Source organism: Hippocampus bargibanti, linkage group LG03 (assembly GCF_051943395.1).
Source record: "Hippocampus bargibanti isolate YZ-2025 linkage group LG03, ASM5194339v1, whole genome shotgun sequence".
NCBI lineage: Eukaryota > Metazoa > Chordata > Actinopteri > Syngnathiformes > Syngnathidae > Hippocampus > Hippocampus bargibanti.
This window is the reverse complement of record NC_142736.1, coordinates 5,168,469-5,229,645: the sequence shown is the minus strand read 5'-3', so window position 1 is coordinate 5,229,645 and position 61,177 is coordinate 5,168,469. Positions and strand designations below refer to the sequence as shown.

The 61,177-nt window shown below is 43.0% G+C and overlaps 10 protein-coding genes across 17 annotated transcripts in view; 1 reads left to right on the top strand and 9 right to left on the bottom strand.

Annotated features, from left to right (window-relative positions):
• Nucleotides 1-3,393: 3,393 nt before the first annotated feature.
• LOC148900142 (uncharacterized) lies at nt 3,394-5,617 on the bottom strand. Its single transcript, XM_088991648.1, has 2 exons — nt 5,238-5,617; nt 3,394-5,155 (listed from the first exon to the last, which is right to left on the bottom strand). Exons 1-2 carry the CDS (start codon nt 5,350-5,352, stop codon nt 3,849-3,851), a joined length of 1,422 nt encoding a protein of 473 aa, XP_088847774.1. The 5' UTR covers nt 5,353-5,617; the 3' UTR covers nt 3,394-3,848.
• Nucleotides 5,618-7,902: 2,285 nt separating this feature from the next.
• On the bottom strand, nt 7,903-10,169 carry LOC148900141 (uncharacterized). Its single transcript, XM_088991632.1, has 2 exons — nt 9,769-10,169; nt 7,903-9,678 (listed from the first exon to the last, which is right to left on the bottom strand). The coding sequence occupies exons 1-2, from the start codon at nt 9,881-9,883 to the stop codon at nt 8,282-8,284; spliced, it is 1,512 nt and encodes a 503-aa protein (XP_088847758.1). The 5' UTR covers nt 9,884-10,169; the 3' UTR covers nt 7,903-8,281.
• Nucleotides 10,170-11,401: 1,232 nt separating this feature from the next.
• LOC148900140 (uncharacterized) lies at nt 11,402-15,390 on the bottom strand. The gene is made up of 2 exons (XM_088991689.1): nt 13,711-15,390; nt 11,402-13,620 (listed from the first exon to the last, which is right to left on the bottom strand). Exons 1-2 carry the CDS (start codon nt 13,823-13,825, stop codon nt 12,551-12,553), a joined length of 1,185 nt encoding a protein of 394 aa, XP_088847815.1. The 5' UTR covers nt 13,826-15,390; the 3' UTR covers nt 11,402-12,550.
• Nucleotides 15,391-15,572: 182 nt separating this feature from the next.
• LOC148900139 (uncharacterized) lies at nt 15,573-17,740 on the bottom strand. Its single transcript, XM_088991667.1, has 2 exons — nt 17,378-17,740; nt 15,573-17,295 (listed from the first exon to the last, which is right to left on the bottom strand). Exons 1-2 carry the CDS (start codon nt 17,490-17,492, stop codon nt 16,136-16,138), a joined length of 1,275 nt encoding a protein of 424 aa, XP_088847793.1. The 5' UTR covers nt 17,493-17,740; the 3' UTR covers nt 15,573-16,135.
• A 3,435-nt stretch (nt 17,741-21,175) lies between these two features.
• LOC148900138 (uncharacterized) lies at nt 21,176-26,528 on the bottom strand. 2 transcript variants are annotated; one of them, XM_088991636.1, is made up of 3 exons: nt 23,905-26,528; nt 23,477-23,834; nt 21,176-23,387 (listed from the first exon to the last, which is right to left on the bottom strand). In XM_088991636.1, exons 2-3 carry the CDS (start codon nt 23,589-23,591, stop codon nt 21,997-21,999), a joined length of 1,506 nt encoding a protein of 501 aa, XP_088847762.1. In that variant the 5' UTR covers nt 23,592-23,834; nt 23,905-26,528; the 3' UTR covers nt 21,176-21,996. The 2 variants fall into 2 exon arrangements, with proteins under 2 accessions (XP_088847762.1, XP_088847761.1); XM_088991635.1 differs by having other exon boundaries at nt 23,477-26,528.
• A 796-nt stretch (nt 26,529-27,324) lies between these two features.
• On the top strand, nt 27,325-32,078 carry LOC148900137 (uncharacterized). 4 transcript variants are annotated; one of them, XM_088991673.1, is made up of 3 exons: nt 27,325-28,273; nt 28,363-28,638; nt 31,199-32,078. In XM_088991673.1, exons 1-3 carry the CDS (start codon nt 28,159-28,161, stop codon nt 31,324-31,326), a joined length of 519 nt encoding a protein of 172 aa, XP_088847799.1. In that variant the 5' UTR covers nt 27,325-28,158; the 3' UTR covers nt 31,327-32,078. The 4 variants fall into 4 exon arrangements, with proteins under 4 accessions (XP_088847799.1, XP_088847796.1, XP_088847798.1 ...); XM_088991670.1 differs by lacking the exon at nt 31,199-32,078 and having other exon boundaries at nt 27,526-27,823; nt 27,923-28,273; nt 28,363-29,858; XM_088991672.1 differs by lacking the exon at nt 31,199-32,078 and having other exon boundaries at nt 27,526-28,088; nt 28,174-28,273; nt 28,363-29,858.
• Nucleotides 32,079-35,212: 3,134 nt separating this feature from the next.
• LOC148900136 (uncharacterized) lies at nt 35,213-39,321 on the bottom strand. Of its 4 annotated transcripts, none has more exons than XM_088991677.1 (3): nt 39,097-39,321; nt 36,792-37,267; nt 35,213-36,703 (listed from the first exon to the last, which is right to left on the bottom strand). In XM_088991677.1, exons 2-3 carry the CDS (start codon nt 36,904-36,906, stop codon nt 35,577-35,579), a joined length of 1,242 nt encoding a protein of 413 aa, XP_088847803.1. In that variant the 5' UTR covers nt 36,907-37,267; nt 39,097-39,321; the 3' UTR covers nt 35,213-35,576. The 4 variants fall into 4 exon arrangements, with proteins under 4 accessions (XP_088847803.1, XP_088847801.1, XP_088847800.1 ...); XM_088991675.1 differs by having other exon boundaries at nt 35,213-36,706; nt 39,052-39,318; XM_088991674.1 differs by having other exon boundaries at nt 35,213-36,706; nt 39,097-39,318.
• Nucleotides 39,322-51,314: 11,993 nt separating this feature from the next.
• Nucleotides 51,315-53,309, bottom strand: LOC148900135 (uncharacterized). Its single transcript, XM_088991711.1, has 2 exons — nt 52,912-53,309; nt 51,315-52,826 (listed from the first exon to the last, which is right to left on the bottom strand). The coding sequence occupies exons 1-2, from the start codon at nt 53,024-53,026 to the stop codon at nt 51,979-51,981; spliced, it is 963 nt and encodes a 320-aa protein (XP_088847837.1). The 5' UTR covers nt 53,027-53,309; the 3' UTR covers nt 51,315-51,978.
• A 1,548-nt stretch (nt 53,310-54,857) lies between these two features.
• Nucleotides 54,858-57,577, bottom strand: LOC148900134 (uncharacterized). The gene is made up of 2 exons (XM_088991627.1): nt 56,807-57,577; nt 54,858-56,717 (listed from the first exon to the last, which is right to left on the bottom strand). Exons 1-2 carry the CDS (start codon nt 56,925-56,927, stop codon nt 55,321-55,323), a joined length of 1,518 nt encoding a protein of 505 aa, XP_088847753.1. The 5' UTR covers nt 56,928-57,577; the 3' UTR covers nt 54,858-55,320.
• A 717-nt stretch (nt 57,578-58,294) lies between these two features.
• LOC148900133 (uncharacterized) overlaps nt 58,295-61,177 on the bottom strand; it is a 4,695-nt gene continuing 1,812 nt past the window's right edge. The window contains exon 2 of the mRNA XM_088991662.1: nt 58,295-61,177. This exon is cut by the window's right edge and continues 540 nt beyond it. Coding sequence (XP_088847788.1) covers nt 60,534-61,177 — 644 coding nt within the window. The 3' untranslated portion in view covers nt 58,295-60,533.

Genomic DNA, 61,177 nt, shown 5'->3' with positions numbered 1-61,177 from the left:
CCTTGCCAATTTCCGCGTTATGGGACTATTAAAGGCTTTCCGCTACTGATTGGCCAATTCCATCCAATACGAGATGTTTCTGTCATTCAATCAAATTTTCATGCATATTTTCTTTACTTTTTATTATATATTTTTCAATTGACCTGTCTTGAGTAAATTGGTCGTGTTCAACACACAGTGAAATGTGGTGGGGGCTGCAGAATTGCTTCGATGTGTTAAACCTGTCTATGAAATTCTGTGCTGATAATAACCCTGATAAGAGGAATCGTAAATAACTCTGGCTTCTTTCAAATGGCTTAATCAAGCCGTATACAAAACAAATTTTAGCACAATCTCAATGTCAATAATTCTATAATTTTTTTATAAATTCACTCTTTCACTCTGTCGTTTCATACAATTTCTATTTCATTAATTCATCATGCTGCTCTGTCCTCACGAGAGTCATGAGGGGTGCTGGAGCCCATCCCAGCCGTCTTCGGGCACTCACTTAGCAGGGGACCCTCGGAAGAGGACACTGACGAAAACGTACTCCTCTCCATTTGCTCCTTCTGCATTAATGTACATCAAAAAACTCACGACATTAATGTCACAAAAAAACATCTATCTAATAATTCAGCAATCATCATCACAATTACATATAATTCCATTGTAACCTTGCGGGTAACTATTTTATATATATATTCATTCTTATTCTCTAAGCTGGCCAGCAAAATCAAATTATAACATTTTATTATATATCTCCTTAATTGTCTTATCAATAAGAGGACATTCGTTCTTTGGGAACTTCACATCCAAATTTGTTCATATCTTTTTATCGGACATAACCCTTTCAACGATAATTATACATCTGAATCCTTATTTAGCAATGCTTTAAATCAAAAAGAGGTCGCTAAGGTCTAAACATGGACACATATACATTCCTCTCAGTTATTTCACACATTCTTTCTCACCAAATCAACGCCCACAGACACACACAAGCACACATTTTCATTACATTTTGTATTCGCCTGAAGTCGGATCACAAAATTATTTGTCCCGATCGCAGACAGAAATACTGGAATCCTAAATTCAAGGTGTTCAATTCTTTTCATGATTAACGTTATCAAATCTAACAAAAAATACTTTACTTTTGCGCCTACAAATTCACTCTAGTTCGGCCTCTGTTTATTTCTTTATTTGTTGGATTATTTATTTTTTCATTCAGTCATATATTTATTTATTATTATTTTATTTATTTATTTGTTTATTATTTTCTTTACTCACCTTGTCACTTACCAGTTGATGCGTCTCAATTTTGTCATCTGTCATTCTCACACCTATGCTTTTACGAATTGTGTATTACACGCCTTTCCAGTTTGATGTGGATGTTCATCAATCAGTCTAATTTGCCTGCCTATTCAATTTACAGTGAGACCTCAACTTACGAACTTAATTGGTTCCCAGACAGAGTGTGTAAGGCGAAAAGTGTGTATCTCAAAAACAAAATTCCCATAGGAAACCATTAAAATGGGAATAAACTGTTCCCGGGTTTCCATAAAATATAGTTTTTAACTAAATAAGCCTTAAAACTACACACAACATACCTTATTCTATGTATAATAAATGTGCTATTGTATTGTAATGAAAGAAATACACTGCATTGTATCATAAAGTCACTTTATTTACATTTGTGATGGTCATTTATGGCTTGATGGAATGGCGTTGGAGGCCAAAGGTCAAAGGGAATTGCTGTTTGGAAAGAGAGGCGCATTACATGACGACTGTAATTAAAGAAATAAACTGTGCTGTAAAATAAAGTTTTATTGACCTTTTTGATGGTCGTTGATGGCTTATGGAAGGAGAGTCACCTTCCATAAGGAATGTTGATAACTTAACCTCTGGTGCTGTTCGGTCGTGTGCTTCCGCCGAAGATCACTCCGCCAGGCGTGGTGGGTGTGTATTATGAAAATAGTGCTTATTATAAGGTTTAATTTTCATAAATTTGACGTTTGTAAGACAAAAAGTTTGTAAGTTGAGGTCTCACTGTACTTAGTTTTTGTTTCAACTGGACGGTATTCATCAAAGAGCTATGGAAAAAATATTATGTCGAGTATGTTTTCAACTCAATCATGCGTTTTCACAGGCGTCCCCAGAAGATGATCAGATGGATACAATGGAGCAGAAGGTCCTGATTTGCTCCAGTGAATCTTGAACGAACGCTGTCAATGTCACTCTGTGAATTGATTTGCCAACTCAAATTGCAATGACTGTGTCACCCCAGAGGGGATCATGAGCGCTCCATGTTGCTGGATTGTACAAGGCACAGCTGGAGTCACCGAAGGAGGGGCTGCCCGCTCCCCCCGGGTAAAGGAGGAGGAGGAGGTCTCCCTCCCCTTCAGGGCAGAGAAAAAGGGGGAGGAGGAGGAGGGCTGGCTGCCCACTTTCTCTGGGCAGCCTCCACCTCTCCCCCAGGCCCGTCATGATTTTCTCTCGTCTGTGAAAAGAAAATGGCTGAACTTGCAAAGCACCAGAAAACTGTTTGGAACAACCTACCTTTGTGAACAAATCTTCACAGATGAAATTCATGTTCTCTTGGACCCAGCGTGCAAGGCACTTATAATGACTTTGACACACATAAGTCAGATTTTATCCATTTTTGTGGCGGCCCCGAACCAAACGGTGATGGAAGAACACAGGATGGATTCCATGACAGCTGTGTAGAAATGTTGCAGCACTTCCTTTGGCAGGCCATGCTTCTTTAGCAGCCTCAGGAAGTACATTCTCTGTTGGGCCTTTTTCAGGATAGAGTTGTTGTTGACCTCCCACTTCATGTCCTGGGAGACTGTGATTCCTAGGAACTTGAAGGTCTCAACGGTTGACACGAGGCAGTTGGATAGTGTGATGGATGTTTCCTGAAGTCCACGATCATCTCTACTGTCTTGAGCGTGTTCAGCTCTAGGTTGTGACGGCTGCGCTAGAGCTCCACTTGTTGTTGGTGCGCAGACTCGTTGCCATCTTAGATGAGACGATGACCATGGTGTCGTCTGCGAACTTTATGAATTTGACAGCTGGATGCGTTGAGGTGCAGTCGTTCGTGTCGAGAGAGAAGAGCAATGGAGAGAGGACGCATCCCTGAGGGGATGGAGTGCTCGTGGTTCGTGTTGAGGATGATATTTTTCCCAGTCTGACCTGTTGTGTCCGTCCTGTCAGGAATGCTACGATGCATAGAAGGATATGAAGATACTGGAGTTGTTTGCAATATAGTTTAATATATGCAATAAAATTTTTGATTAAATCCCACATAAAAAAAATTTGACTCCACTTGTCCCAATTTTAACAAGTTTTGTGGCCATCAAGGCTTCATCTGGGGGACTTGACCTGCCATGTATGAGCTCCATCATGAAAGAAAGAAACTAGAGCCAAGCAGATTTATTCGTCTTGCACATTTCAGACAGGAGGCAACTCAACATGCTTGACACAATCAAAATCACAACAATTGAAAGCATTTTCAAACAAACCAAAATCAGATCTACCGAAGCAAAATTCAGAAAGAAAAATCCCCCACTCTTCAAAGTGATAAAAAGAATGTACAGCAAAGAGATTCAAAAAGAATACTTTGGGATTCATTCACATGCAAAGTCTTTCGACAACAATAAGTAAGTCATAACGAAAAAAAACTTTTTTCATTCATTTTGGAATTCCCCATTTAGTTTGGTTGTATTTTTTCTAAAAGGCATTTATCATTTAAGTTCCTCTTTTCCCCAAAACATTAGGCAGGCACGTTTTTTCTCCAAAGTGTGTCTTCTTGTGTCCTTGGAAGAAGAGTCCCTTCGAGCAAACATTGGACCACAACGGAAAAAGCAAAAGGTTTATCCCCAGTGTTCTCTTATATGCCTTGTCAATTTTACCTTTCGAGTGAAGCTTTTACCGCAAACGGAGCAAGAAAAAGGTTTTTCTCCAGTGTGCTTTCTTCTGTGCACATTTAAGTCACATTGGGTAACATAACACTTATCACAACTTGAACAGGCATAAAGCTTTTCCCCGGAATGAGTCATTTTGTGTCTTGTTAACTCGTGATTTAAAAAGAATGCTTTACCGCATACCGAACAGGCCCATTTCTTTTCTCCGGTGTGTCTTATGGCGTGCCTTGCTAAATGTGATTTCTGAATGAATCTTTTCCCACAAATCGAGCAGGCAAAAGGTTTTTCTCCAGTGTGCATTCTTCTGTGCATGTTCAACTGCCACTTCTGTGTGAATCGAGTTCCGCAAATTGAACAGGAAAAAGGTTTTTCTCCAGTGTGCGTTCTCATGTGAACACTCAAATTCATCTTTTGACTGAATCTTTTCCCACAAACCGAGCAGGAAAAAGGTTTTTCCCCAGTGTGTGTTCTGGTGTGTATGTTTAAGTCGCCTTGTGAACGAAAACCTTTGTCACAACTTGAACAGGCATAAGGCTTTTCCCCAGAGTGAGTCATTATGTGGCTTGTTAACTCTTGATCTGTATAGAATGCTTTACCACACACTGAACAGGCAATGTTTTTTTCGCCGGTGTGTCTTTTGGAGTGCTTTGTTAAAATTGATTTCTGAATGAATCTTTTCCCACAAACTGAGCAGCAAAAAGGTTTTTCTCCAGTGTGCATTCTTCTGTGCACATTCAAATTCGACTTTCGACTGAATCGAGTTTCACAAATTGAACAGGCAAAGGGTTTTTCCCCAGTGTGAGTTTGTGTGTGCCTTCCTAATAATGTCTTGACATAAAATTGTTTCCCGCAAACTGAGCAGGAAAAAGGTTTCTGCCCCGTGTGTGTACTGGTGTGCCTCTTCAACGATGACTTACTGGTAAAGGTTTTGCCACATTGGGGACATTTTAGACGTCTGTTGCCGGCACGACCTGTCAGATCACTTTTGGACTGCTGCTCATCCTCCCTGTCAGAAGAATGCGAGGTGACGTCGTCGTCTTCAGAAAGTGGAGCCAAGAGGCCATGCAAGTGGGATCCTCTTTCTTGTTCTCCATCAGCTTCTTCTTTCTTTACACTGACGCCAGTCAACAGAAACTTGGTGATTTCCTCCTCCCGCTCTTCTTCTTTTACGTGAGGGCGCTCTCGTGCCTCCCCATCTTGACTATGGGGTGGTTCTCGATCCAGATGCTCAGGCTCCAAATCTTCTTCTTTGAGGTCTGCGGGGGCATCGTTTTTGTTCCATAACAAACAAGAAAGTTGAAATAAGATGAAGCATTTGTGAGTTACAAGTTAACCGACCCGCTCTTGGTAAGACGACTCGAGGTTCCAACTTGCAAAGATGACGTTGGAGCTCCACGTCGTCCGTGGTTGGAAAAAGTTCCTCCTCATACTCTGCCCTCTTTCTTTCACACATTTCCAGCGACACCCAAATAAAAATTACACTCACGAGATCTGTTCAGACTGACGTGTCCCAACCAAACGTGCCTCTTTGCTAACAAGCGAACTTCGCCACAGGGGCTTCGACGTTCACTAAGGCGAGTTTCCCGGCGCACGAAGCTCAAATTAGGTCAGTTAGAGTCCAATAATGTCGCCATGATGGCCGGTGAACATGAAAAGAAGAACGTTTTCAAGAAACGTGTGTCAGTGACAAAATCTGCCGCTCGATTTTCGTACCACACAACGTGTAGTGCGCATGCGCAAAAGGTCGGCCATATTTGGACGCTACGGCGGCTCCATTAAGTCCAAATATGTCCACGGTATCTAAATAATACACATTACTGTCTACTGTCATTCTCGAGACATGTTAATGGACGATGAATAATTCCTTCCCATTCCGAAGACGACCGTGTGTCTTTTGTTATCGCGTGTATGACGACATTTGGAACCGTATAGTGCCTCTTTGAAAAAAAAAATGATGATACTAGTGCAGCGTGTTCTGCCGGAAACAAATTCCTTGTGTGTTCGACATACTTGGCAATAAAGATGATTTTGATTCTGATTCTGATTTACTTCAGAACGATAAAGTTTTGTTAATCTGTGTGGCCGCTTGATGGTAAAATTACCCTGTCATTCAATTCCCTCACGTTTGTATACTGACTCCACTCTCGATTTAACATCAACATTCAACTTCAGATTCACATTCTAGATTCTAGAATCTATCTTCTAGAATCTAAAAGATAAATCATCTTAAACGACTATGGAGTTCTGTTTGTGATGCAATGTAGGGAAATAGTTTTACTGTAAACTCAGGGCATTGTCATCAAATGGTGAGTATAGTTTTGCTTTTTTGAATGCTGCTGTGCCGATGGCCATTTTGTGTTTGGGAGCCTGAGCATCCTTATCTTTATTAAATTCATCGAGAAGCTTGTTCTGTAGCCACAAGGGGACTCTTCACTCTGCTCACCGTCATCATTCAGCTCAACCCTCTTAATAAAGTTTGCTGATAACACAGCTGTGGTGGGCCACATCAACAACGATGAGAAGACAGCCTACAGGGAAGAGGTCAGCCGCCTTGCCACGTGGTGTAAGGACAACAATCTTTGTCTGAATGTGGAGAAGACGAAGGAGATTGTTGTGGACTTCAGGAGGGTGGACCTCTAGCATGCTCCACGAACCATCGACGGTTCCGCAGTGGAAAGGGTGAGCAGCACCAAGTTCCTGGGAGTGCACATCTCCGAAGACCTGTCCTGGAGCCACAACATGGCATCACTGGCCAAGAGATCTCACCGGAGCCTGTACTTCCTCCGCGAGCTCAGAACAGCTGGAGCCCCGACCCCCATCTACTGCGGTACCATCGAGAGCATCCTGACCAGCTGTATCACCGACTCTGTAGCGCATCATGAGGACAGCTGAGAACATCATGTGTCCCCCCCTCCCCCTTCAGGACATTTACAACACCCACCTCACCCGCAGAGCCATCAGGATCGCTGGCGATCCCACGCACCCCTCTCACGGCCTCTTCAGCCTGCTGCCATCGGGTAGGAGACTGCGGAGTCTCCGAGCCAAGACCATCAGGCGCAAGGACAGTTTCTGCCACCAGGCAGTCAGGAGACTCAACTCCCTCCCAGCCCTACCCCCCTGCCCCTTCCCACTGCCGCACTCACCGAACCCTGAGTACACGCTACACGGCGTACAATCATCCTGAACTCTTTTTTTTTTTCTGCATAACCTCACCTCAACCTTTTTTGTTTTTGCATTACTACACTACGTCACATTACACACGACACTACTTCACTTTACATTCACAATTTACATGTATTGTTCGTTGTCAATTGTCTGTCCTTTTTAGCCACATAAGTGCCTTGCACGCCTGGTTTGAGAGGACAGTAATTTTATCTGTGCTGTATGTCATGCATAGTTGACAATAAAGCTGACTTTGGATAAGCCAGTGTCTTCTTGTGCCGGTCCCAAGCCTGGATAAATACAGAGGGTTGTGTCAGGAAGGGCATCTGACATAAAAGCTTGTCCAAAACAAACATGCTGATCAAACCTCTGAAGATGGAGGACACTGATTCGCGGTGGAAAAAAGCCCAAATGAAAAGAAGTCAGTCAGCTTTATTGTCAAATATGCTAATATGCATGACACAGATGAAATTCCTGTCCTCTCGGACCCAGTGTGCAAGGCACTTATAATGACTTTGACAAACATAATAAACACGAAAACGCCAATTTGCCAGGAGAGGAGCCGCTGCGCATTCACGCGCCGTCATTTTGGGGGGAAAAAAAACAACAAATATGATGATACTACTACTAAATAATATAAAACTACGATACATATAATAATGTGAAGCTACTGCCGTTGTTCGCAATATAGTTTAATAGATACAATAAAAATTTCGATTAAAATCCCACATTAAAACGAATTTGACTCCACTTGTCCCAAATTTTGCAAGTTTTGTGGCCATCCAGGCTTCATCTGGGGACTTGACCTGCCATGTACAAGCTACATCATGAAACGAAAGAATCTATTGAGCCAAGGCAGCTTTATTCGTCTTACACATTTTCAGACAGGAGGCAACTCAATGTGCTTGACATAACCAAAATCACAACACTTGAAAGCATTTTCAAACAAACCAATTTCAGATCTATCGAAGCAAAATTCAGAAAGAAAAAGTCCACCCCCCAAAGAGATTAAAAGGATGTACAGCAAAGGGATTCGAAATAAATACTTTAGGAATCGTTTACATGCAAAGTATTTCAACAAGGCGAAAAGTCATAAATAATTTTTTTTTTTTGAAATTCAGTTTGCAAATCCCCACTGAGTATTGTAGTATTTTTTCTAAAAGGCATTTATCATTTGAGTTCCCCTTTTCCTCCAAAAATGAAGCAGGCCCGTTTTTTCTTCAAATTGTGCCTTCTGACTGTATGTCCTTTGAAGAAGAGTCCTCTCTAGCAAATGCTGGAGCGCAAACGGAAAAAGCAAAACGTTTATTTCCACAGTGTTGTCTTTTATGCCTTGTCAAATTTTCCTTTCGAGTGAAGCTTTTATCACAAACGGAGCAAGAAAAAGGGTGTTCTCCGGTGTGCACTATTGCGTGTCGCATTAAAAGACTCTTCTCAGCAAATCTTGTTCCGCAAACGGCGCAGGCAAAAGGTTTTTCTCCAGTGTGCTTTCTTCTGTGCACATTTAAATGTCCCTTCTTTTTGAATCGAGTTCCGCAAGTTGAACAGGCAAAGGGTTTTTCTCCAGTGTGCGTTCTCGTGTGTACGTTTAAGTCACCTTGTGTAAAAAAACATTTATCGCAACTTGAACAGGCGTAAGGCTTTACTCCGGAGTGAGTCATGATGTGTCTTGTTAACTCTTGATTTATATAGAACGCTTTACCACAAAATGAACAGGCAAAACGTTTTTCTCCTGTGTGTCTTATGGCGTGCCTTGCTAAATCTGATTTTTGAATGAATTTTTTCCCACAAACTGAGCAGGCAAAAGGTTTTTCTCCAATGTGCATTCTTCTGTGCATGTTCAACTGCCCCTTCTGTGTGAATCGAGTTTCGCAAATTGAACAGGAATAAGGTTTTTCCCCAGTGTGCGTTCTCATGTGTACGTTTAAGTCGCTATTTGAAACAAAACATTTATCACAACTTGAACAGGCGTAAGGCTTTATCCCGGAGTGAGTCATGATGTGTCTTGTTAACTCTTTATTTAAATAGAATGCCTTACCACAAAATGAACAGGAAAAACGTTTTTCTCCACTGTGTCTTATTGTGTGTGTTGCTAAATCTCTCTTGACATAAAATCCTTTCCCACAAACTGTGCAGACAAAGCATTTCTCCCCAGTATGTGTTCTGGTGTGGTTTGTTAAATTTATCTTCTGAGTAAATGTTTTCCCACAAACTGAGCAGGCAAAGGGTTTCTGCCCAGTGTGTGTCTGGATGTGCCTGTTCAACGTTGACTTACTGGCAAAGGTTTTGCCACATTGGGGACATTTCAGACGTCTGTTGCCCGAACGATATGTCGGGTCACCTTTGGACTCTTGCTCATCCTCCGTGTCAGAAGACTGTGAGGTGGTGTCGTCGTCTTCTTCGGAAAGTGGGGCCAAGAGGCCGTCCGAGTGGGATCCTCCTTCTTCTTCTCCATCAGCTTCTTCTTTCTTCACACTGACGCCAGTCAATGGAAACTTGCTGATTTCCTCCTCCCACTCTTCTTCTTTCACATGAGGTTGCTTTCCTGCTTCCTCCGCCTGATTTTGGGGGCGTTCTCGATGCTGACGCTCAGGCTCCAAATCTTCTTCTTTGAGGTCTGCGGGGGCACAATATTGGTTACAGAACACACAAGAAAGTTGAAATAAGATGAAGCATTTGTGATTTAGAGAGGAAGAAGTGAACCCACCCGCTCTTGGGAAGACCACTTGATGTTCCAACTTGCAAAGGTGACGTTGGAGTTCCACGTCGACCGTGGTTGGACAGAGTTCCTCCTTGTAGTCTGCCGTCTTTCTTTCACACATTTCCAGCGACACCCAAAAAATACACTCACGAGATCTGTTCAGACTGACGTGTCTCAACCAAACGTGCCTCTTTGTTAGCAAGCGAACTTCGCCAGAGGAGCTTCGACGTTCACTAAGGCGAGTTTCCCGGCATACGAAGCTCAAATTAGGTCAGTTGGAGTCCAGTAAGAAAGCACTGATGTCCAGTGAACATTAATCGGTGGACAACTTTTTCATTAAACGCGTGTCGGGGACAAAATCTGCGGATCGAGTTCGGAACCACACCCTGAAGTGCGCATGCGCAACAGGTCGGCCATCTTTGGTCGCTACGGCCACTCTACTAAGTCAAAAGACGTCACGGTGCCTGAAAAATTATAGTTTTTTCATAATGTTAGTGGGTTCAATTATTTACATATTTTTTAAAACAATTTGACTCCACCTGCATACAAGTCAACGTAGACGTCTTCCCCGTGACTTATGTATTCACCATTTCAAATAATGTACTGCGTGTTCCCATTTCTATACGGGGAAAAATATGAGCCGATTTTACAATTAGTTTGGCTCAACCTCAGTTCGTCTCAACTGCTGGGGCGCCGTACGGCAACTTTTATTCGGGAAATGTCATCATTTCATACATATTAAGTTTCATAAATTGGGAGATTTTCGACATCGCGACTCTGTGGTGCGTGTTTAGATAATGTGAGCGGTCCACAAGTGTGAATTAGAGCAAATAAAACACAAAAATGCATTCATTGTTCATGTATACATTCAATTAGTATAAAATGTATTTTGTTTTTACATTTTCTTTTGTTTCACCTGAGAAATGAACCGTCTGTATTGGGTCAATAGTTACTTTATAGAATGATTTGTGGTCTTTGACATCACCCCAAATTTACTCTCCTTGCTTTCTTGCACAACGCTGTACTCGCTGTGCAATTGCAACACAAAATGCAAATGATACTCCACGATCGCTTGCTCTTCTTCAAGTATATTCGGTTTGTCAACCTGACTGAAATTGACTTTCTGATCTTGTTTTTTTTTTTTTTTTTTTTTTTTTGCAGGGCGTTTTGGACTCTCCCGGCTACTATCCGCCATGTTTATTCGTCTGCTATGTTGATTGGTCTGCTGTTCTCCAAGGCGAGTTTCCGGCATACGATGCTCAAATTTGGTGCGTTGTGGTCCATTAATGTCGCTGTGATGTCCGGTGAACATGAATCGGTGGCAACGTTTTCAAGAAATGCGTGCCGCAGACAAATCTGCGCATCGAGACTACACAGTCTGTAGTGCCCATGCGCTTTGGATCGGCCATATTTGGTCGCTACGGCGACTCCACTAAGTCAAAATACGTCCACGGTGCCGAAATGAAAGATCAATATCGCAGTTTTTTTGAACAGTTACAATAAAGTTGTAAATAAATAAATTCCTCATTAAAAGGAATTTGACTCCACTTGTCCCAATTTGAGCAAGTTTTGTGGCCATCAAGGCTTCATTTGGGGGTCTTGACCTGCCACATACGAGCTCCATCATGAAACGAAAGAATCTATTGAGCCAAGGCAGCTTTATTCGTCTTGCACATTTTCAGACAGGAGGCAACTCAACGTGTTTGACACAACCAAAACCACAACACTTTAAAGCATTTTCAAACAAACAAATTTCAGATCTATCGAAGTAAAATTAAAAAAGACCCCCACCCTTCCAAAGACATAAAAAGAATGCCAGCGATGGGGTTCATCAAGAATAATTTGGGAATCATTCACATGTAAAGTCTTTCTACAACAAGGTGAAAATTCATAAACAAAAAAAAAACGTTTGAAATACATTTTGGAATTTTGCCATTTAGTATTGCAATATTTTTTTCTAAAAGCCATTTATCATTTGAGTTCCTCTTTTCCCCAAAAATTAAGCTGGGACATGTTTTTTCTTCAGAGTGTCCGTGGTGACTTATACAGTGATACCTCGGCTCAGCTAACGAACTTTTTGCCTTGTGAACGTTAAATTTGCAAGAATATAATCTTAGCACAAAAACTATTTAGGCATTTATCATTTCAATGCTTCTTCAATGCCTCTTTTCCCCCCAAAAAATGAGCAGACAAATATGTTTTTTCTTCAAATTGTGCCTCCTTGCGGTATCTCCTTTGAAGAAGAGTGCCCTCGAGCAAATGTTGGAGCACAAACAGAAGAACGTGAACGCTTAACTCTACACGGTTTTCGTTGATGCTTTGTCAAATTTTCCTTTCGAGTGAATCTTGTCCCACAAAGTGAGCAAGTAAAAAGTTTTTCTCCAACATGCGTTCTTTTGTGCACATTCAAATGCAACTTTTGACTGAATCGAGTTCCGCAAATTGAACAGGCAAAGGATCTTTCCTTAGTGTGCGTTCTCATGTGTTTGTTCAAATCACTTTGTGAACGATAACATTTATCACAACTTGAACAGGGATGAGGCTTTACCCCAGAGTGAGTCATTAAGTGGCTTGTTAACTCTGGATCTGTATAGAAGGCTTTACCACAAAGTGAACAAGCAATTTCTTTCTCTCCGGTGTGTCTTATGGCATGCCTCGCTAGATTGCTAGAAGCTTTTTTCATTCATTTTGGAATTCCCCATTTAGTTTTGTCGTATTTTTTCTAAAAGGCATTTGTTATTTGAGTTCCTCTTTTCCCCAAAAATTAGGCGGACACATGTTTTTTTCTTCAAAGTGTGTCTTCTTGTGTCCTTTGAGGAGTGTCCCCTGTGGCAAATGTTGGACCACAAACAGAAAAACGTGAAGGCTTCACTCCAGAGTGTTCTCCCATATGCCTTGTCAAATTGCCCTTTCGAGCAAAGCTTCTACTGCAAACTGAGCAGGCAAAAGGTATTTTTCCAGTGTGCGTTCTCATGTGTATGTTTATGTCACGTCGAAAACGAAAACATTTGTCACAACTTGAACAGGCGTAAGGCTTTTCCCTGGAGTGAATCATTTTGTGGCTTGTTAACTCTTGATTTGTATAGAATGCTTTACCGCATATTGAACAGGCAATTTTTTTTTCTCCGGTGTGCCTAATGGCGTGCCTTGCTAAATTTGATTTTACAAGGAATTTTATCCCACAAACCGAGCAGGCAAAAGGTTTTTCTCCTGTGTGCGTTTTTCTGTGCTTGTTCAAATACGACTTTTGACTGAATCGAGCTTCGCAAATTGAACAGGCGAAGAGTTTTTCTCCAGAGTGACATGTTACGTGCCTCGCTAAATCGCACTTAGTATAAAACCGTTTCCCGCAAATTGAGCAGGCGAAATGTTTTTCCCCAGTATGTGTTCTGGTGTGTTTTGTTAAATATTTCTTATGAGTAAATGTTTTCCCACAAACTGAGCAGGCAAAGGGTTTCTGCCCCGTGTGTGTCTGCATATGCCTGTTCAACGATGACGTCGTGGTAAAGGTTTTGCCACAATGGGAACATTTCGGACGTCCGTTGCCCGCATGGTATCTTGGATCATCTTTGGACTGTTGCTCATCCTCCGTGTCGGAAGACCGCTCAGAGGACCGTGAGGTGACTTCGTCGTCTTCTTCGAAAAGCGGAGCCAGGAGGCCGTCCGAGTGGGATCCTCCTTCTTGTTGTTCTCCATCAGCTTCTTCTTTCTTCACACTGACGCCAGTCAACGGAAACTTGCTGATTTCCTCCTCCCACTCTTCTTCTTTCACATGAGGGTGCTTTCCTGCTTCCTCCTCCTGATTTTGGGGGCGTTCTCGATGCTGATGCTCAGGCTCCAAATCTTCTTCTTTGAGGTCTGCGGGGGCACAATATTGGTTACAGAACACACAAGAAAGTTGAAATAAGATGAAGCATTTGTGATTTAGAGAGGAAGAAGTGAACCCACCCGCTCTTGGGAAGACCACTTGATGTTCCAACTTGCAAAGGTGACGTTGGAGTTCCACGTCGACCGTGGTTGGACAAAGTTCCTCCTTGTAGTCTGCCGTCTTTCTTTCACACATTTCCAGCGACACCAAGAAAATACACTCACGAGATCTGTTCAGACTGACGTGTCTCAACTAAACGTGCCTCTTTGTTAGCAAGCGAACTTCGCCAGAGGAGCTTCGACGTTCACTAAGGCGAGTTCCCGGCATACGAAGCTCAAATTAGGTCAGTTGGAGTCCAGTAAGAAAGCACTGATGTCCAGTGAACATTAATCGGTGGACAACTTTTTCATTAAACGCGTGTCGGGGACAAAATCTGCGGATCGAGTTCGGAACCATACCCTGAAATGCACATGCGCAGCGGGCGGCCATCTTTGGTCGCTACGGCGACTCTACTAAGTCAAAAGACGTCACGGTGCCTGAAACTTATAGTTTTTTTCATAATTTTATTGATTTAAATTATTTACATTTTTTTTTAAACAATTTGACTCCACCTGCATACAAGTCAACGTAGACGTTTTCCCCGTAACTTATGTATTCAACATTTCAAATAATGTACGGCATATTCCCATTTCTATACGGGGAAAAATATGAGCCGATTTTACAATTAGTTTGGCTCTACCTCAGTTCGTCTCAACTGCTGGGAGCCAACGACAATCCTGCCGCCGTTTGCTATGATTGTCACGCCAAACCAGCAAAAGTCATCATCAATCGAATTTATAGATTTTTTATCGCTGCGTACAGTCGGAGTGATAACAGCATAACATGCGCATGCGCAGTAAACTGCATTTCCGCTTGTTTGCGTTGTTTTTTTTGTCATTTCAAATAATGTACGCCGATTTTACAATTAGTTTGGCTCAACCTCAGTTCGTCTCAACTGCTGGGACGCCGTACGACAACTTTTATTCGGGAATTGTCATCGTTTCATACATATTAAGTTTCATAAATTGGGAGATTTTCGACCTCGCGACTCGGTGGTGCGTGTTTAGATAATGTGAGCGAGCAAGTGTAAATTAGAGCAAATAAAACACAAAAATTCATTCATTGTTCATGTATACATTCAATTTGTATAAAATGTAGTTTGTTTTGACATTTTCTTTTGTTTCACCTGAGAAATGAACCGTCTGTATTGGGTCAATCGTTGCTTTATAGAATGATTTGTGGTCTTTGCCGTCACCCCAAATTTACTCTCCTTGCTTTCTTGCACCACGCTGTACTCGCTGTGCAATTGCAACACAAAATCCAAATGATACTCCACGATCGCTTGCTCTTCTTCAAGTATATTCGGTTTGTCAACCTGACTGAAATTGACATTCTGATCTTGTTTTTTTTTTTTTTTTTTTTTGCAGGGCGTTTTGGACTCTCCCGGCTACTATCCGCCATGTTTATTCGTCTGCTATGTTGATTGGTCTGCTGTTCTCCAAGGCGAGTTTCCGGCATACGATGCTCAAATTTGGCGCGTTGTGGTCCATTAATGTCGCTGTGATGTCCGGTGAACATGAATCGGTGGCAACGTTTTCAAGAAACGCGTGCCGCAGACAAATCTGCGTATCGAGACAACAGTCTGTCGTGCGCATGCGCTTTGGATCGGCCATATTTGGTCGCGACGGCGACTCCACTAAGTCAAAATACGTCCACGGTGCCAAAATGAAAGATCAATTTCGCAGTTTTTTGAACAGTTACAATAAAGTTTTCAAATAAATTCCTCATTAAAAGGAATTTGACTCCACTTGTCCCAATTTGAGCACGTTTTGTGGCCATCAAGGCTTCATTTGGGGGACTTGACCTGCCACATACGAGCTCCATCATGAAACGAAAGAATCTATTGAGCCAAGGCAGCTTTATTCGTCTTGCACATTTTCAGACAGGAGGCAACTCAACGTGTTTGACACAACCAAAACCACAACACTTTAAAGCATTGTCAAACAAAGAAATTTCAGATCTATCGAAGTAAAATTAAAAAAGACCCCCACCCTTCCAAAGACATAAAAAGAATGCCAGCGATGGGATTCATCAAGAATAATTTGGGAATCATTCACATGTAAAGTCTTTCTACAACAAGGTGAAAATTCATAAACAAAAAAAAAACGTTTGAAATACATTTTGGAATTTTGCCATTTAGTATTGCAATATTTTTTTCTAAAAGCCATTTATCATTTGAGTTCCTCTTTTCCCCAAAAATTAAGCTGGGACATGTTTTTTCTTCAGAGTGTCCGTGGTGACTTATACAGTGATACCTCGGCTCAGCTAACGAACTTTTTGCCTTGTGAACGTTAAATTTGCAAGAATATAATCTTAGCACAAAAACTATTTAGGCATTTATCATTTCAATGCTTCTTCAATGCTTCTTTTCCCCCCAAAAAATGAGCAGGCAAATATGTTTTTTCTTCAAATTGTGCCTCCTTGCGGTATCTCCTTTGAAGAAGAGTCCCCTCGAGCAAATGTTGGAGCACAAACAGAAGAACGTGAACGCTTAACTCTACACGGTTTTCGTTGATGCTTTGTCAAATTTTCCTTTCGAGTGAATCTTGTCCCACAAAGTGAGCAAGTAAAAAGTTTTTCTCCAACGTGCGTTCTTTTGTGCACATTCAAATGCAACTTTTGACTGAATCGAGTTCCGCAAATTGAACAGGCAAAGGATTTTTCCTTAGTGTGCGTTCTCATGTGTTTGTTCAAATCACTTTGTGAACGATAACATTTATCACAACTTGAACAGGGATGAGGCTTTACCCCAGAGTGAGTCATTAAGTGGCTTGTTAACTCTGGATCTGTATAGAAGGCTTTACCACAAAGTGAACAAGCAATTTTTTTCTCTCCGGTGTGTCTTATGGCGTGCCTTGCTAGATAGGTTTTGTCAAGGAATCTTTTCCCACAAACCGAGCAGGCAAAAGGTTTTTCTCCTGTGTGCGTTTTTCTGTGCTTGTTCAAATACGACCTTTGACTGAATCGAGCTTCGCAAATTGAACAGGCAAAGGGTTTTTCTCCAGAGTGACATGTTACGTGCCTCGCTAAATCGCACTTAGTATAAAACCGTTTCCCGCAAATTGAGCAGGCGAAAGGTTTTTCCCCAGTATGTTTTCTTATGTGGCTTGTTAAATTTGTTCGCAGAGAAAATCGTGTCCCACAAATTGAGCAGGCAAAGGGTTTCTGCCCCGTGTGTGTCTGCATATGCCTGTTCAACGATGACGTCGTGGTAAAGGTTTTGCCACAATGGGAACAATTCGGACGTCCGTTGCCCGCATGGCATGTTGGATCACCTTTGGACTGTTGCTCATCCTCCGTGTCGGAAGACCGCTCAGACGACCGTGAGGTGACTTCGTCGTCTTCTTCGAAAAGCGGAGCCAGGAGGCCGTCCGAGTGGGATCCTCCTTCTTGTTGTTCTCCATCAGCTTCTTCTTTCTTCACACTGACGCCAGTCAAAGGAAACTTGCTGATTTCCTCCTCCCGCTCTTCTTCTTTAACGTGAGGATGCTTGACTGCTTCCTTCTCTTGACTTTGTGGGGGTTGTAGATCCAGATGCTCGAACCCCGAATCTTCTTCTTTGAGGTCTGCAGGGGGAGAATTTTTGTTCCATAACACACAAGATAGTTTAAATAAGATGAAGAATTTGTGAGTTACAAGTGAACCGACTCGTTCTTGGGGAGACAACTCGAGGTTCCAACTTGCAAAGATGATGTTGGAGCTCCACGTCGTCCGTGGTTGGACAAAGTTCCTCCTTGTACTCTGCCGTCTTTCTTCCACACATTTCCAGCGACACCCAAAAAAATACACTCACTAGACGAGTCACGAGCGACGTGTTCCGACCAAACGTGCCTCTTTGCTAGCAAGCAAACTTCGCCAGAGGAGCTTCGACGTTCACCAAGGCGAGTCTCCCGGCGTACAAAGCTCAAATTAGGTCAGTTGGAGTCCAGGAAGATAGCACTGATGTCCGGTGATCACGAAAAGAAGAACGTTTTCATGAAACGCGTGTCGGGGACACAATCTGCGGATCGATTTCCCTATAACACTAGTTGTAGTGCGCCTGCGCAGCATCTCGGCCATCTTTGGTCGCTACGGCGACTTCATTTAGTCTAAATACGTCCACGGTGCCTAAATGAAATCTCGATTTCGCAGTGTTTTGTTGAGTGGTTACAATAAATCTTTTAAATGACATCCACATTAAAAGAACTTGACTCCATTTGTGTTGAGATGTTCAACGCTTTCGCGATGCATTCGGGAGGATAAAGAGTCGAGATGCTCCTCTTGTTTCGATCATACAAGTAAGATATTTATTTGCCGGAGCGCAGAGAGCAACCGCTGCGCTCATCGTCGCACGAGAAGTCACACACACATAGACACTGGCTTTAATCCCTGTCAAATCACGTGATGTCACGTAGCGGCTGGGTTGACAGATCAGCTCAGCATTACAGCATTTCACAAAATGAGGATACAATTAAGAAAGTTAGATTACTCTAACTTAACTTTTTAACTTAACTTAACACCCCCACTTATACTCAGTTTGCTGTAATGTTACTCATTATCAGTTAAATAATCATATAAGACCTTTTCCCGTTTCGGCCAGATTGTTTGAGATCGTAAAGTTTTTCTAGCTTTCTTCATTTTCCAGGGCTTCATTTTGAAGCGCTACTCTTATACCTGTTAGATTGGCTGTTGGTGAAAACGTCTTTCCATAGTCTATGTTTGGCACCTGGCTCTTGCCCTTTGCTACAAATCGTGCTTTGTATTTGTCTCTGACATTTACATCACGTTTGATGGCATATACCCATTTACCCCCCACTGTTTTCTTGTCCGCTGGTAGGGTTGTCACAGTTAATGTGTTGTCATTTAATGACTGAATTTCCTCATCCATGGCTTTTGCCCATTCTTGAGAATAAGTTGATCTCATTGCCTCTGCATGTGTTTGCGGAACACCACACACAGCTCTGTAACAGTCCACTGTGATGTGTGCCCCATAGTTATCGCTATACAAAATCATCAAAGTGACTAGGTTTCTTTCTTTCCCTAGTAGGATACCATCTATTTTCAGGTTCATCATTTGTGTCACTTTGTTGTGTGGGGTTATGTTCATGTGGCCTAATCCCTGTGACTGCACTTTTGCGTGCATCCCTGTCTTGTATACATGACTCTTGGGCTCTCTTATTAGGCTTCTGAAAACCTCATTAGTCTTAGGCTGTCTCATGCCATAATATGTGTTTTTATCTGTTTGTGTCTATTTCTCCACAGCTGCCTTGTTCACAAACTTCACGAGCCTATGTTTTAGCACTCTATTTGTGTTTGGATTGTAAACCAGGTGTGCAGGGCTATATTTATCAAACCCCACAAAAAGTCCTGGGTCACCTTTGGGATCAAGCTTTCCCTTTTCCTGTCTGTATGTATAGCATGAAGATCCAAATTTTTGCAGTTTGGATACATTAGGTTTCTTACCCGTTATCATCTGATAGGGCGTTTGCCCTGTACGCCTGCAAAAGCATCTGTTGCGTACATGTGCGGCCATTTGTACTGCATAGTGCCAAAGCTCTCTTGGAAGCTTGCTTTCAACTAGCATACAATTTGCCATTTCAAGAAGAGTACGCCAGTCCCTCTGCTGTCCCGTTCTGGTGCGGCGAATAGGGCGCTGTCATCTCATATCTGATTTTGTTTAGCCTCATCAGTGTTTGGAAATCACTGCTTGTGTACTCTGTTCCTCCATCTGACCTCAAACACTTGACTGTCCCCTATGGGGATACATCTGCGAGGAACTTTTCTGTCGCTATTACCGTGTCGTTTTTATTCTTTAGAAAATAGACAAACATTGCAGCGGAGTAATCATCAGTAAATGATATTGCATATTTATATCCATCAATAAGTGCGCATAGGGCCTGTAAGGTCAGTGTGTATCAACTCGAGAGGGTTCTTGGCTCTTGTATCAGGATTCCTGCTTCTATTCTGAGTGAATTTCCCCTGAACACACACCTCACACTCTTGCTCAGGTTTACATGCTTTATCCTTAATCTGCATGCCATTAACCACATTCTGCAATTTAAGAATATCATCGTAATTGCATTGGCCTAATACCTCGTGCCATTCTCGTATATCACGACATGTGTTACATTTGTCATTAGGCTTATTTTCAGTATGTAAGTAGTACAACTTTCCATCCACGTGTATACAATATTTTGTCCCACCTTTCGTAAATCAGTGAATCTTTACCTTCTTTAAATATCACTGTTGCCCCGTTGGTGGTCACCTTCTTTAAAGAGAAAATGGCTTGGGGGTATGAAGGAATGTATAAAGCGTCTCTCAGTGTTGCTTTATGTCTATCAAAGTGATCTCAGAATCTCCCCTATTCTGTGCGACTCCGCTGCATTGTGTGCCGTCCGCCAGCTCCATGCGGTGTCTTTCCGGTCTGAACGTGCTGTCGAAATCCTTGAACATGGTCACGTCAGTGATGATATGCGAAGTGGCTCCCATCAATCCTCTCTCTCGGATGTCGCGACCCAACTGCTCCCTGGATCTTGTCTCGCCGTCCATCATCTTGAGCACGTTGTCGTGTCACCATTTTCTGATGCTTTACTGGCGTCATCTCGTCTTTGTGTGTCTTGCTTTTGCAATGACTCCACCATGTCTTCTGTCGACATTCTCTTGCTTTGTGCCCTTTGATCCCACACTTGAAACACACGATGCTTTTGTCATCACTGTGCTGGTCACGGGTGTTGGTTTTGGTGGTTTGTCATCCACTTCGACTCTGTGTCTTCATCACACTGTCCCCTGACTCAGTGTTCAATTTCTCAGTGGCTTCAAAACTCCATAGCTTAGTCTTGAAATCTGCAAACTTGATTTCATCATTTGAATGTGCCACATGTATTGCAAATGGCTTGAAACTTGCTGGTCGTCCTTTTAATACCATGGCAACAAGTAGTCCATCTCCCATAGTTTCACCCGCATTTCGGAGTGCTGTGATGGCGGTTTCGGCTTTGATTCATCGTTCCTCTTTTGAAGCGACGTGAGCGTGGTGTACAGATTTATTATCCGTGGTTTTCCTTTCCCGGCATAATATTCTCTCAATATCTTCAAAGACTTTATCAATTCGGCGTACGCATCTATATTTTTCTCTGCATCCATAGCCATATCGGAATTCGTCGCCACCGGTTCTTCCAGCACGGTCTTCTTTAGTCCCAACAAATGAAAATGTCCAAGCATTTTTGTTTCCCATATCTCGTACTTATCTTCAACTCCGTCGAATGCCAGTCGAAGGCGCCTGCTTGCCCTTCCTTGATCCATCTTGACCGCTGTTTTAGCCGGTTAGCGATAGCCTCGTTTGCTCACCCCTCTTTCAAGTCTGGATACACTTCTGGCTTCACTTTATCTCCCAAACGTCTCCTGGCCCCATAACCTGTTGAGATCTTCAGCGCTTTCACGATGCATTTGGGAGAATAAAGAGACGAGATGGTCTTCTTGTCATACAAGTAGGATATTTATTTACAGCAGCGCAGAGAGCAACCGCTGCGCTCATCGTTGTATGAGAAGTCACACACACATCGACACTGGCTTTGATCGCTGTCAAATCACGTGATGTCACGTTGTGGCTGGGTTGCCAGATCAGCTCAGTATTACAGCATTTCACAAAATGAGTGTTGAGATCTTCAGCGCTTTCGCAAATACACTGGCTTTGATCGCTGTCAAATCATGCGATGTCGCGTTGTGGGTGGGTTGCCAGATCTGCTCAATATTACAGCATTACACAAAATGAGGATACAATCTAACTTTCTTAACACCCACACTTATACTCAGTTTGCTGTAATGTAAACCAAGACAAATAGAAGACCTCTGTCTTACACATTTCAGCTTCCAAAAACAATGGGTGTAAACCTGCCATGTGCGAGCTCCATCATGAAACGTAAGAATCTCTTGAGCCAAGGCAACTTTATTCGTCTCGCACATTCTCAGACATGAGGCAACTCAACGTGCTTGACACAACCAAAATCACAACACTTGAAAGCATTTTCAAACAAAATTCAGAAAGAACCCACTCCCCCCAGAATATAGATGAAAAGGACCTGCAGTGAAAGGATTCGAAAATAATGTGAAAAGAATACTTTGGGATCATTGACATGCAAAGTATTTCTACAAGAAAGCGAAAAGTAAAAAAAAAAAGTTTTTTTCATTCATTTTGGAGTTCCCCATTTAGTTTTGTCGTATTTTTTCTAAAAGGCATTTGTCATTTGAGTTCCTCTTTTCCCCAAAAATTAGGCGGACACATGTTTTTTTCTTCAAAGTGTGTCTTCTTGTGTCTTTTGAGGGGTGTCCCCTGTGGCAAATGTTGGACCACAAATGGAAAAAGGTGAAGGCTTCACTCTGGAGTGTTCTTTCATATGCCTTGTCAAATTTTCCTTTCGAGCGAAGCTTTTACTGCAAACTGAGCAGGCAAAAGGTATTTTTCCAGTGTGCGTTCTCATGTGTACGTTTATGTCACGTCGCGAACGAAAACATTTGTCACAACTTGAACAGGCGTAAGGCTTTTCCCCGGAGTGAGTAAATTTGTGGCTTGTTAACTCTTGATTTGTATAGAATGCTTTACCGCATATTGAACAGGCAATTTTTTTCTCTCCGGTGTGTCTAATGGTGTGCCTTGCTAAATTTGATTTGTCATGGAATTTTCTCCCACAAACTGAGCAGGCAAAAGGTATTTTTCCAGTGTGCGTTCTCATGTGTATGTTTATGTCACGTCGTGAACGAAAACATTTGTCACAACTTGAACAGGCGTAAGGCTTTTCCCCGGAGTGAGTCAATTTGTGGCTTGTTAACTCATGATCTGTATAGAATGCTTTACCGCATACTGAACAGACAAAATTTTTGTCTCCGGTGTGTCTTATGGCGTGCATTGCTAAATTTGATTTTTCAAGGAATTTTTTCCCACAAAACGAGCAGGCAAAAGGTTTTTCTCCAGTGTGCGTTTTTCTGTGCTTGTTCAAATACGACTTTTGACGGAATCGAGCTTCGCAAATTGAACAGGCAAAGGGTTTTTCCAAAGTGTGCGTTCTTCTGTGTACGTTTAAGTCACCTTGTGAACAAAAAGATTTATCACAACTTGAACAGGCGTAAGGCTTTTCCCTGAAGTGAGTCATTGTGTGTCTTGTTAACTCTCTTTTTATATAGAATGCTTTACCACATATTGAACAGGCAAAATGTTTTTCTCCAGTGTGTCTAATTGTGTGCTTTTTTAACTCTGATTTCTGAAGGAATCTTTTCCCACAAACTGAGCAGGCAAAAGGTTTTTCTCCAGTGTGCGTTTTTCTGTGCTGGTTCAACGATGACACACTGGCAAAGGTTTTGCCACATTGGGGACATTTCGGACATCCGTTGCCCGCACGATATGTCGGATCACCTTTGGACTGTTGCTCATCCTCCGTGTCAGAAGACCGTGAGGTGACTGCATCGTCGTCTTCGGAAAGTGGAGCCAAGAAGCCGTCCAAGTGGGATCCTCCTTCTTGTTCTCCATCAGCTTCTTCTTTCTTCACACTGACTCCAGTCAACGGAAACTTTCTGATTTCCTCCTCCCGCTCTTCTTCTTTCACTTGAGGGCGCTCTGGTGCCTCCTCCTCTTGACTTCGGGGGGGTTCTCGGTCCTGATGCTCGAACCCCGAATCTTCTTCGTTGAGGTCTGCAGGGTGATAATTTTTGTTCCATACCACACAAGAAAGTTTAAATAAGATGAAGCATTTGTGAGTTAGAGAGGAAAAGTGAACCAACCCGCTCTTGGGAACACGACTCGAGGTTCCGACTTGCAAAGGTGACGTTGGAGCTCCACGGCGTCCGTGGTTGGACAAAGTTCCTCCTTGTACTCTGCCGCCTTTCTTTCACACATTTTCAGCGACACCCGAAAAAAATTACACTCACTAGATCTGTTCAGACTGACGTCTCCCAACCAAACGTCCCTCTTTGTTAGAAGCTTGAGGCACAGGTTATCTCTGTAGCAGTTCCCACTCTGCCCACTAGTGGCACTGGATCCTGGACCAGCCCCGAATTGTAACCGGTCTCAGGCGTAGGGGATACCTGGGTCGGTCCAAATGAGTCAATGGGAGTGAGCACTGTGAGTCAATCAGGTGTTCTGTGAAAGACGAGGAAAAGACGAAACGTTTATTATTGCCTTACTCAGCCGGCAGGGATTTAAAACTGACTGCGCATGCTTGGGCTGAGCCGATGTTGTCTTCCTCTGTTCCCTTCAAGGGAGTGGAGCGCATTCTACTGACTTGGTGGTCTAATCGAATAAAATGCGGCAAAGGAGGTCATTTCTAAATCCCCACACTCGCAAGCGAGCTTCGACGTTCACCAAGGCGAGTTTCCCGGCGTACGAAGCTCAAAATTTGGTCCGTTGGAGTCCAGTAAGTTGTCACCGATGTCCGGGGAACACGAAAAGAACGTTTTCGGAACCACACGCTGAAGTGCGCAAGCGCAGCGCGCGGCCATCTTTGGTCGCTACGGCGACTCGACTAAGTCAAAAGACGTCCACGGTGCCTGAAAAATTATAGTTGTCGGAGTATTGGTTATAATAATTTTCATTTTAAAAATAACTAGACCACTCCTGCACACTAGTGAATGTATACGTTTTACCCGTATTTTATTTGTTTTTAGCATTTCAAATAATGTACGCCGTACGACAACATTTAGACGGGAATTGTAATCGTTTCATACATGTTCTTCTTTTCCTTTCGGCTTTTCCCTTCAAGGGGTCGCCACAGCAAATCAGTGTCCTCCATCTTTAGAGGTTTGAGTTTCATAAATCGGGACATTTCCGTACTCTGTGGTGCTTGTTAATGTTGCGCTCTCCACTATGGTAAGGGATATACGGTGTTGTGGGATCCAGAAAAAAACACAAGACAAACGGTAGGATACGTCTTGACTCAACAGTGGTTTACTTCGAAGGCCCAGATGTAATGCAAATGTTTGGGCTCAACTTCTTCCTGTCCAACCATGTAAATCGGTCCGACACGAAACACTAACCCAAGCAGGCTTTCCTTGTTTAAATAAACATCTTCGATATCTATCATTTGCAAACCAATGTAACTATGCGAATGTAACCAAAATACTAAATAAGATACATTTCAACCTGTCACATATTCCCCTTCAAAATAGATGTTGTCCCCAACATATGTACTAGTAAATACATAAATGCGCTGCACGATATACCCAAAACAATTACACATGGTATTATGAACTACACATGAACTACAGGGCGGCCGGGTAGTCGAGTGGTTAGCACACCGGCTTCACAGTGCAGAGGTCGCCGGTTTGCGTCCCGGTCCGGCCTCCCTGTGTGGAGTTTGCATGTTCTCCCCGGACCCGCGTGGGTTTTCTCCGGGTCCTCCGGCTTCCTCCCACACTCCAAAAACATGCATGGCAGGCAGATTGAACACTCCAAATTGTCCCTAGGTGTGAGTGTGAGAGTGACTGTTGTATGTCTTTGTGTGCCCTGCGATTGGCTGGCAACCAATTCAGGGTGTCCCCCGCCTCGTGCCCGAAGACAGCTGAGATAGGCTCCAGCAACCCCCGCGACCCTAATGAGGAATAAGCGGTACGGATAATGAGATGAGAGAGAAATTATGAACTACAGTAAAGTCTCGTTATATCGATATTCAAGGGAGTCCGAAAAAATATCGATATAACCGGGACTATCGATATATCCGACCCTGTTTGCATGTAATTTTCTCCGTGCGTGCATAGAAATAGTATCGATATAACCGGGACTATTGATATATCCGATATCGATATAACGAGACTTTACTGTACATGAAAATATGAACTATAATAATGAACAGTTTACAGACTGGAACTATTTTCATACATTCTGTTTACATTATAATAACAGTTTACAGACTGGAACTCTTTTCATACATTCCGTTTGAATTATACTCATCAGAGGTCTTCTTGTGTCCATCTGGCTCAAAAACCAATGTAACATGTTCCTTAAAGGGCTTGGCCTGTACTTTGCATGGAATAAAAAGTGAGCTATGCCTAGCTACAGTAAATCTCTCATGTGTTGTTTTTACACGGTACTCATGCGCTTGGCCCACACGAACTATTTTTATGAAAGTGGCTGCTTTATTGCGCTTAAGGTGGGGAAAAGCTAGTCTAACCGATCTCAAGAGCTTTTCTGTATCCCCTTTTTGTGTCTCATTAGAGAGGCTATCTAACACAAGACGCTCAATGACATTAAACCCTATGATAGGACGCTGTTGCTGGTTACCTTTTAGTACTAAAACTGGTACAAGTAGCCCTGGATCATTAGCACCGAGTTTAAATGGTATCTCAAGCCATCCTACAGAAGGCATATCTGTTTGATTAGCTACCACAATATTGAGAGTATTATCAGGGTCAATAAGCTCATTGACATTTTTCAATGACACGTCAGGTAAGTGCGTTTGTTTCCATAACTCATCTACAGCACACACCTGTGACCGCGAGTCCCAGAGTGCTTCAACCCTTTTGTTACCCAAAAAGCACCAAATAAGACATTTCTTTCTCACTAACTCCCTGACCGAAGGTAATCTGCCACACTGTTTCTTATCTGTACGCTCGACAAATGACTGCTTATGTCTCTTCTGAACGGGGCCACATGTGTGTGGCTTACATATCATTTTCATAGCACCACTGTAACACTGGGACCTATCTGTCTCTGTGGTCACACCATGTCCCACTGGGGTAACGCTTTCTAGTTTAAAGCGTGGCTCTTGGCTGGGTTCTGTGCTTTGCAGCCTGCTCTGAAATGTTCACTACTTCTACATTTAAAACAGTGCTTACAATATTCTTCACCTGTCTGAATACAAGAATAACACCTTGCCCGAGGGCGATGGGGCATGTAGTACTGCTGAGGGGCGAACCGCTACAGGAACTGTGCTGCCCCCCTCATCGGCCTGGGGCCTGGTGCTGGGTGGTACTGCTGAAGAGCTGATGGGGAGTGCTGGGTGTAGTAGTGCCTGGCTGGTGGATCGACCTGATATGGTCAAGGTGAAGTGAAGACGACCTGTTCAGGGTAGTGGTCAGGCAGGCGTTGAGGTCCTTCGCTGGTGGGCTGAGAAGTGGCTGTTGGTTGTGCAATGTGCAAATGAAAAACAGCGACAGGAAAAAAAGAAAAATGCTGCTCCACGGGTGACCACGGTAAACACTGTCCAGTTAGATGACACACCAGCCCCGATTGGGAAGAAGACAGTCTTAAAGCAGAGTACTGTTACTGTGCCAAATGAACTCCTTTCAGAGATCAAAGAGATGAGGTCAGAGATGATGCTTTTAAAGGAGCTTCGGGCGGAAGTGTCTCAGATCAAAGAGACTATTCAGAAACCAACAGCCATTTCTCAGCCCACCAGTGGAGGACTTGAACGCCTGCCTGACCACTACCCTGAACAGGTTGTCTTCACTTCACCTTGACCATATCAGGTAGATCCGCCAGCCAGGCACTACTACACCCAGCACTCCCCATCAGCTCTTCAGCAGCACCACCCAGCACCAGGTCCCAGGCCGATGAGGGGGGCAGCACAGTTCCAGCAGCGGTTCGCCCCTCAGCAGTACTAAATGCCCCATTGCCCTCGGCCCAGGTGTTATTCTTGTATTCAGACAGGTGAAGAATATTGTCAGCACTGTTTTAAAAGTTATTTTCTTTTTTTTAAACAGTTATTTTCAAGTTATTTTTAAAATAGAAATTAACTTAACCAATCAATACAGCGACAACTAATATTTCAGGCACCGTGGACGTCTTTTGACTTAGTAGAGTCGCCGTAGCGACCAAAGATGGCCGCCCGCTGCGCATGCGCACTTTCGTGTGTGGTTCCGAAAACGTTCTTTTCGTGTTCCCCGGACATCGGTGACAGCTTACTGGACTCCAACGGACCAATTTTTGAGCTTCGTACGCCGGGAAACTCGCCTTGGTGAACGTCGAAGCTCGCTTGCGAGTGTGGGGGTTTAGAAATGACCTCCTTTGCCGCATTTTATTCGATTAGACCACCAAGTCAGTAGGTTGCGCTCCACTCCCTTGAAGGGAACAGAGCAAGACAATATAGGCTCAGCCCAAGCGTGCGCAGTCAGTTATAAATCCCTGCCGGCTGAGTAAGGCAATAATAAACGTTTCGTCTTTTCCTCGTCGTTCACAGAACACCTGATTGACTCACAATGCTCACTCCCATTGATTCATTTGGACCGACCCAGGTATCCCCGACGCCTGAGGCCGGTTACAATTCGTGGCTGGTCCGGGATCCAGTGCCACTAGTGGGCAGAGTGGGAACTGCTACAGAGAGAACCTGTGCCGAAAGCTTCAGTGAATACTGCAGTGCTGTGCAGATCCAAAAGAGAGGCCGGTTACACGAACAAAGAGGTACGTTTGGTTGGGAGACGTCAGTCTGAACAGATCTAGTGTGTGTAATTTTTTTCGGGTGTCGCTGGAAATGTGTGAAAGAAAGTCGGCAGAGTACATGGAGGAACTTTGTCCAACCACGGACGCCGTGGAGCTCCAACGTCACCTTTGCAAGTTGGAACCTCGAGTCGTGTTCCCAAGAGCGGGTTGGTTCACTTTTCCTCTCTAAGTCACAAATGCTTCATCTTATTTAAACTTTCTTGTGTGTTATGGAACAAAAATTTTCACCCTGCAGACCTAAATGAAGAAGATTCGCGGTTCAAGCATCAGGACCGAGAACCCCCCCAAAGTCAAGAGGAGGAGGCACCAGAGCGCCGTCACGTGAAAGAAGAAGAGCGGGAGGAGGAAATCAGCAAGTTTCCGTTGACTGGAGTCAGTGTGAAGAAAGAAGAAGCTGATGGACAACAAGAAGGAGGATCCCACTTGGACGGCTTCTTGGCTCCACTTTCCGAAGACGACGATGCAGTCACCTCGCAGTCTTCTGACACGGAGGATGAGCAACAGACCAAAGGTGATCCGACATGTCGTGCGGGCTACGGATGTCCGAAATGTGCCCAATGTGGCAAAACCTTTGCCAGTGTGTCATCCTTGAACCAGCACAGAAAAACGCACACGGGAGAAAAACCTTTTGCCTGCTCAGTTTGTGGGAAAAGATTCATTGAGAAATCAGAGTTAAAAAAGCACACAATTAGACACACTGGGGAAAAACCTTTTGCCTGTTCAATATGTGGTAAAGCATTCTATACAAAGAAAGAGTTAACAAGACACAAATTTACTCACTCCGGGGAAAAGCCTTACCCCTGTTCAAGTTGTGATAAATCTTTTTGTTCACAAGGTGACTTAAACGTACACAGAAGAACGCACACTTTGGAAAAACCCTTTGCCTGTTCAATTTGCGAAGCCCGATTCCGTCAAAAGCCGCATTTGAACAAGCACAGAAAAACACACACTGGAGAAAAGCCTTTTGCCTGCTCGTTTTGTGGGATAAAATTCCTTGTAAAATCAAATTTAGCAAGGCACGCCATTAGACACACCGGAGAAAAAAAAATTGCCTGTTCAATATGCGGTAAAGCATTCTATACAAATCAAGAGTTAACAAAACACAAATTTACTCACTCCGGGAAAAAGCCTTACGCCTGTTCAAGTTGTGACAAATGTTTTCGTTTACGACGTGAAATAAACATACACATGAGAACGCACACTGGAAAAATACCTTTTGCCTGCTCAGTTTGCAGTAAAAGCTTCGCTCGAAAGGAAAATTTGACAAGGCATATGAAAGAACACTCTGGAGTGAAGCCTTCGCGTTTTTCCGTTTGTGGTCCGACATTTGCCACAGGGGACACTCCTCAAAGGACGCAAGAAGACACACTTTGAAGAAAAAACATGTGTCCGCCTGATTTTTGGGGAAAAGAGGAACTCAAATGACAAATGCCTTTTAGAAAAAATACGACAAAACTAAATGGGGAATTCCAAAATGAATGAAAAAAGCTTTTTTTTTTTCTTTGACTTTTCGCTTTCTTGTAGCATATGAATGATTCCCAAACTATTCCTTTCAAATTATTTTTGACTCCAATCACTGCACGTCCTTTTCATATATATTCTGGGGGGTGTTCTTTCTGAATTTTGTTTGAAAATTCTTTCAAGTGTTGTGATTGTGGTTGTATCAAGCATGTTTAGTTGCCTCCTGTCTGAGAATGTGCGGGACGAATAAAGCTGCCTTGGCACAAGACATTCTTACATTTCATGATGGAGCTCGTACATGGCAGGTCAATGACCTGAGGTCAAGTTCCCCAGATGTGTACTACAGATTGTGTTGGCTCGGCACTTGATCCGAAGATTTTGTCACCGACACGCGTTTGTTGAAAACGTTGCCACCGATTCATTTTCACCGGACATCACGGTGACATTAATGGACCACAGAAGGCCAAATTTGAGCTTTATATTGTTAGGTTAAAATAGTACAAGCTAATATTAGCATTAACAGTTAATTTTAACATTGTAAATATCATGAACGGAATTAAATACAGTAAGGTCTCGTTATATCGATATCGGATATATCGATAGTCCCGGTTATATCGATACTATTTCTATGCACGCACGGAGAAAATTACATGCAAACAGGGTTGGATATATCGATAGTCCCGGTTATATCGATATTTTTTCGGACTCCCTTGAATATCGATATAACGAGACTTCACTGTATTTACCTTATTGCACAATGTTATAACCCAACAATTGGAATGTTCGTTACGAGAGCTCACCAAAAAACCCGACAAGTTACTCACAGAGGATTAATTCCTAACCATTTGACCTAGTGCAAAATTCTGGGTCTCAGCTCTTTGACCCGGAAAATATTCGTGTGTCCTCAAAATCAGTGAGAGAGAAAGACGAAGACTGGGACTGAGCAGCCCAGATTTTAATGGTGTACCACATGCATATTCAATTTTGGCCCACACAAAGAAATCAAGCCATCCATTTGGTCCTTCCTGGGATCTGGTTTACGTCTCTGTTCCCAAGGTATTTTCCCGACCTCCAGGCGGGCTGGAAGGTAGATCAAAAGTTGCGTCCTGCCGAGTTAGTGTTTGGTTACTCCCTTTTATCTCATTGATGTCATTTCACACTTCCTTTGTATCTGAAACACGTCTTCAACAGTGACGTGTAGTGAGGTTCATGGCTGGTGAGGCACTGACGTCATCACAGTCAGATTTACAATCCTATGAATTCTACAGAGTAGATTATTCACCATTTGATTGGCAACAGTTAACATGTTTTGTTTAAAATGTCGTGTCAGTATTCTTTATATAAACTGTAGCTCAGAAATAAATGTGATTGTGTTACCTTTACTTATAAATGAAGTCCACGCGCCGCTCCTGAAGAAAGGCATCTATACCTTCTTTGTAGAAGCCTTCCTTATCTTTGTTCAGTTTTAAAAGGCTCTCTATTTCTTTCTATTTAGATATGTAATCCTCCATTCTGAAAATAAGGCCAAGCAACACGAAAAAATCTCTGGATGGTTGCACTTAACTTGCTGTTTACTGTAGCTTGTTCTCACTAATTCTATTATTCTACAGCTGAGGAGGCGCAAGAAGAATATCTGGAATCACCAGCGCCCCTTATCATGAAGCAGGAGAACTGTGTGCCTCACATATGCACAGTTTTGATCAAAATGAAACACTGTCGTACAGTGTTTATAATGTAAAGTGATGCGACAGCAGTGGTCTCAAACTCGCGGCCCGCGGGCCAACTGCGGCCCCTGAAGGAATATGTTGCGGCCCACCTTGACATGAAAGATTAATGTTAGTGCGGACCGCATGATTGATATGAATGAAACTTGTGTGTGGAGCTGAACAAACCATGGACCAGACCACCATTTTGGAGCTACAGAGGGAATTTAATCACAGCTTTGCAGACTTCAAGACGCACAAAGCCACTTTTCAAATTTTTGAGGACCCATTCTCTTTTGATGTGCAAGATGCCCCTCCTGTGTTCCAAATGGAGCTCTGTGACCTATAGTACCACTCTGCACTCAAAGCCAAGTTCAGGGATGTGAATGGAGAAGCAGACGAGCTTGGGCAATGATTGAGAAAGTTAACCCCCAGCTTCCCTGAACTTTCCCGAATGTTCAAACGGACCATGTGTCTTTTTGGGAGCACATACTTGTGTGAGAAGCTCTTCTCCACCTTGAACTTCAATAAGTCCAAGTACAGGTCCAGACTTACTGATGAGCATCTTCAAGCCCTGCTCAGTCTCCACTGCCTCCTCCCTCAAGCCAAATGTGGCTCGGCTTTGTGAAAAGAAGCGCTGCCAAGTCTTGAGCAGCAAAAGGTAGGCAAGACAAGCCATGTTTAGGACAGTTCATGTTCAATATTTTATTTATGTTCAGAAAGTTAAAGGTTCAAGAATTGTGAATACAGACATTTGAAACTTTATTAAAATAATTTGTTTCCTGTTTTTGTCAGTTGTCTGTATCTGCCTTATGATCATTATAATTATTTTATTTATTTATTACTGGCTAATTTATTTTTTATTCATTTTTCCGTTTATTCATTTCATTTTGTGTGCGTTAAAAAATAACATTTTGAGAACATTGGAATGTTTTATCTGTGCTTTTCTTGAAAATCCTGATGCGGCCTAGCCTCACCCAGACTCAGCCTCCAGCGGCCCCCGGGTGTATTGAGTTTGAGACCCCTGGTGTATACCCTCTCGAAAATGAAGCTAGAGGAATTACAGTTGAACGTCAAAGGCAAGTTATTTGGACTGAATTTTCAACTGTTGTCACAGTTATGTGCTGAAATCCAAATATCTGGACTGAAAAGAGGGCAGGCAAGACTCGAGGCCAACTAATTAATATTTTGTCAAACTACATCGGGAAAGCTGAATTACAGCTAGAAGATGGAGCAATGTCTGATTTGCTACGTATAAAGGACTTGATTGAAACTATAAAATGTTTTGAACTAGAAATAGCCAAACCAAGTGAAAAAGGTGAAGATGCAGTGCCAAAGAGAAGCATAGTGCCCCCAGACACTGGCCCCTGGCGCAAAGATTTCAAGATATCTGGACAAATAGGTGAGCTTGGACAAAAAGATAAACTCACATTTCCTAGTTTGGTGAGACAGATAGAAAGTGGGCTCAGTAAAGGCTACCACGGGGACGAGATCATCGACGCAGTGGTTCGTGCCATAACACCGGGTCTGCAGTTGAGAAGCTACCTCGAAGGGAAAGGGAACCCCACCCTACCTTCTTTACGAAGGATTCTTCGTTCTCACTATCAGGAGAGAGGAGCCACTGAATTTTACACGCAGCTCTCATCGGAAGTGCAGACCAATAAAGAGTCGACGCAGAATTTCCTACTGAGAGCAATGGATCTTCGTCAAAGGATTATTTTTGCATCTCAAGAGGCCAAATCAGGTTTGAAGTATGATCCTACATTGGTCCAGAGTTTATTCCTGCACACAGTTCTGACAGGGTTACAGAGTGACATGCAACCTTTCCTCCTGCTAACCACCACATCAGATGAAGTACTGTTAGAAAATGAAACATAGCATGTGCAAATGAAAAAGAGCGACAGGAAAAAAAGAAAAATGCTGCTCCGCGGGTGACCACGGTAAACACTGTCCAGTTAGATGACACACCAGCCCCGATTGGGAAGAAGACAGTCTTAAAGCAGAGTACTGTTACTGTGCCGAATGAACTCCTTTCAGAGATCAAAGAGATGAGGTCAGAGATGATGCTTTTAAAGGAGCTTCGGGCAGAAGTGTCTCAGATCAAAGAGACTATTCAGAAACCAACAGCCACTTCTCAGCCCACCAGCGGAGGACCTGAACGCCTGCCTGACCACTACCCTGAACAGGTTGTCTTCACATCACCTTCACCATATCAGGTCGATCCACCAGCCAGGCACTACTACACCCAGCACTCCCCATCAGCTCTTCAGCAGTATCACCCAGCACCAGGTCCCAGGCCGATGAGGGGGGCAGCACAGTTCCAGTAGCGGTTCGCCCCTCAGCAGTACTACATGCCCCATCGCCCTCGGCCCAGCTGTTATTCTTGTATTCAGACAGGTGAAGAATATTGTCAGCACTGTTTTAAATGTGGAAGTAGTGAATATTTCAGAGCAGGCTGCAAAGCACAGAACCCAGCCAGGAGCCACGCTTTGAACTAGAAAAGGTCACCCCAGTGGGACATGGTGTGACCACAGAGACAGATAGGTCCCAGTGTTACAGTGGTGCTATGAAAATGGAATGTAAGCCCCACACATGTGGCCCCGTTCAGAAGAGACTTAAGCAGTCATTTGTCAAGCGTACAGATAAGAAACAGTGTGGCAAATTACCTTCGGTCAGGGAGTTAGTGGGAAAGAAATGTCTTATTCAGTGCGTTTTGGGTAACAAAAGGGTTGAAGTACTCTGGGACTAGGGGTCACAGGTGTGTGCTGTAGATGAGGTATGGAAACAAACAAACTTACCAGACATGTCATTGAAAAATGTGAATGAGCTTATTGACCCAGGGGTTCATGTCCAAAGGGAGCCGACACCTGACCGCTTTCGTGACCCCCTGGGGCCTTTATGAATGGATTCGAATCCCTTTTGGACTCATGAATGCTCCAGCAGCGTTCCAGCGGTGTATGGAACAATGTCTGGAGGGGTTATGGGACTAAATATATGTCCCCTATCTTGATGACATTCTTGTTTTCAGCGGGACATTTGACTACCACGTTGAGGACGTCAGCACTCGGCAGGACGCAACTTTTGATCTACCTTCCAGCCCGCCTGGAGGTCGGGAAAATACCTTGGGAACAGAGACATAAACCAGATCCCAGGAAGGACCAAATGGATGGCTTGATTTCTCTGTGTGGGCCAAAATTGAATATGCATGTGTTACACCTTTAAAATCTGGGCTGCTCAGTCCCAGTCTTCGTCTTTCTCTCTCACTGATTTTGAGGACACACGAATATTTTCCGGGTCAAAGAGCTGAGACCCAGAATTCTGCATTAGATCAAATTGTTAGGAACTAATCATCTGTGAGTAACTTGCCGGCTTCTTTGGTGAGCTCTCGTAACGAACATTCCAATTGTTGGGTTCTAACGTTGCGTAACAAGGTAAATATTTAATTCTGTTCATGATATTTACAATTTAAAAATTAATTGTTAATGCTAATATTAAATGTAATGCTTGTAATACTTTAACCTAACAATACAAAGCTCAAATTTGGTCTTCTGTGGTCCATTAATGTCGCCGTGATGTCCGGTGGCAACGTTTTCAACAAACAAAATCTGCGGATCGAGTGCCGAGCCAACACAATCTGTAGTACACATGTGCAGCGGGTCGGCCATCTTTGGTCGCTACGCCGACTCCATGAAGTCAAAAGATGTCCACGGTGCCTGAAGAAAATAGAATCATTCGCAGTATTGTTTCATAGTGACAATAAAGCTTTAAATTAACATCCACACTAAACAAAATTTGACTCCACTTGTCCCAATTCAGGTCAAGACAGCGAGTTTTGTGGCCGTCTGGGGAACTTGACCTCAGGTCGTACATGGCAGGTCATTGACCTGCCATGTACGAGCTCCATCATGAGATGTAAGAATCTCTTGTGCTAAGGCAGCTTTATTCGTCCCGCACATTCTCAGACAGGAGGCAACTCAACGTGCTTGATACAACCACAATCACAACACTTGAAAGCATTTTCAAACAAAATTCAGAAAGAACACCCCCCAGAATATAGATGAAAAGGATGTGCAGTGATTGGAGTCAAAAATAATTTGAAAGGAATACTTTGGGAATCATTCATATGCAAAGTATTTCTACAAGAAAGCGAAAAGTCAAAGAAAAAACAAGCTTTTTTCATTCATTTTGGAATTCCCCATTTAGTTTTGTCGTATTTTTTCTAAAAGGCATTTGTCATTTGAGTTCCTCTTTTCCCCAAAAATTAGGCGGACACATGTTTTTTTCTTCAAAGTGTGTCTTCTTGTGTCCTTTGAGGGGTGTCCCCTGTGGCAAATGTTGGACCACAAACGGAAAAAGGTGAAGGCTTCACTCCAGAGTGTTCTCTTATATGCCTTGTCAAATTTTCCTTTCGAGCGAAGCTTTTACTGCAAACTGAGCAGGCAAAAGGTTTTTTTCCAGTGTGCGTTCTCATGTGTACGTTTATGTCACGTTGTGAACGAAAACATTTGTCACAACTTGGACAGGCGTAAGGCTTTTCCCCGGAGTGAGTCAATTTGTGGCTTGTTAACTCTTGATCTGTATAGAATGCTTTACCGCATACTGAACAGGCAAATTTTTTGTCTCCGGTGTGTCTTATGGCGTGCCTTGCTAAATTTGATTTGTCAAGGAATTTTTTCCCACAGAACGAGCAGGCAAAAGGTTTTTCTCCAGTGTGCGTTTTTCTGTGCTTGTTCAAATACGACTTTTGACTGAATCGAGCTTCGCAAATTGAACAGGCAAAGGGTTTTTCCACAGTGTGCGTTCTTCTGTGTCCGTTTAAGTCACCTTGTGAACGAAAATATTTATCACAACTTGAACAGGCGTAAGGCTTTTCCCTGAAGTGAGTCATTACGTGTCTTGTTAACTCTTTCTTTATATAGAATGCTTTACCACATATTGAACAGGCAAAAGGTTTTTCCCCAGTGTGTCTAATTGTGTGCCTTTCTAAATCTGATTTCTGAAGGAATCTTTTCCCACAAACTGAGCAGGCAAAAGGTTTTTCTCCAGTGTGCGTTTTTCTGTGCTTGTTCAACGATGACACACTGGCAAAGGTTTTGCCACATTGGGGACATTTCGGACATCCGTAGCCCGCACGACATGTCGTATCACCGTTGGACTGTTGCTCATCCTCCGTTTCAGAAGACCGTGAGGTGACTGCGTCGTCGTCTTCGGAAAGTGGAGCCAAGAAGCCGTCCAAGTGGGATCCTCCTTCTTTTTCTCCATCAGCTTCTTCTTTCTTCACACTGACTCCAGTCAACGGAAACTTGCTGATTTCCTCCTCCCGCTCTTCTTCTTTCACGTGAGGGCGCTCTGGTGCCTCCTCCTCTTCACTTTGGGGGGGTTCTCGGTCCTGATGCTCGAATCCCGCATCTTCTTCTTTGAGAATTTTTGTTCCATAACACACAAGAAAGTTAAAATAAGATGAATCATTTGTGAGTTAGAGAGGAAGAAGTGAACCAACCTGCTCTTGGGAAGACGACTCGAGGTTCCAACTTGCAAAGGTAACGTTGGAGCTCTCTGGCGTCCGTGGTTGGACAAAGTTCCTCCTTGTACTCTGTCGCCTTTCTTTCACACATTTCCAGCGACACCCGAAAAAAATTACACTCACTAGATCTGTTCAGACTGACGTCTCCCAACCAAACGTCCCTCTTTGTTAGTGTAACCGGCCTCTCTTTTGGATCTTGAAAATCAATAATGTCGTTGAGTTGTAGAAGCCATCGTTAACCCCTGTAGCCTCTACTCTCTGGAGGACGCACAGCACTGCAGTCTTCACTGAAGCTTGAGGCACAGGTTCTCTCTGTAGCAGTTCCAACTCGGCCCAGTAGTGGCACTAGATCCCGGACGAGACCCCAATTGTAACCGGCCTCAGGCCTAGGGGATACCTGGGTCGGTCCAAATGAGTCACAGGCAGTGAACACTGTGAGTCAATAAGGTGTTCTGTGAAAGACGAGGAACAGACCAAACTTTATTATTGCCTTACTCGGTCGGCAGTTATTTATTGCTGACTACATATTTACTAATCTTCTTCTTTTCCTTTCGGCTTTTCCCCTCAGGGGTCGCCACAGCGAATCAATGTCCTCCATCTGTCCCGGTTTTGTGCATCCTCTTCTCTCACACCAGCTACCTTCATGTCCTCTTTAACCACATCCATAAACCTCCTCTTTGGTCTGCCTCTCGGTCTCCTGCCTGGCAGTTCAAGGCTCAGCATCCCTCACGATATAGTCTCTCTCTCTCCTCTGGACATGTCCAAACCATCTCAGTCTGGCCTCTCTGACTTTCTCTCCAAAGCCTATAATATGAGTTGTCCCTCTCATGTACTCATTCCTGATCCTATCCAACCTGGTCACTCCCAAAGAAAACCACAACATCTTCAGCTCTGGTACCTCCAGCTCTGCTTCCTGTCTTTACTTCAGTGGCACTGTCTCCAGTCCAAACATCATGGCTGGGTCTCACCACTGTTTTATACAGTTTTCCTTTCATCCTCGCTGAAACCCTTCTATCACACATCACACCTGACATTTTTCTCCAGCCGCTCCAGCCTGCCTGGACACGCTTCTTCACCTCTTCCACACTCTCCATTGCTCTGGACAGTTGACCCCAAGTACTTAAAATCCTCCACCTTCTTGATCTCTTCTCCCTGTAGCATCACTCTTGCACTTGGATCACTCTCATTCACACACATGTATTCGGTCTTGCTGCGACTGATCTTCATTCCTCTCCTTTCCAGGGCATATCTCCACATCTCTAGTTTCTCCGCCACCTGTTCCCTATACTCGCTACAGATCACAATGTCATCTGCAAACATCATGGTCCAAGGAGATTCTTGTCTAACATCGTCTGTCAGCCTGTCCATCACCAGAGCAAACAAGAAGGGGCTCAGAGCTGACCCCTGGTGGAGTCTCACCTCCACCTTGAATTCCTCAGTCACACCGACAGCACACCTCACAACTGTCTTACAGTCATGATACATGTCTTGCACCGCTCTGACATACTTTTCTGTCACTTCTTCATGCAATACCACAGCTCTTCTCTGGGCACCCTGTCGTACGCTTTCTCCAGATCTACAAAGACACAATGCAATTCCTTCTGACCTTCTCTGTACTTCTCTATCAACATTCTTAAAGCAAACACTGCATCTGCCGTACTCTTTTTTTTTTTTGGCACGAAGCCATACTGCTGCTTACAAATGTTCACTTCTGCTCTTAGTCTCGCTTCAACTCCTCTTTCCCAGAGTTTCATTGTGTGGCTCATCAACTTTATTTCTCTGTAGTTAGTACAACTCTGCACATCTCCTTTGTTCTTAAAAATGGGCACGAGTGACTATATATTTACTAATGAAAACGTCAATTTGGCTATCAATATCAATATCAATATCAGTATACAATGTGTAGGTCTATACAATCAATGTGTAGGTCTATACATTCAACATATATTCATGGTAACATAATACCCGCTCCTAACATCAATATAACCATCAATGTGTAGGTCTATACATTCAACATATATTCATAGTAACTCCTACACATTCGCACGTGCGTACGTATGTACGCACGCTCGTGTGTTTTGTGCAGTGAACTACCAATCGACATTCAAATCCCAACTTCATCATAGCCACAAAACTACGGTTTCATTTGTACGTGTGGGACATCCAAATTATCACCCAACATGTCCCCGATTACTTTAACATCACGAGGATGTCTAGAAATTATTATTTTGAATACCTGTGAACGAGGAAGAGACGAAACGTTTATTATTGCCTTCCTCACACTTATTATTGCCGGCATTGATTTATAACTGACTGCGCATGCTTGGGCTGAGCCTATGTAGTCGTTCGACGTTCACCAAGAGTCCAGTAAGATAGCACAGATGTCCGGTAAACACGGAAAGAAGAACGTTTTCATGAAACGCGTGTCGGGGACAAAATCTGCGGATCGAGTTCGGGACCACACCCTGAAATGCGCATGCGCAGCGGGTCGGCCATCTTTGGTCGCGACGGCGACTCTACTAAGTCAAAAGTCGTCCGCGGTGCCTGAATAAAATGTAGTTGTCGCAGTATTGTTTCTTCTTTTCCTTTCGGCTTTTCCCTTGACGGGGTCACCACAGCAAATCAATGTCCTCCATCTTTAGAGGTTTGATCCGCATGTTTGTTTTGGCCAAGCTTTTGGGTTGGATGCCCTTCCTGACACAACCCTCTGTATTTTTCCGGGCTTGGGACCGGCACAAGAAGACTTATGTCCCTTTGTGGCGACAGAACAAGCAACTCGCTCAGTAAAAGGCTCCCAAACACAAAATGGTCATCGGCACAGCAACATTCAAAAAAGCAAAAACTATACTCACCATTTGATGACAATGCTCTGATCTTACCATGAAATGGGCATCTCTTTCCCATAAGTGCAGCATCTTCAGATCACATTTCATAAAGTTCTTATAATATCTGTAAATTTCTTATATAAATCTGCTTTACTGCTGTATTTATTTATTTATTTATTTATTTATTTATTTATTTATTTATTTGGTAATTAATCGGGTTATTTATGTATTTACTTATTCGTTTATTTGCCTGTGTGTGTATGTGTGTTATTTATCCGGGTAGAGTGAAAGCTGGCGCAAATGGCTTCACAAAAAATATATATATATATCCCTTGACTGTAAAGTGTCCTTGAGAGTTATGAAAGGCGCTTAGAAATTAAATGTATTATTATTGTTATTATTAAATGTTCATTCACAGATGTGGTCCGGTTTAAGTTTGGTTCATACAATAGCCTGCTTAGGCAACATAGGATTAGTAATACTAATGAGGTGATACCGGTCGAAGTGGGGCAATCAGGCCAGTCGTTAGTCAGGACGATAGGAACTATCAGTGGAGCAGCTGCAGGGAGTAGTCCTCTGCTCCCCCCAACCTGAGAGCAGGGACCTATCATAGCAGAGTCCGGCACCGCCATGTCTGGACAGTAGGGATATTTTTATATAGGGCCTAAACTACCAGTAAGACTTTAGTTTGCTGACGAAGTTTCTTGGATAAGAAGCGAAACGTCTGACACCTTCAAAGAAGTACATATTTTCATCGATGTGTCTGTTTTTGTTAGATTTAAGTGCATCATTTGATACGGTAGATCACAGTATTCTGCAGGCCTGTTTACAGCACCTATTGTACATTGACGGTGGCGCCTCTGAGTGATTTAGGCCCTATATGGCTGACGAAACCTTTTGTGTAAGCTTTGGTTGCTTTGAGTCACAAACTGCCCGACTGTCATCTGATGTTCCACATGTCTCCCGCAGTATTGTTTAGTTAGAATAATTTCCATTTTAAAAATAACTTGACCCCACCTGCATACAAGTCAATGTATATGTTTTACCCGTATTGTATTCGTTTTTAGCATTTCAAATAATGTACGCCGTACGACAACATTTATACGGGTATTGTAATCGTTTCATACATGTTAAGTTTCATACTTGCGACTCTGTAGTGCGTATTAAAATAATGTGAGCGGTCCACAATTGTAAATTAGAAGCAAATAAAACACAAAAATGCTTTCATTGTTCATAATATTTACAATTTTAAAATTAACTGTTAATGCTAATATTAGCTTGTAATATTTTACCCGAACAATGTATACATTCAATTAGGATAAAATGTATTTTGTTTTGACATTTTCTTTTGTTTCACCTTACAAATGAACCGTCTGTATTGTGTCAATAGTTGTTATATACAATGAATTGTGGTCTTTGACGTCACCCCAAATTTACTCTCCTCGCTTTCTTGCACAACTCTGTACTCGCTGTGCAATTGAAACACAAAATGCAAATGATACTCCACGATTGCTTTCTCTTTATTGCGCTAGTCATTCTGGCAGCAGTCCTAGCGTTTTAACAGTAACCAAAATGGTAACTTTTCGTAGCGATTGAAAGTACTCACGAGAGAAAAATGATGCACAGCTGTGTCAATCTTTGGTCTGGGAACTCTATTTGATTTCCTTTAGGGGTACTTTACTGTAGCTCTGAATATTGTCCCACAAGTCACAACCCGTTTGAGTTTGACCATCTGTGTTGTTTTTCATTAAAAATTTCACCAGTCTATGTTTTCAGGACTTTACTTTTCTCGGGTGGTACACATTATAGGCTGGACTATACTTATCATAGCCTACGAAAATCCCCTTCTCACATCTGGAATCTAACTTCTTTTTGTCCTGTTTATAAACATTCACAACCAAATATTTGCATGTTAGAAAGGTTGGGTACCTTTTCTGTAAAAGCCTGGTTATTGTAGCATCTGTTGCGAATTTGAGCGGCCGTTTGTACGGCTATATGTCCATAGTTGCTTGGGAAGGTTACTTTCCAACAGCATGCATCTAGACATCTCAAACAGAGTCAAGATCAACTTGAGAAAAGCAAAGAACCGAGTGCTGAAGAAACAGTAGAAACGGGCAATATTCAGATTGAAAAGGGAAGGAGGTTTCCTAAATGACTTCCATTCGAGCACTGATGTAGGTGGCTGTGCAGGAAGATCTTACCTTACACCAAATGGACGTGAAGACTGCATATCTCCATGCCCCAATGGACTGTGATTGGGCTGCCGATATAAATGCCAGGAGGAGCACAACCGGATATTGCTTTAGCGCAACACTCTTCTTCAAAAATATTCGGTTTGCCAACCTGACTGAAATTAACATTCAGATCTTGTTGTCATTGTTGTTGTTTTTTTGCAGGGCACTTTGGACCCTCTCTGCTACTATCCGCCATGTTTATTCGTCTGCTATGTTGATTGGTCTGCTGGAGTGATGGGTCCAGCGACATAGATGCGTCGATGCGTGCGCCGAGCCTCCAGAGTGATACCCCTTGTCGGTGCGCGTACCACTTTAAGAAAGTCACATGACCACTACCGGAACGTGTCGACACAGCTTGTCTCGCCCCAAACTGTGTTTATAAGGAAGCGCATCTGTCAACAGGATGGATGCTCAAAACAAGCATCGAGTTATTGGCGCGTTACTCTGCGTTATAGGACAACAGACACCTTATTTTTGTTTCCTAACTGACATCAGAAAAACGTTGTATAGCATCTAAAATACCCAAAACACGCAGGCTGATATTTTTAGTCAACTGCAAAACACCAATAAAAATGAGTTAGTGTCCCAAAAACGACTTCAAAATGACCCCGGAAATGCAGAGTTTCAGAAGGCCCGGTCCCTTGTTCATGACATCACGCCAGGACGTCTTGCCTTGCTCTAGAATCAAAACAAATGCTTCAGATTCAGAGAAGATGATTTCTTGTTACTCATCCAGTTATGAATATGATTCAAATAGTACTGAAGAGGAAAGCACAAATGTTCATAAAAGCTCAGTTGGAAATGGCTTTTGGGAATTTGTGTCAACTAGTATCAAATAGTAGTCTTGGTGCAACACACGATTCACCATCGCGTTGTTTATGTGTTTTCCTTCTAATTTTGCCATCAACACGGATCAACACAAAGTTTTCAGACCAAACAAAGTACAGTGGGGCCTTGGCTTATGAACTTAATTGGTTCCCAGACAGAGTGTGTAAGGCAAAAACTGTGTATCCCAAAACTGAATTTCCCATAGGAAACCATTAAAATGCGAATAATCCGTTGCCAGGTCTCCATAAAATATAATTATCAACTAAATAAGCCTTAAAACTACACACAATGTACCTTATTCTATGTATAATAAATGTGCTATTGTATTGTAATGTAATTGCAATGAAAGAAATACACTGCACTGTATAACAAAGTCACTTTATTTACATTTGTGATGGTCGTTGATGGCTCCTAATTGACACCTGTTGCTTTCTGGCTTGCTTCTGCTTGTCCTCTTGAAGGCAAATCAAATCCTCTGTGTTGAGGACCTCATTATGGTCAGCAACAAGTTCCTCGACGGCATCTGCATCCACTTCAAGTCCCATGTTCTGTCCAATGGAAACAATGTCGTCCGAAACAATAGAGTAATGAAGATCAAATCCTTCAAAGTCGCTCTCAAGGATGCATGCGGGACACAAATTTTTCCATGCTGCTTTCAAGTATCGAAGGGTAACATCATCCCAAGTCTTTTCTATCAGCTGAACACAATTATGCACATTGAAATGGACTTAGCACACCTCGTTCGTGTTTCTCAATGATCTCCTTCTCCGCGACTGTAATTTTGTTTTGTGTCTTCTTCGGCTGAACATGAGCCTATGGTGGGGTCTTTTTCGGTCCCATAACAACAAAAGTATCTGTAAAAAAATCCTTGGAGGCGATCGACGTGTGGTCAGCAACAACCCACGTCTTTTACCCACGGCTGGTAGACAACACTCAAACCAAAATATCCCAGCGTTGCCTCCAAAATGTTGCCCTCTCCACTATGGTAAGGGAGATACGATGTTGTGGGATTCAGAAAAAAAAACACAAGACAAGCGGTGGTGTTTGTCAACCGTGGTTTACTTCGGATGCAAACGTATGCGCACAGCAACTTCCTGTCCAACAATTTAAATCGGTCCAACACGAAACAAAGCAGGAGTTCCTTGTTTAAAGAAACATTTTAGATAAATATCATTTGTAAACCAATGTAATGATGTGAATGTAACAAAAATACTAAATAAGGTACTTTTTAACCTTTTACAATAACAGCAAAAGTATCGTTCAAGACGATCGACGTGTGCATTCAGATAAAGGGGATTGTGGAAAGGTAGGTGTGCTTTGGTGTTCTTCCGCCGACGATTACTCCGCCAGCCATGGTGGGTGTGTATCCCAAAAAGTAGTGCTTAATCTAAGGTTTAATTTTCATAAATTTAACGTTCGTAAACCGAAAATTTCGGAAGGCAAGGTCTTCGTAAACCGAGACCCTAGTGTACACAAAATGCATTGTGTGTCGCTTTCTCGGTCAGGGGCATCGTCATCAACTCGTCATCAACTCGAAGACAAGACTTCCTGAATATTCAGCGCGAGTCTTAAAACGTAAAATATAGCCATATGCCGTGGAATCTTTGTAAAATACGTTCAGTAGAAGTCATTTGAAGTGATTTTACAAATTATGGACACAACTTGTCCGGAGGCGTCGGTTGTCCTTCAAATATCCGCAAGATGGAAGACGTCAGTGGTAAACCGATGAAAAGCTTTCTTCAGCCGTCATCTGTATTTCTTTGAAGGTGTCGGACGTTTCGCTTCTTATCCAAGAAGCTTCGTCAGTAAACTAAAGTCTTACTGGTAGTTTCGGCCCGATATATATCCCTACTGTCCAGACGTGGTGGTGCCGGACTCTGCTATGATTGGTCCCTGCTCTCAGATTGGGGGGAGCAGATGACTAATCCCGCTGCTCCACTGATTGCTTCTATTGTCCTGACTGACGACTGGCCTGATTTCCCAATTTGCCCTGGTATCGCCTCATCATCATAACTAAGCCTAAATTGCCTAGGCAGTCTATTGTGCGAACAATCCAAATTGAACCTCCGCCCACCATTACGGTTAAGGGAAGGATTTTGCTGTTTTATGAAAATAGCTTCTTTTACTCCCCTTTCCATCTATTTTCTTTCGCAAAGATTTTAACCTCATTTTCGCCCCCGGATCGAGTGCCGAGACAACTCAGTCTGTAGTGCGCATGCGCAGCGGATCGACCATCTTTGGTCGCTACGGCGACTCCACTAAGTCAAAATACATCCACTGTGCCGAAATGAAAGATTGATTTAGCCATTTTTTGAACAGTTACAATCAAGCTTCTGCATTAAATCTAAATTCTGCATTAAAACGAATTTGACTCCAATTCGAGCGAGTTTTGTGGCCATCAAGGCTTCATCTGGGGGACTTGACCTGCCATGTACGAGCTCTATCATGAAACGAAAGAAATCTCTTGCGCCAAGGCAGCTTTATTCATCTTGCACATTTTCAGACAGGATGCAACTCAATGTGCTTGACATAACCAAAATCGCAACACTTGAAAGCATTTTCAAACAAACCAATTTCAGATGCATTTAAGCAAAATTCAGAAAGAAAAAGTCTCCCCCCAGTAAAGAGATGAAAAGGATGTGCAGTGAAGGGATTTGAAAAGAATACTTCAAGGCGAGAAGTCAAAGAAAAAATATACTTCTTTCATTCATTTTGGAATTCCCCATTTAGTTTTGTCGTATTTTTTCTAAAAGGCATTTATCATTTGTGTTCCTCTTTTCCCCAAAAATTAAGTAGGCACATGTTTTTTCTTCAAAGTGTGTTTTCTTGTGTCCTTGGAAGAAGGCTCCCTTCCAGCAAACTTTGGACCACAAACGGAAAAAGCAAAATGTTTCTCTCCAGAGTGTTCTCTTATATGCCTTGTCAAAGTGTCCTTTCAAGCGAAGTTCTTACCGCAAATTGAGCATGCAAAAGGTTTTTGTCCAGTGTGGTTTTCGTGTGGACGTTTATGTCACATTGTGAACGAAAACATTTGTCAAAACTTGAACAGGCATAAGGCTTTACCCTGGAGTGAGTCAATTTGTGGCTTTTTAACTCTTGATTTGTATAGAATGCTTTACCGCATACTGAACAGGCACATTTTTTTTTCTCCGGTGTGTCTTATGGCGTGCTTTGCAAAATTTGATTTCTGAAGGAATCTTTTCCCACAAACTGAGCAGGGCTAGAGCGCTGTTCGGTTGTGTGCTTCCGCCGAAGATCACTCCGCCAGATCCGAAGATCACTCCGCCAGCCGTGGTGGGTGTGTATTGCGAAAAGTAGTGCGTATTCCAAGGTTTAATTTTCCTAAATTTGACGTTCGTCAACCGAAAAGTTTGTAAGGTAAAGTGTTCGTAAGCCGAGGTCTCACTGTACTGTATTTCTCTGTTCTATTCACAGGAGCGCAATAGCGCCATCTACTGACTTTGTAGTCTAATTAAATAAAAATACGGGCAATGGAGGTCGTTATAAAAATAGAGGTAGATAGTATACTGTACTGTATCCGGCCTCCCTGTGTGGAGTTTGCATGTTCTCCCCGGACCCGCGTGGGTTTTCTCCGGGTCCTCCGGTTTCCTCCCACACTCCAAAAATAGTAATCTCATAATCTCTTTTCGTCAATGGATGCTACAGCTGCGTGTTTGCTTTCAACATTTAGCTTGTAGTCGACGTGCACATTCCACCATGATGTCCCTGAGCCGCTGGTGGAAAGAGGCTTTGATCCTCTCCTCTTTCATCTAGAACTGCTTCATGTCATCACAAAGAGGGTACAGCAAGTCCTGAAGAATGAATGTCTCTCTGTGTCTTTGTTTTGTCATATTGTCTCTATGCTGTCATATTATTTGTTATTTTTTTTTGTTCTTTTGACTTCAAGACGGCGCCGCGAGAGTGTCTGCCTTTCCAGTAGCTCATGTATTTCGTTTTCTACTTTCATTCCTTTCATCACTTTGCTGCTGTGAAATGTAAATTTCTCCACTGTGAGACTAATAAAGGCATATCCAATCCAATCCAATAAAAACATGCATGGCAGGCAGATTGACCACTCCAAATTGTCCGTAGGTGTGAGTGTGAGAGTGACTGTTGTATGTCTTTGTGTGCCCTGTGATTGGCTGGCAACCAATTTGGGGTGTCCCCCGCCTCGTGCCCGAAGACAGCTGAGATAGGCTCCAGCAACCCCCGCGACCCTAATGAGGAATAAGCGGTACGGAAAATGAGATGAGATGAGATGAGTATACTGTAGTTCAGAATCATAAAAAATGGCGGGTGTATGTTTAAGTGTAAACTTTAATTGAGGCCATTTCTAAGCCCTCGACATATGCCGTACAACAACATTTATACGGGAATTGTAATAATTTCATACATGTTAAGTTTCATAAATCGGGAGATCTTCGGACTCGCGACTCTGTGGTGCGTGTTAAACTAATGTGAGTGTGCCAAAGGTGTAAATTAGAAGCAAATAAAACACAAACATGCTTTGATTGTTAATGTATACATTCAATTGACATAAAGACAGACAGTAATTTCATCTGTGCTGTATGTCATGCATATGAGCATATCTGACAATAAAGCTGACTTTGACTTTGAAATGTATTTTGTTTACATATTCTTTTGTTTCACTTTACATTTGTAAACACAGACGGTTCATTGAACCGTCTGTGTTGAGATGTTCACCGCTTTCGTGGTGCATTTGGGATTTGTATTGTGTCAATAGTTGCTTTATAAAATGAATTGTGGTCTTTGGCTCGCCACCCGTACGTTGGGATTCACCCCAGTAGATGAAAGGGTTGCTTCCCTCCGCCTTCGCGTGGGGGGACGGGTTCTGACTGTTGTCTGTGCATATGCACCAAACAGCAGTTCAGTGTACCCATCCTTTTTGGAGACCTTAGGGGGTGTGCTGGAGAGCACTCCCCCTGGGGACTCCCTTGTTCTGCTGGGCGATTTCAATGCTCATGCGGGCAATGACAGTGAGACCTGGAGGGGCGTGATTGGGAGGAATGGCCCCCCCGATCAGAACAGGAGTGGTGTTATTGGACTTCTGTGCTCGACACAGATTGTCTATAACAGACACTTTATTCAAACATAAGGGTATCCATATGTGGACGTGGCACCAGGACACCCTTGGTCGCAGTTCGATGATTGACTTTATAGTTGTATCATCGGATTTGCGGCCTCATGTTTTGGACACTCGAGTGAAGAGAGGGGCGGAGCTGTCAACTGATCACCACCTAGTGGTGAGTAGGCTCCGTTGGTGGTGGAAGATGCCAGTCCGACCTGGCAAACCCAAACGTTTTGTGAGGGTTTGTTGGGAACGTCTGGCGGAATCCCCTGGCAAGAGTTTCAACTCCCACCTCCGGCAGAACTTTGCACATGTCCCGGGGGAGGTGGGGGTCATTGAGTCCGAATGGACCATGTTCCGTACCTCCCTTGCTGAGGCGGCAAATCGGAGTTGTGGCCGTAAGGTGGTTGGTGCCTGTCGTGGCGGCAACCCCCATACTCGCTGGTGGACACCAGTAGTAAGGGATGCCGTAAAGCTGAAGAAGGAGTCCTCCCGGGCCTATATAGCCTGTGGGACCCCTGAGACAACTGACAGGTATCGATTAGCCAAGCGGAATGCAGCCTTGGTGGTCGCCGAGGCAAAAACACAGGCATGGGAAGAGTTCGGTGAGGCCATGGAAGCCGACTTCCGGACCGCTTTGAGGAAATTCTGGTCCACCATCCGGCGTCTCAGGAAGGAAAAGCAATGCACCACTAACACTGTGTACAGTGAGGATGGGGCGCTGCTGACCTCGACTCGAGACGTCGTGAACCGGTGGGCAGAGTACTTCGAAGACCTCCTCAACTCCACCAACACGCCTTCCTTGGAGGAAGCAGTGTCTGGGGACTCCGAGGTGGGCTCTCGGATCTCTGTGGCTGAAGTCACCGAGGTGGTTAAAAAGCTCCTCGTGGCAAGTCCCCAGGGCTGGATGAGATCCGACCGGAGTTCCTAAAGGCGCTGGATGTTGTGGGGCTGTCCTGGCTGACACGCCTCTGCAACATTGCGTGGTCATCGGAGGGGTAGTGGTCCCCCTTTATAAAAAGGGGGACCGGAGGGTGTGTTCCAACTACAGAGGGATCACACCCCTCAGGCTCCCTGGAAAGGTCTATTCAGGGGTTCTAGAAGGGCGGGTCCGTCGGAAAGTAGAGCCTCAGATTGAGGAGGAACAGTGTGGTTTTCGTCCCGGCCGCGGAACAGTGGACCAGCTCTACACACTTAGCAGGGTCCTCGAGGGTGCATGGGAATTCGCCCAACCAGTCTACATGTGCTTTGTGGACTTGGAGAAAGCGTTTGACCGTGTCCCTCGTGGAGTTCTGTGGAGGGTGCTTCGGGAGTATGGGGTACAGGAGCGGCTGATACGGGCCGTTCGGTCCCTATACGACCGATGTGAGAGTCTGGTTTGCATTAAGTCGGAATCGTTTCCAGTGAGGGTTGGGCTCTGCCAAGGCTGCCCTTTGTCACCGATTCTGTTCATAACCTTTTCTGTTCATAACCTTTAGAATTTGTAGGCGCAGCCGAAGCATTGAAGGTTTCCGTTTTGGTGGCCTTAGTATATCATCTCTGCTTTTTGCAGATGATGTGGTACTGTTGGGGCCTTCAAGTGGAGCTCTCCAACTCTCTCTCTCGAGCGTTTCACAGCCGAATGTAAAGCGGCTGGGAGGAGAATCAGCACCTCCAAATCTGAGACAACGGTTCTCAGTCGGAAAAGTGTGGAGTGCCCTCTCCGGGTCGGGAAGGAGATTTTGCCTCAAGTGGAGGAGTTTAAGTATCTGGGAGTCTTGTCCACGAATGAGGGTGTAAGAGAGCGAGAGGTCGACAGGCGGATCGGTGCGCCGTCTGTTGTGATGCAGACTTTGTACTGATCTGTCGTGGTGAAGAAGGAGCTGAGCCAAAAAGCAAAGCTCTCAATCTACCGGTCGATCTACGTCCCAACCCTCATCTATGGTCACGAGCTATGGGTTGTGTCCGAAAGAACGAGATCCCGGATGCAAGCGGCCGAAATGAGCTTTCCCCGTCGGGTGTCCGGGCTCTCCCTTAGAGATAAGGTGAGAAGCTCGGTCATCCGGGAGGGGCTCAAAGTCGAGCCGCTTCTCCTCCACATCGAGAAGAGACAGATGAGGTGCCTTGGGCATCTGATTAGGATGCCCCCAGGACGCATCCCTGGTGAGGTATTCCAAGCATGCCCCACTGGCAGGAGACCCTGGGGACGACCCAGGACACACTGGAGAGATTATGCTTCCCAGATGGCCTGGGAACGCCTCGGGATCCGCCAGGACGAGCTAGAAGTGGCTGGGGAGAGGGAAGTCTGGGCTTCCCTACTGAAGCTGCTGCCCCCGCGACCCGACCCCGGAACTGGCAGAAGATGGATGGATGGGTCTTTGGCGTCACCCCAAATTTACTCTCCTTGCTTTCTTGCACAAATCTGTACTCACTGTGCAATTGAAACAAAATGCAAATGAAACTCCATGATCGCTTGCTTTTCTCCAAGAACAGAGGTCGGCAACCCGCGACTCCGGAGCCGCATGTGGCTCTTTCACCCCCCTGCTGGGGCTCCCTGCGGCTTTAGAAAATAAATAACGAGTATTTAATTTAATGTATATGATTTAGTACGTTTGTTTTTAAAATGTAATTCTACATTTGAAGATTATGGTGATTATAAATAATACAAAATAAAACGTATTCAATTTTTTTGTCGCTCATAATATAAGTCACAACCATCGACAGTGGACGTATAAAATTGCACACGATTTCATGAATTTTTCGACCCCTGGGTAGGCCTATGGATAAATCTAAGAAAAGAAAAGTGTCTGAAGAAAACAGAACGTTTAATGATACGTGGGCAGATTCGTTCGCCTTCACTGCTGACGAGACGGGTTTACCGGTATGCTTAATATGTAATGAGAAGTTAGCAAACAACAAAAAGTCAAATGTCGCAAGACATTTCCAGAACAAATACACAGCCTTTGCTCAAAAATATCCGGATGGAGATGAGAGAAAAATAGCCGTTTCGGAACTGATGCGGAAGGCTGATCAGAGCAAAAATCATTTTATGAAGTGGATGAAATCTACAAATTCAGCGACACATGCTAGTTTTGTGGCCGCTCAGGAAATAGGCACGGGAAGCCGTTCACAGACGGAGAATATATAAAAGAATCATTCATTAAGATGTCAGAACATCTATTCACAGACTTTAAAAACAAGAGTGAAATTGTGCAGAAAATCAGGGACAGACATCGCTCACGCCTGACAGACGACAGCTTACAGTCCTGTGTGAAGATGAAGGTAACGTCATACAGCCCTGATGTGCAGAGGCTGTCCACTGAGATGCAGGAGCAGCAATCACATTAACCAGGTGATAAATATTGTATTTGCCATTTTGCAAATATTGTTTTTTTTTGCAAATAGACATTGCGTATTATATTTGAAAGTAATCTTCAACCCAACGTCTATTTTGCGGAGTTGAAAATGTTTTTGTTGCGTGCAGAAATGTAATTTCGCTTCTGATTCATAAATGCAACACACTATAGTACGAAGGCAAAAGACGTCATCAGTGCCGAAATTTTATTGAGTAGTCACAATAAAGCTTGAAAATAAATTCTACATTAAAAAGATTTTGACTCCACTTGTCCCAATGCAACTCGTGACAGCGAGTTTTGTCGCCATCTGGGTTACATGAGCTGCCATGTATGAGCTCCATCATGAAATGAAGGAAACTCTTGAGCCAAGGCAGCTTTATTCGTCTCGCACATTTTCAGACAGGGAGCAACTCAACGTGCTTGACAAAACCAAATTCACAACACTCTAAGGCATTTTAAAACAAACCCATTTCATATCTGTTGAAGCAAAATTCAGAAAAAAAGCCCGCAACCCTCCCAGTAAAGAGATGAAAAGGAAGTGCAGCAAAGGGATTTGAATATAATTTGAAAATAATATTTTGCATGCAAAGTCTTTCTATAACAAGGCGAAAAGTCATAAAGAACCAAAAAAAAAATCATTTACTTTGGAATTCCCCATTTAGTATTGTAGTATATTTTCCAAAAGCCATTTATCATTTGAGTTCCTCTATTTCCCAAAAATCAAGCAGGCACGTGTTTTTTCTTCAGAGTGTCTTCTTGTGTCCTTTGAAGAAGAGTCCCTTCCAGCAAATGTTGAACCACAAACGGAAAAAGCAAAAGGTTTCTCTCCAGAGTGTTCTCTTATATGCCTTGTCAAAGTGTCCTTTCGAGGGAATTTTTTACCGCATACTGAACAGGCAATTTTTTTCCTCCGATGTGTCTTTTGGCGTGCTTTGATAAATATGATTTTTGAAGGAATCTTTTCCCACAAAGTGAGCAGGCAAAATGTTTTTCTCCAATGTGCGTTTTTCTGTGCACATTCAATTGCCACTTTTGACTGAACCTAGTTTCGCAAATTGAACAGGCAAAGGGTTTTTCCCCAATATGCGTTCTCGTGTGTACGTTTAGGTCACCTTCTGAACGAAAACATTTATCACAACTTGAACAGGCATAAGGCTTTTCCCAGGAGTGAGTCAATTTGTGGCTGGTTAACTCTTGATCTGTATAGAATGCTTTACCGCATAATGAACAAGTAAATTTTTTTTCTCCGGTGTGTCTTATGGCGTGCTTTGCAAAATTTGATTTCTGTAGGAATCTTTTCCCACAAACTGAGCAGGCAAAAGGTTTTTCTCCAGTGTGCGTTTTTCTGTGCTTGTTCAACGATGACTTACTGGCAAAGGTTTTGCCACATTGGGGACATTTCGGACGTCCGTTGCCCGAAAGACATGTCGGATCACCTTTGGACTGTTGCGCATCATAAGAATGCGAGGAGACTTCGTCGTCGTCTTCGGAAAGTGGAGCCAAGAAGCCGTCCAAGTGGGATCCTCCTTCTTGTTCTCCATCAGCTTCTTCTTTCTTCACAATGACTCCAGTCAACAGAAACGTGCTGATTTCCTCCTCCCGCTCTTCTTCTTTCACGAGAGGGCGCTCTGGTCCCTCTTTTTGGCTTTGGGGGGGTTCTAGATCCTGATGCTCGAACCCCGAATCTTCTTCTTTGAGGTCTGCAGGGTGAGAATTTTTGTTCCATAACACACAAGAAGTGAAATAAGAATGAATGAAGAATTTGTGAGTTACAAGTGAACCGACCCGTTCTTGGGAAGACGACTCGAGGCTCCAACTTGCAAAGGTGACGTTGGAGCTCTACGTCGTCCGTGGTTGGACAAAGTTCCTTCTCGTACTCTGCCGTCTTTCTTTCACACATTTGCAGCGGCACAAAAAATACACTCACGAGATCTGTTCAGACTGACGAGTCCCAACCAAACGTGCCTCTTTGTTAGCAAGCGAACTTTGCCAGAGAAGCTTCGACGTTCACCAAGGCGAGTTTCCCGGCATACGAAGCTTAAATTGGGTCAGTTGGAGTCTAGTATGATAGCACTGGTGTCCGGTGAACACGAAAAGAAGAACGTTTTCATGAAACGCGTGTCCGGGACAAAATCTGCAGATCGAGTTCGGAACCACACCCTGAAGTGCGCATGCGCAGCGGGTCGGCCATCTTTGGTCGTTACGGCGACTCGACTAAGTCATAAGACGTCCACGGTGCCTGAAAAAAAAATCGTCGTCGCAGTATGTTTAGTTAAAATAATTAACATCTTAAAAGGAACTTGACCCCACATGCATACAAGTCAATGTATACGTTTTACCCATATTTTCTTAGTTTTTTTGTATTTCAAATAATGTACGAAAACATGTATACGGGGATTGTAATCATTTCATACATGTTAAGTTTCATAAATCGGGAGATTTTTGTACTCGCGACTCTTTGCTGCGTGTTAAAATAGTGTGTGAGCGGTGATGTCCGGTGAACATGAATTGGTGAATAACGTTTTCATGAAACGTGTGTCGGTGACAACATTTATGGATCGAGTTTGTAAAATACACCCGGAGGTGCGCATGCGCAGCAGGTCGGCCTTCTTTGGTCGTTACGGCGAATCCACGAAGTCAAAAGACGTCCACAGTGCCTGAAAAAAAGTATTGCTTAAAGGACAACCGACGTTACTTTTTTGTTTTTTAACTGACACCAGAAAAACGTTTTATAGCATCTAAAATCCCCAAAACACGCAGTATGATATTTTTAGTCAAATGCAAAACACCAATAAAAATGACTTAAGGTGTCCAAAATCTGCAAAGAAATGAGTTGCGAATTGGGCATTTTCAGAAAGTCCCGCCCCCAGTTGGTGACATCACGCCAAGACGTCTTGCGTTGCTCGTGAATCAAAACAATGGCTTCAGATTCGGAGAATATGCTTTCTTGTTACATAATCCAGTTATGAATATGATTCAAATAGTTCTAAGAGGAAAGCATACATGTTTGCAATCGATTAGAGACATCTATGTAAACTCTCAGTCGTACAGGAGTGGTCCATCGATGAGAAGGTTTCTTCAGCCGTCATCTGTACTTTTTTTTTTTACAGATGATGGCTGAAGAAACCTTTTCATCAATCGATTAAAGAATTTATTTATGCCATTTTGAGGCAACATTGGGGGAAAATCTCTCACCCAAAAAAAGAGGCACAAAATGGCGACCTCTGGTGGCCACCTCCGTTTCCACAGGCTGATAAATTCCTCATATGGCGCTTGGACGCCCTCTTCTGGCTTTCTGGCAGCTTTTGGGTGCAACACAAGGTCCCCAGACCAAACAAGTACAGAACAGCAAAATACATTGACGTGATGGAAGGACTGCTACAATGTGTCTTTTTTTTCGGTCAGGTGGCGTTCCTTTAGTGACGTCACGTACGGACTCGTCACCAACTCAAAAACAAGACTTCCGGAATATTCAGCGCGAGTCTTAAAACGTAAAATATAGCTATATGCGGTGAAATCTTTGTAAAATACGCTCAGTAGAAGTCATTTGAAGCCATTTTACAAATTATGGACACAACTTGTCCAGAGACGTCGGTTGTCCTTTAATAGTGACAATAAAGCTTTAAATTAACATCCACACTAAAGAGAATTTGACTCCACTTGTCCCCTTTCAGGTCATGACATCGGGTTTTGTGGCCATCTGGGGGACTTGACTCACCATGTACGATCATGAAACCAAAGAAACTCTTAGGCCAATGCAGCTTTATTTGTCTTGCACATTTTCAGAAAGGAGGCAACTCAACGTGCTTGACACAACCAAAATAACAAGACTTTAAAGCATTTTCAAACAAACCAATTTCAGATCTATCGAAGCAAAATTCAGAAAGAAATATCACCCCCCCAGAAGAGATGAAAAGAAAGTACAGCAAAAAGATTCAGAAAGAATACTTTGGGAATCATTCACATGCAAAGTCTTTCTACAAGCTGCGAAGTCATGAAGAAAAAAAGCTTGAAATACATTTTGGAATTTTGCCATTTAGTATTGTAGTATTTTTTTAAAAGCCATTTATCATTTGACTTCCCCTTTTCCCCCATAATTAAGCAGGCACGCTTTTTTCTCCAAAGTGTGTCTTCTTGTGTCCTTTGAAGAGTCCCTTCCAGTGAACTTGGACCACAAACGGAAAAAGCAAAAGGTTAATTGCCAGAGTGTTCTCTTACATGCCTTGTCAACCTTTCCTTTCGAGTGAAGCTTTGACCACAAACTGAGCAGGCAAAATGTTTTTCTCCAGAGTGTAAACTCGTGTGTCTCGTTAAATTTTCCTTTCTCGTGAAGGTTTCACCACAAATGGAGCAAGCAAAAGGTTTTTCTCCAGAGTGTGACCTCGTGTGTCTGGTTAAACTATCCTTTTGAGTGAAGCTTTTCCCACAAACGGAGCAAGAGAAAGGGTTTTCTCCGGTGTGAACTGTTGCGTGTGTGATTAACAGTCTCTTCCGAGTGAATCTTGTTCCACAAACGGAGCAGGTAAAATGTTTTTCTCCAGTGTGCGTTCTTCTGTGCACATCCAAATGCGCCCTTCGACTGAATTGAGTTTTGCAAATTGAACAGGCAAAGGGTTTTTCTCCAGTGTGAGTTCTTCTGTGCGCATTCAAATTCCCCTTATGTCTGAATTGAGTTTTGCAAATTGAGCAGGCAAAGGGTTTCTCCCCAGTGTGCGTTTTTCTGTGCGAATTCAATTGCGACTTTTGACAGAATCGAGTTTGGCAAATTGAACAAGAAAAGGGTTTTTCCCCAGTGTGCATTCTTATGTGTACGTTTAAGTCACTTTGTGAACGAAAACATTTATCACAACTAGAACAGGCATATGGTTTTACCCCGGAGTGAGTCATTTTGTGGAATGTTAACTCTTGATCTGTATGGAATGCTTTACCGCATACTAAACAGACAAAACGTTTTTCTCCACTGTGTCTTATCCCGTGTTTTGCTAAATATGATTTTTGAAGGAATCTTTTCCCACAAACTGAGCAGGAAAAAGTTTTTTCTCCAGTGTGCGTTCTTCTGTGCACACTCAAATGTGACTTTCGACTGAATCGTTTCCCACAAACTGAGCAGGCAAAATTTCTCTCCCCAGTATGTGTTCTCATGTGGTTTGTTAAATGTATATTCTGAATAAACGTTTTACCACACACTGAGCAGGCAAAGGGCTTCTGCCCCGTGTGTATCCTGATGTGCCTCTTTAACTTTGATTTATTGACAAAGGTTTTGCCACATTGGGAGCATTCCGGACGTCCGTTACCCGTACGACATGTCGTATAACCTTTGGACTGTTGCTCATCCTCCGTGTCAGAAGAATGCGAGGTGACTTCAATGTCGTCTTCGGAAAGTGGAGCCAAGAGGCCAACCAAGTGGGATCCTCCTTCTTGTTCTCCATCTGCTTCTTCTTTCTTTACACTGACGCCAGTCAACTGAAACTTGCTGATTTCCTCCTCCCGCTCTTCTTCTTTAACGTGAGGGCTCTGTTGTGTCTTCTCCTCTTGACTTTGGGGGGGTCCTTGATCCTGATGCTCAAACCCCAAATCTTCTTCATTGAGGTCTGCGGGGCATAATATTAGTTCCATAACACACAAGAAAGTTGAAATAAGATGAAGCATTTGTGAGTTGGAGAGGAAGAAGTTAACCGACCCGCTCTTACGAAGACGACTCGGGGTTCCAACTTGTGACGTAGGAGCTCCACGTCGTCCGTGGTTGGACAAAGTTTCTCCTTGTACTCTGCCGTCTTTCTTTGACACATTTCAAGGGACATTCGAAAAATATACACTCACAAGATCTGTTCAGACTGACGTGTCTCAACCAAACGCGCCTCTTTGCTCGAAACCGATGTTCTCAAGAGGAGCTTCGACGTTCACCAAGGCGAGTTTCCCAGCATACGAAGCTCAAATTAAGTCAGTTGGAGTCCAGTAATGTCGCCGTGTTGGCCGGTGAACATGAATCGATGGCAACGTTTTCAAGAAACGCGTTTCGGTAACAAAATCTGCGGATCGACTTCGTAACCGCTCCTTGAAGTGCGTTTGCGCATCAGGTCGGCCATCTTTGGTCGCTACGGCGATTTCACTAGGTCAAAAATATATTCACGGTGTCTGAAAAAAATAAAAAATATATTCACGGTGTCTGGAAAAAAAAGCTTTTTCTCAGTATTTATAAATATATATACGATCCATTTATAAGCGCCATTCAAACCTCCCAAGGTCACTTTACACGCACATGATCAGTTTTTTTTACTGCGGTCAAGCCAGCCTCCCTTCGCAAAATCGAAGTCAAGTGAGCCGCCACTTCGATTGACAACACTGTGCATTACGGTAGTCTGCGGCGAGCGAGTAAGTCCATGGGCCACCTTCAAAATAAAAGCATTCCAACGAGTGCATGCCCGGCAGTGGTTTGCATGTGAATAAACAAAAAATATCTAAAACAAGCAGTTTCTTGGCTGTCGGGTAAGAATCACGTTCACCTAGGAAGAACTCTCAGAACAGTGCCAAGACGCGTTCTCAAATGGAGACAGAAAAGGTAATAATAATAAATAATAATAATAATAATAAGAAGAAGAAGAAGAAGAAGAAGAAGAAGAAGAAGAAGAAGAAGAAGAAGAAGAAGAAGAAGAAGAAGAAGAAGAAGAAGAAGAAGAAGAAGAAGAAGAAGGAGGAGGATGGGGAGGAGCAGGAGGATGATGATGATGATGATTATTATTACAGTCCGGTAATGACGCATATCCTGCAAATGTGACAACAAATTAATGGCACTGCATTGTACAGGTAGAAGCCACCATCTTGTGTATGTGAGCATCTTTGAAACTCAACAAATGTAAAGTCGACTCATCTGCTTATTGTAAAATTTAAATATGTACACCTATTGCAACTGAATTTAAATTGCATTTATGACCATTTTGTGTTTGGGAGCCTTTTACTGATCGAGTTGCTTGTTCTGTAGCCACAAAGGGACATATGTCTTCTTGTGCCGGTCCCAAGCCCGGAAAAATACAGAGGGTTGTATCAGGAAGGGCATCCGACGTAAAAGCTTGACCAAAAACTTCTAATGGGGAAAGTCTTCGATATCCCTGGACCAAATAAACATTCTGGGAAACTAGAGCACCCCAGCGATCCAGCCAGACCACTCTGATACAGATCTGATGTTTTATTTTGGAATAAAACGCCTCTGAATTTAGAAAACATCTGGATACAGTTTGTCATTTTTTTAAAAACTTGTAAATCCAAAAATATTCAATATCCCTAGACTACATCAACATTGGGGGAAACTAGAGCACCGCAGCTATCCAACCAAAGAACTCTGATACAGATGTGATGTTTTGTTTTGAAATAATACTTCCTCTGAAAAGTCAACATTAACAATTAATATCGATATGTTTTCAATTTTCACAGGCCCGTTATTTCAAAAAGGCCTCTGAAAATTGAAAACATATCGATTTTGTTTGACAATGTTTGTTAACTTTTCAGGTGAATTATCGATGAAAAGGTTTCTTCAGCCGTCATCTGTACTTCTTTGAAGGTGTCGGACGTTTCGCTTCTTATGCAAGATGCTATCTATCCGGAAGTGTGTGAATTTACTAATACATACTAATACATGAGGCACCACAGCAAAACCAAAGACAGACAAAAGGGTAAATTTCAAAAATTACTTTTACTGAAACAATATCAGCTACTGGTAAACACGGGAAAAATTAGGAATGAGCAGATTTCAAGGGATAATTGGATCAAAAATTTGTCAGACAGAGATCTCTCAAGAACAGAAAAGGCTGTACTAACCAAAGGTTTAAAATTCTCAGTAACTCCTAAAACAATACCTACAATAGACTACATCACAGCTACTGAATCGGCTATTAAAAATAACTAACTTTCGTATGCAGAGGCAGATGATCTACGCATTAAAATATCAGCCCTTCTCAGTAGTGCCAAACCACCTCCGTCCAACATAACATTAGAAGAGAGAAAGGCGTTAACTTCTCTACAAAAAGATAAAAATATTTCTATTTTGCCAGCAGACAAGGGTAGGTGTACAGTGCTTCTCAACACATTGGATTATGAAGACAAAATAAAGAGGTTAATCAGTGATTCAAACACTTCTGAGCAACAAAAAAGGGACCCTTCCAATAGAACGAACCATCCTCTACAACACAAACTAGGAGTTATCAGAACCCTCCAGCATAGGGCTAAACTAATACCAACTAGCGTCGAAGGCAGAGAAAAGGAGTGAAAACATATCAGGAGACCACTCACAAACTGTGGGTACCCTCAGTGGTCGTTTAACAAATGTCAGAAAGAAAGAATAGGGAATGAAACCAAAAATTCTCAAGATACAAAAAGGAGAGGAGTAGTAGTACCTTACATTGCAGGAGTTTCTGAAAAACTACAAAGAGTCATTTGGCAACACAAAATTCCTACTTATTTCAAACCGATAAAGGCAAAAATTAGTACATCCAAAAGATAGGCTGCCAAATGAAAAACAGAGTAATGTAGTGTATTCAATACATTGTAAGAATGAAAATTGTAAAGAGCAATACATTGGGGAGACTAAACAAATTCTCCAAAAAAGACTATCAACATCGCAGGGATAATACTAGTGGGCCTCAATCGGCAGTGCATTTGCACCTAAAAGCTAGCAACCACTCATTTGACGACAATGAGGTTAAAATCTTAGCAAAGAACATAGATGGTTTGAAAGGGGAGTAAAAGAAGCGATTTCCAGAAAACAACTAAATCCTTCATTAAACTGGTGTGGTGGGGTGAGGTTCAATTTGGATCGTTCATACAATAGCCTGCTTAGGCAAAACAGGTTAGTCAACATGAGTAATGCTGATGAGGTGATACCGGAGGGAGTGGGGCAATCAAGCCTGTCGTTAGTCAGGATGTAGGAACAATCGGTGGGGCAGCAGGGAGTGGTCTTCTGCTCCCCCCTACCTGAGAGTAGGGACATATCATAGCAGTGTCCGGCACCGCCATGTCTGGACAGTAGGGATATATATATATATATATATATATATATATACACAGTAAAGTCTCGTTATATCGATATCGGATATATCGATAGTCCCGGTTATATCGATACTATTTCTATGCACGCACTGAGAAAATTACATGCAAACAGGGTCGGATATATCGATAGTCCCGGTTATATCGATATTTTTGCGGACTCCCTTGAATATCGATATAACGAGACTTTACTGTATATATATATATATATATAGGGCCGATACTACCAGTAAGACTTTAGTTTGCTGAAGAAGCATCTTGGATAAGAAGCAAAACGTCCGACATCTTCAAAAAAGTACAGATGACGGCTGAAGAAACCTTTTCATCGATGGACCTCCCGTACAACTGAGAGCTTACACAGACGTGTTGATTTAAATAGAATGCTTTACCGCATACTGAACAGGAAATTTTTTTTCTCCAGTGTGTCTTTTGGTGTGCTTTGCTAAATATGATTTTTGAAGGAATCTTTTCCCACAAACTGAGCAGGCAAAAGGTTTTTCTCTCCCATGTGTTCTTCTGTGCACATTCAATTGCGACTTTTGACTGAATCGCGTTTCACAAATTGAACAGGCAAAGGGTTTTTCTCCAGTGTGTGTTCGTCTGTGCGCATTCAAATTCCCCTTATGTCTGAATTGTATTTTGCAAATTGAGCAGGCAAAGGGTTTCTCCGCAGTGTGCGTTTTTCTGTGCACATTCAATTGCGACTTTTGATTGAATTGAGTTTGGCAAATTGAACAGGAAAAGGGTTTTTCCCCAGTGTGCGTTCTTGTGTGTACGTTTAAGTCACTCTGTGAACGAAAACATTTATCACAACTTGAACAGGCATATGGTTTTACCCCGGAGTGAGTCATTTGGTGGAATGTTAACTCTTGATCTGTATAGAATGCTTTACCACATACTGAACAGACAAAACGTTTTTCTCCACTGTGTCTTATCCCGTGTTTTACTAAATATGAATTTTTAAGGAATCTTTTCCCACAAACTGAGCAGGAAAAAGGTTTTTCTTCAGTGTGCG

What these genes read in the sequence shown, in the direction of transcription:
- LOC148900141 (XM_088991632.1), bottom strand. Translation starts at nt 9,883, where the DNA reads ATGTGTGAAAGAAAGACGGCAGACTACAAGGAGGAACTCTGTCCAACC. An exon ending in AGTGGTCTTCCCAAGAGCGG is followed by an intron (nt 9,679 to 9,768) that starts GTGGGTTCACTT and finishes GTGCCCCCGCAG; the next exon opens with ACCTCAAAGAAGAAGATTTG.
- LOC148900138 (XM_088991635.1), bottom strand. Translation starts at nt 23,591, where the DNA reads ATGTGTGAAAGAAAGGCGGCAGAGTACAAGGAGGAACTTTGTCCAACC. An exon ending in AGTCGTGTTCCCAAGAGCGG is followed by an intron (nt 23,388 to 23,476) that starts GTTGGTTCACTT and finishes ATCACCCTGCAG; the next exon opens with ACCTCAACGAAGAAGATTCG.
- LOC148900134 (XM_088991627.1), bottom strand. Translation starts at nt 56,927, where the DNA reads ATGTCCCTTGAAATGTGTCAAAGAAAGACGGCAGAGTACAAGGAGAAA. An exon ending in AGTCGTCTTCGTAAGAGCGG is followed by an intron (nt 56,718 to 56,806) that starts GTCGGTTAACTT and finishes TATGCCCCGCAG; the next exon opens with ACCTCAATGAAGAAGATTTG.
- LOC148900140 (XM_088991689.1), bottom strand. Translation starts at nt 13,825, where the DNA reads ATGTGTGAAAGAAAGACGGCAGACTACAAGGAGGAACTTTGTCCAACC. An exon ending in AGTGGTCTTCCCAAGAGCGG is followed by an intron (nt 13,621 to 13,710) that starts GTGGGTTCACTT and finishes GTGCCCCCGCAG; the next exon opens with ACCTCAAAGAAGAAGATTTG.
- LOC148900135 (XM_088991711.1), bottom strand. Translation starts at nt 53,026, where the DNA reads ATGTGTGAAAGAAAGACGGCAGAGTACGAGAAGGAACTTTGTCCAACC. An exon ending in AGTCGTCTTCCCAAGAACGG is followed by an intron (nt 52,827 to 52,911) that starts GTCGGTTCACTT and finishes CTCACCCTGCAG; the next exon opens with ACCTCAAAGAAGAAGATTCG.
- LOC148900137 (XM_088991670.1), top strand. Translation starts at nt 28,159, where the DNA reads ATGTGTGAAAGAAAGTCGGCAGAGTACATGGAGGAACTTTGTCCAACC. An exon ending in AGTCGTGTTCCCAAGAGCGG is followed by an intron (nt 28,274 to 28,362) that starts GTTGGTTCACTT and finishes TTCACCCTGCAG; the next exon opens with ACCTAAATGAAGAAGATTCG.
- LOC148900139 (XM_088991667.1), bottom strand. Translation starts at nt 17,492, where the DNA reads ATGTGTGGAAGAAAGACGGCAGAGTACAAGGAGGAACTTTGTCCAACC. An exon ending in AGTTGTCTCCCCAAGAACGA is followed by an intron (nt 17,296 to 17,377) that starts GTCGGTTCACTT and finishes CTCCCCCTGCAG; the next exon opens with ACCTCAAAGAAGAAGATTCG.
- LOC148900142 (XM_088991648.1), bottom strand. Translation starts at nt 5,352, where the DNA reads ATGTGTGAAAGAAAGAGGGCAGAGTATGAGGAGGAACTTTTTCCAACC. An exon ending in AGTCGTCTTACCAAGAGCGG is followed by an intron (nt 5,156 to 5,237) that starts GTCGGTTAACTT and finishes ATGCCCCCGCAG; the next exon opens with ACCTCAAAGAAGAAGATTTG.
- LOC148900136 (XM_088991675.1), bottom strand. Translation starts at nt 36,906, where the DNA reads ATGTGTGAAAGAAAGGCGACAGAGTACAAGGAGGAACTTTGTCCAACC. An exon ending in AGTCGTCTTCCCAAGAGCAG is followed by an intron (nt 36,707 to 36,791) that starts GTTGGTTCACTT and finishes AAATTCTCAAAG; the next exon opens with AAGAAGATGCGGGATTCGAG.